This window comes from Oncorhynchus masou, chromosome 25 (assembly GCF_036934945.1).
Source record: "Oncorhynchus masou masou isolate Uvic2021 chromosome 25, UVic_Omas_1.1, whole genome shotgun sequence".
Taxonomy (NCBI): Eukaryota; Metazoa; Chordata; class Actinopteri; order Salmoniformes; family Salmonidae; genus Oncorhynchus; species Oncorhynchus masou.
In genome coordinates, this window is record NC_088236.1 from 21675695 (window position 1) to 21747783 (window position 72089).

The 72089-nt window shown below is 40.6% G+C and overlaps 1 protein-coding gene across 1 annotated transcript; it reads right to left on the minus strand.

Moving 5' to 3' along the window:
* Window positions 1-36135: 36135 nt before the first annotated feature.
* Window positions 36136-50497, minus strand: LOC135513602 (neuropeptide FF receptor 1-like). Its single transcript, XM_064936486.1, has 3 exons — window positions 50119-50497; window positions 37510-37609; window positions 36136-37156 (listed from the first exon to the last, which is right to left on the minus strand). Exons 1-3 carry the CDS (start codon window positions 50495-50497, stop codon window positions 36136-36138), a joined length of 1500 nt encoding a protein of 499 aa, XP_064792558.1.
* Between the last annotated feature and the right edge of the window lie 21592 nt (window positions 50498-72089).

Consider the following 72089-nt stretch of genomic DNA (forward strand, 5'->3'; position numbering starts at 1 on the left):
AATGACTAATGATGATAAATACAATCCACCTATGTGTAATCAAGTCTCCGTATAAATGCACCTGCACTGTGATAGTCTCAGAAGTCCGTTAAAAGCGCAGAGAACAAGGAATGAATAACAAGGAACACACCAGGCAGGTCCGAGATACTGTTGTGAAGAAGTTTAAAGCCGGATTTGGATACAAAAAGATTTCCCAATCTATAAACATCCCAAGGAGCACTGTGCAAGCGATAATATTGAAATGGAAGGAGTATCAGACCACTGCAAATCTACCAAGACCTGGCCGTCCCTCTAAACTTTCAGCTCATACAAGGAGAAGACTGATCAGAGATGCAGCCAAGAGGCCCATGATCACTCTGGATGAACTGCAGAGATCTACAGCTGAGGTGGGAGACTCTGTCCATAGGACAACAATCAGTCGTATGTTGCACAAATCTGGCCTTTATGAAAGAGTGGCAAGAAGAAAGCCATTTCTTAAAGATATCCATAAAAAGTGTCGTTTAAAGTTTGTCACAAGCCACCTGGGAGACACACCAAACATGTGGAAGAAGGTGCTCAGGTCAGATGAAACCAAAATTTAACTTTTTGGCAACAATGCAAAACGTTATGTTTGGCGTAAAAGCAACACAGCTCATCACCCTGAACACACCATCCCCACTGTCAAACATGGTGGTGGCAGCATCATGGTTTGGGCCTGCTTTTCTTCAGCAGGGACAGGGAAGATGGTTAAAATTGATGGGACGATGGATGGAGCCAAATACAGGACCATTCTGGAAGAAAACCTGATGGAGTCTGCAAAAGACCTGAAACTGGTACGGAGATTTGTCTTCCAACAAGACACTGATCCAAAACATAAAGCAAAATTTACAATGGAATGGTTCAAAAATAAACATATCCAGGTGTTAGAATGGCCAAGTCAAAGTCCAGACCTGAATCCAATCGAGAATCTGTGGAAAGAACTGAAAACTGCTGTTCACAAATGCTCTCCATCCAACCTCACTGAGCTCGAGCTGTTTTGCAAGGAGGAATGGGAAAAAATTTCAGTCTCTCGATGTGCAAAACTGATAGAGACATACCCCAAGTGACTTACAGCTGTACGCAGCAAAAGGTGGCGCTACAAAGTATTAACTTAAGGGGGCTAATAATTTTGCACGCCCAATTTTTCAGTTTTTGATTTGTTAAAAAAGTTTGAAATATCCAATAAATGTCGTTCCACTTCATGATTGTGTCCCACTTGTTGTTGATTCTTCACAAAAAAATACAGTTTTATATCTTTATGTTTGAAGCCTGAAATGTGGCAAAAGGTCGCAAAGTTCAAGGGGGCCGAATACTTTCGCAAGGCACTGTATGTAGCCTTAGCAAGAAGGTTCATGAAATCAATAACTTCAAACATCAGATAACATTCATATATTAGCCATTTCTGAGACTCACTTATATAACTCATTTGATGATACAGCAATATCAGTACAAGGATATAACATCTATAAAAGTACAGAAATTCTTATGGGGAGGTGTTGCTGTATATATTCAGAGCCGTATATCCCTGTAATGCTTAGAGAATATCTTATGTCAAGTGTTATTGAAGTGTTGTGGTTGCAGGTTCACTTCGCACATCTAAAGCCTTTTCTTCTGGGGTGTTGTTGTAGGCCACCAAGATCCTACAGTCATTATCCAAGTAATATATATGAAATGCTTGATAGTGTATGTGATGTAAACAGAGTTTACTTTCTTGGGGACCTGAATATTGACTGGTTTTCATCAAGCTGTCCACTCAAGAGGAATATGGTTCAGGTCATTCATCAACCTACCAGGGTGTTTATAAACACTACAGGAACAAGAGCATCCACATGTATCGATCACATGTTTACTAATACTGTAGAACTTTGTTCTAAAGCTGTATCCCTACCCATTGGATGCAGTGATCACAATATCGTTGCTATATCCAGTTGCCATATCCAGGAAAGCCAACGTTCCAAAAGATGGGCCTAAAATAGCGTATAAGAGATTTAGCTGTGACTCTAATGTGGATGATGACTCAACAAAAATAAAAATTAACTATATTATGAAGCCAATATCAACGATATAAACTTTGGAGCACTTTAAATAAAATTAAGCTACTGAAGATGGTAGCCACTCCTATCTATCATATCTGAGCCTAGAGGAAAGTCCTCAGGCCTGGAGGGAAGCTTGGAGGGAAGCGGCCTTTACTGGTTCTAACAGCTGACCTATAAGCTTGCTGCCAGCTCTTAGTAAACTGTTGGAAAAAATTGTGTTTGACCAAATACAATGCTATTTCTCTGTTTAAAAAAAATTACAACAGACTTTCAGCATGCTTATAGAGAAGGGCACTCAACATGTACTGCAGTTGAGTGTACTGCAGTGACACAAATGATTGATTACTGACCTCTGCCAAATCGTGGATTCAAAGCAATCTATCTAATAGAACTCAAAGGGTTCTCTTTACCGGAAGCTTCTCTAATGTCAAATATGTAAAGTGTGGTGTACCACAGGGCAGCTCTCTAGTCCCTTTTTTCTATTTTTACCAATGACTTACAACTGGCATTAAACAAAGCATGTGTGTCCGTGTATGCTGATGATTCAACCATATATGCATCAGAAACCACAGCTAATGAAGTCACTGAAACCCTTAACAAAGAGTTGCAGTCTGTTTTGAAATGGGTGGCCAGCAATAAACTGGTCCTGAACATGTCATGTCTTATTATGTCTGTTCCTGTCCTTTCTCTTCACTCTGTCTCTCTCTGCTGGTCTTATTAGGTTACCTTCTCTTTCTCTCCTTCTCCAGCTGTTCCACATCTCCCCTAACTAGCTCATTCACCCTTTCCCCACCTGTTCCCTCTTTTCCCTCTGATTAGGTCTCTATTTCTCTCTCTGTTCCTGCTACTTTCGGTGTCAGATTCTTGTTTGTGTTTTTCATGCCAGAAGCAAGCTATCGTCTCGTTTGCTTCCACCTTGTCCTATCCTGTCGGAGTCTGCCTGGCAGGTGCATCCTGCACTCTACTAACGTTCTTTTGTTCCATTGACAACGTCGGAAGAGGATCTATGCCATTCCTGTTTTTTCATTAAAAGAACTCTGTTTTCTGTTAAAACCGCTTTTGGGTCTTCACTCAAGTACATAACAGAACATCTCTAAAACTAAGAGCATTCTATTTGGCACAAATCATTCCCTAAGTTCTAGATCTCAGCGGAATCTGGTAATGAATGGTGTGGCTGTTTGAACAAGTTGAGGAGACTAAAGTACTTGGCATTTCCTTAGATTGTAAACTGTCATGGTCAAAACATATAGATTCAATTGTAAAGATGGGGAGAGGTCTGCCTGTATAAAGAGATGCTCTGCTTTTTTGACACCACACTCCAAAAAGCAATTCCTGCAGGCTCTAGTTTTGTCTTATCTTGACTATTGTCCAGTCGTGTGGTCGAATGCTGCAAAGAAAGACCTAGTTAAGCTGCAACTGGCCCAGAAAAGAGCGGCACTGCCTGCTCTTCACTGTAATCAGAGGGCTAATATAAATACTATACATGCCAGTCTCTCTTGGCTAAGAGTTGAGGAGAGACTGACTGCATCACTTCTTCTTGTTATAAGAAACATTCATTAAAATTCCAAATTGAATGGGAGAAACTCCCCAAGTACAGGTGTGCCAAGCTTGTAGCTTCATACCCAAGAAGACTTAAGGCTGTAATCACTGCCAAAGGTGCTTCAACAAAGTACTGAGTAAAGGGTCTGAATACTTATGTAAATGTGATATTTCAATTGTTTATTTTGAATAAATTTGCAAATATATAAAAAACAGTTTTAGCTTTGTTATTATGGGCTATTGTTGTAAATTGATGAAGGAAAACAAATGTCATCAATTTTAGAATAAGGCTGTAGCATAACAAAATGTGGAATGAGTCAAGGGGTCTGAGTACTTTTCACTTTATCCCTACCTATATGTACATAGCTACCTCAATTACCTCATACTCTGCACATTGACTCAGTACTGGTACTCCCTGTATATTGCCATGTTATATTATCTCATTATTGTTGTTCATTATTCTGTGTTTTTATGCCTTGTGTCACAATTTATTTTATTTTTTTCTTGTTGGAAAATGACTCGTAAGTAAGCATTTCACTGTTAGTCTACACCTGCTGTTTACCAAGCATGGGATAAATACAATTAGATTAGATTAGTATTTTATATGATCTAAAACGAGACCAAATCATGAAGTGCAGGCACCCTTTAACATGCATTTACATGTAAATGGTTTGTCAAGGGTTTCGGTTAGGACTCATCAGATCAAAGATACTGTATAGCAGGGGTCCATAATTACGTTAAACTGCGTGCTGATAATTTTTACACTGCGAATTGACCGCAAGAATACCAAACAGAATTAACAACGGAATTATTTCAAGCCTTGATTACATTGGGATATGATCACATATGCCTCTCTATTTATGCATGGGAATAATTGTGAACAGATTTCCGAAATTAAAATCACTTGCAGCTGATTTCCTGGTGATTTTACAGTGTTTTATGTCCAACACTGAAAATAAATAAAAAATAGATTCATTATTTTGCTCAGAAAATATTTGGGGCCAAATAAAATCACTTGCGGGCCAAATTTGGCCAGTGGGTCACATATTGTGGAACACTGCTGTACAGAATGTCAAGGTGGCTGGGGATTTGGACCAACACAAAGGATTGTAAACAAATACAGACTGTGGGCTTTCTGAAAAGGGAGGTGATGGGGCTGAGGACAGGCTTTGGAAGAGCTATTGAGAGGGGTGGATATCAAATTAGGCAAACAGTGCTAACTGATTTCCAGTAAGCAATTTATAATAGCATGATAAAATTATTCAATCAACAAGTAGCCTCTATGTACCCTACCAAAGTATCCGAGGATAATGTCCCTACCCGCAAAGAGGCTCTCAAAACAATAGACTGATTGGCAGAGTAGAAGCAATGCTGCCATTATACAATCAGTCTGGTTTGATTTGTGACAATCATTGTAATTCAGACATTTGTTCGTGACAGGAGACTCAATCTATCAAGTCCATTGCCTTTGCTGCTGTTGTAATCTGTCCATTGAATAGGACTGAGGGAGGGAACTGGGTTTTCATGTACTGCTATGGAGGACAAGGAATGACTCTTTCTTTCATTCTTTCTTTCTACAGTGTTATTTTAATTGTTTAGCTGTATTTGTAGGTGTTCTAGGGACGGCAGGTAGCGGTTAAGAGTGTTGGGCCAGTAACCAAACGGTCCCTGGTTCAAATCCCAAATCCCGAGTGTCTGCTAAAATGTAAATGTACAGCATATATATATATATATATATATATATATATATATATATATATATATATATATATATATATATATATATATATATATATATATATATATATATATATATATATGCTTTCCTTCACTCAAAATGTTCTGTGAAATAATCTATCCTATTTTATATTTTACAAGGTTGAAGTTATTCTGGCACCATGTTGTGATCTTAGTCAGACTGTAGCCTACTGAGCAGCAAAGCACAAGCAACTGGCTCAGATTCAAAATGTTAGTGATCAATTTAATAATACCCAAGCCCTGAAGGTACCCTACTTATTGATGAAAAAACAGGCCTTACCCGGCCCTAACCAGATATATAATGAATGTTGGGGCCTGTTGGACTCGGGCAGGTAGCAGAGATGTATTACCTAGCCAGCTAGAAGGATGAAGTAACAAGCTAACATTAAACGGAGCCTACCTCAGCTGTTCAGCAGGAGCAAAAAATAAGCTACAAAATTCTCATAATAACTTTGCTTTACAGAGAGTAGGCTACTGATACAGACAGTGATGTGTCGCACTGGCGCTCAGTGGTAAGGCTGAGGCAGGAAGAGAGGAAACAAACAGAGAGAGATTAGTACAGTGGTTCCCAAACTTGGGGTCGGGGCCCACCATGGGGTCCCCTTAGAAAATCTGTGCTAATCTTAACATCTCCATATGGCCAATCTTCCCCATAGGCCGACGTTAAAATGCAATGAAAATGCAAACGATACAGTTCTACAAATGTTATACCTTGTTGTTATATCTGTGGTTGTTCATCTTATCTCAATTGTCCACTGGAGTTTATAGTTAACCTTTTTTACCACTACATCACTGCCAGTCTGCAAGGAGCTGCCAGTCTGCAAGGAGCTGCCAGTCGGATAGGAGCTTCCAGATCTGCCAGTCAGCCAGACTCTTCCAGATCCGCCAGTCAGCCAGGCTCTTCCAGATCTGCCAGTCAGCCAGACTCTTCCAGATCTGCCAGTCAGCCAGACTCTTCCAGATCTGCCAGTCAGCCAGACTCTTCCAGATCTGCCAGTCAGCCAGACTCTTCCAGATCTGCCAGTCAACCAGACTCTTCCAGATCCGCCAGTCAGCCAGGATCTGCCAGATTCAATTGCCTGGCTGGGCTTCCTCTCAGTACTGGGCTTCCTCTCAGTACTGGGCTTCCTCTCAGTACTGGGCTTCCTCTCAGTACTGGGCTACCCCTCAGTCCCGGGCTGCCCCTCAGTCCCGAGCTGCCCCTCAGTCCCGAGCTGCCCCTCAGTCCCGAGTTTCCCCTCAGTCCCGAGCTGCCTCAGTCCCGAGCTGCCCCTCAGTCACGAGCTGCTCCTCAGTTCAGTGGGGTTCTGGGTGAGGACTATTCGGCCATGGTCGGCGGCGAGGGTGGATTATCCCAGGACGCGAAGGGGAGGAACTATGACATTTATGGAGTGGGGTCCACGTCCCGAGCCGGAACTGCCACCATGGACAGACGCCCACCCGGACCCTCCCTATGGTTTTGAGGTGCGTCCGGGAGTCCGCACCTTAGGGGGGGGGTTCTGTCACGCCTTGGTCTTAGTATTTTGTGTTTTCGTTAATTAGTTGGTCAGGCCAGGGTGTGACATGGGTTTATGTTGTTGTATTTCATAGTGGGGTTTTGTAGTATTTGGGATTGCGGCTGAGTAGGGGTGTTATATAGGCTTGGCTGCCTGAGGCGGTTCTCAATCAGAGTCAGGTGATTCTCGTTGTCTCTGATTGGGAACCGTATTTAGGTAGCCAGGGTTTCACTTTGTATTTCGTGGGTGATTGTTCCTGTCTCTGTGTTAGTGTTCACCAGACAGGCTGTATAGGTTTTTTCACGTTCCGTTTGTTGTTTTTGTTATTTCGTGTATCATCATTTGTTCCATTAAAAACATGAGTAACCAACACGCTGCATTTCGGTCCGACTTTCTTTCGACAAACGAAGAACGCCGTTACAGCGTTTCTTTTGAATACATGCTCTGTAGTTTGAACTCAAGGTAGGTAACCATTTATATTGCATACTACACCAACTGAAACAATAATCCAACATACTGTTACTTTTCAAACAAGGGATTCTCAGCAACTCTCACTGTAGCAACTCTCACTTTCACTGTAGAAATAACATCCTAACATTTCAAACAAATACAATACCAAAGCATTTCAAGTGAACTTTCAATAACAAGTTTACAGTCTGGAACTATTTTAGGGCAGCGATCCTCCTACACCCTTTGACATTTCACAGGTCTAGGACAGCTCTGGGCTTGACCTCTCTTCCTGACCTTGTGCGATATGATGCTGAGCATGCTTCTGTGTCAGTCAACAGGTCTTGTGGTGTTGCAGGTAAGTATGGTGTATGTTGTGCTGTGTGTGTGTGTTTAGTCCATCACGTTCTCTTTCAGGGGAACAAGTTCATCACATCAGTGTGTTGTTCTTTTGTGTTCAGTAGGTGACGACGATTGCGGCAGTACACCGCTCCTTCTGCGGTGCGGACGTGATATGAACGTTCAGTGTCAGCTGGTTGGATGACGACTGCTGGCTTCCAGAGGCCATGCTCCTGGATTCTAACTGACTCTCCGTCAATCAGTGATGGCAGTGGTCTAGCTGATCTGTCGTAATATTGCTTTTGTTGTTGTTGTCTCTGTGCACGTTTTCCATGCATTTCCTTGTAGCTGACGACCTCAGGTTGCAGCTGCTGGTTGGTGCTTGGAAGGATTGAGCGAAGTCTACGGCTCATCAATAGCTGGGGTGGTGATTTGAAGTTGTCAACTGGAGTGTTGCGGTATTCAAGGTGACTGAGGTAGGGGTCTCTCTTGTCTACTTTTGCTTTATCCATGAGTGATTTAGCAATCTGCACTGATTTTTCAGCAAGGCCATTACTTTGAGGGTAATGTGGGCTTGTGGTGAACTCCCATGCTTTTGTGAAGGATTCAAACTCTTTTGATTTGTAACAGGGCCCATTGTCAGATATTAAAGTCTCTACAACGCCATGCCTAGCAAAGGCCACTTTCAGCTTGTGTATCACAGCTGCAGATGTGATGCTGTGAAGCTTGTCGAGTTCAAAGTATCTGCTGTAGTAGTCCACTGTTATGATGTAGTCCTCGTTGTTCCAGGTAAACAGATTGGTTGCCACGACCTGCCAGGGTCGGTCTGGGATACAGTGAGGTACCATTGTCTCTTTGGTGTTTGAGGGGAATCGTTCAAGACATATGGCGCATTTACCAATGATGTCCTCTATTTGTTTGTACATTCCGGGCCAAAAGAAAATGTCCCGTGCTCTCTGTTTGCACTTTCCCATACCCATGTGTCCAGCATGGATCTTTGTCAAAATCTCTTCTCTGAGACTGGTAGGAATAATGATTTTCTCTCCTTTGAAAATTATTCCGTTGATTTGTGATAGTTCATCACGATGGTTCCAGAATTCTGAGACGCTGTGAGGGCATTTTCTCCTCTCCTCAGGCCATCCATCCTGTATGACTTTCCTCAGCTGTACGAGTTGTGAGTCCTGTTCTGTTTCTGCTTGGATCTCCTTTAGTTTTGTGTCACTAACTGGTAAGTTGCTGTACACAGTGTGCACTTGCATGTCCATGCCTTCACTGAGGCTTCTGTCCTTATAGGTAAGAAACGTCCTGGAGAGTGTGTCTGCGACAGGGATGTCTTTGCCTGGACGGTGAGTGATTGTGAAGTCGTATTTTTCTAGTTGAAGGATCTCTGTAGCCTTGGCGGGGCTGCGGCCAGTGGTTTCCTCATAATTGACTCAATGGGCTTGTGGTCAGATTCCACAATGACTTGTCGTCCATATCTGTACTGATGGAAACGTTTACATCCGATCAGAATGGCGTAGAGCTCCTTTCCGATTTGAGCGTAGTTGATTTCACAGTCTGTGAGAGTCTGTGGAAGCGTAGCCGATGGGCTTTTCTTCTTGCAGTAGCACTGCACCTAGTCCATACTTCGACGCGTCCACTTGGAGTCTGAGCTCTTTGTTGGGGTTGTAGTAGGCAAGGATTGGTCCTGGTTCTCTCGTGATCAAGTCTTTCACATTCTGGAAAGCAATTTCGTGTTGCTTGTCCGAGAGAAACTCACTGGACTGATTTAGCAGTTGACGCAGGGGTGCATTAGCATTGGAGATGCTGGGTGCGAACTTGGCTAAGTAGTTGACCATGCCAAGCACTGTTTCGCGCTCTGCACGGTTCTTTGGTGGCTCCATTTATTTTATTGCTGAGCTCTTCTGTGGATCTGGCTTGATTCCATTCGCTGTGAGAAGATGTCCAAAGTAGCTGACCTCTGTAGCACCGACTGTGCTCTTCTCGGGGTTGAGCCGGACTCCTCCCTCGCGGGACCTTTGCATCATCGCACGGCGCTTTTGGTCGTGCTCCTCTTTGGTTCGACCATAGACAAGGATGTCGTCCACAATTGCGTCGAGGCCTTCGTACACTTTGTTGATCTTTCGCTGAAACTCGTCTTGGGCTGAGATAATCCCAAAAGGCAGGCAACGGAACCTGTAGTGTCCAAACGGTGTGTTGAATGTTGTGAGCTTAGATGACTCTTCTGTGAGCTTGATAGCCCAGTAGCCTGATCTAGCGTCAATGACACTGAAGTAGTGTGCTCCCGCTAGCTTGTGTGTGATGCCATCTAGCGTCAGTAAAGGATAATGGGGGCATTTGATAGCCTTGTTCAAGTCTCTTGGGTCAAGACACTCGGAGCTTGCCTGTACGTGGTTTCTCCACCGCCACTAACGCGTTTACCCAGTCAGTCGGTTCTGTAACCTTGGTGACAATGTCAGATTGCTCCATGCTCTCCAACTCTTTCTTCAGACGGGCAAGGGGAATCTTTCTCGGTGGGTAGACCACAGGGGTTGCGTCTGGGTCAAGGTGACTGTTACATTCTCCTGGGAATAATCCTATTCCTGTAAAAACATCAGTAAACTCCTCCAGTACGTTGTCTGTCTCTACTGGTGCTGTCACTGATCAAACTAGCTTGATGAGGTCCATGTCTAAACATGCTTTAAGACCTAGCACTGCAGGTGCTCTAGTGTCAACAACATAAAAGGCCAACATCATGTCACTTTCCTTGTATTTGCATTTGAAAGTGCATGTGCCTTTTACTGGGAGCTGTTCACCACCATAACCAGTCAGTCTGTGCGTGGTGGGCTGTAGCTCGCACTCAGATGTCAAGCTGCGGTACTTATTCAGAGGAATAATGTTTACTTGTGCACCAGTATCTAGTTTGAACTTTAGCTCTGTGCCTTGAGTTCCTATCTCAATGTCAGCAAAGGCTTGCTCTGTCTCTGATATGTCTTTTCTGTGTCACTGAATCAATAAACAGTTCATCAGCGTTTGACTCTATGATTGACATTTCATCTTCACTCACTGTGTGTACTGTTTTTCCACGGTAAGCTCTGCACACTTTTGCAAAATGATTCCATTTTCCACATTTAGTACACTGTTTGCCTTTAGCTGGGCAATTTCCTTGTTCGCCATGCACTTTGTATCGACAATATCCACATGTTTTGGGGCGTTTTGAGTCTGTGTTGCTATTGTGAGGGATGAAAATATGCTTGGCCTATCATGAGGGTGTCTGTGTGTTAGAAGTAACATTTTGCAACATATGGTGTGACTAGCGGAAAGGCTGTGGCTTGCCTTGGGTAGGCAGTTATCATGAGTTGTTGGGGGAACATACAGAACAGTGTTGCGAGAACAAACGGTCTTTTGTTAGATGACAGGAGCCAGATGTGTGATAACTGTATCGAGAGTATGAGCGCATAGATATTCTACACAGCAACCACGCCTGACCGCTGAAGCACCCAGGGGCTGGGACCAGCTCGTGCGCCAACAATCAACGATAGGCTGAGTGAGTTTAAACCACTCCCAGTATTTTAGAAGATAATATTAGTGTGTTGGCTAGTTCTCTGTTCTACCCTGCGTGGTGTTACAGCGAACCCGTATACACGAAAATTGCATTTACCATTTATTGCTTCAGTTAATAAAAAGTACTTATAGAATAAAATCGATGTTTCTGAAATTCACTCTCTAACCTGAAACCAGATTCGAATTGACGCAACCCCTTACACTCTGTCTCTCTCGTTATAAAACGCGCTCTCTGTGCACCTGAGGTGTGCTTTGATGTCTGCCTGACTGCATGCACTGGTTGTTCACGTGATGCGCTCCTGCTGCCACGCAAAATGGTTTTCATCTGAGACTGTGCAAGCTCGTGAGATCTGGCTATGTCGATAGCTTTGTCCAGCATTACCTCAGACCCAACATTCTTTCTCACTCGCGGTGAGTGTATTCCAAATACAATACAGTCCCTGACCATCTCATCCTTGTTTGCATAATCACAGTCTTTCACAAGCAGACGCAGCTCTGTCACAAACTGTTCAAAAGACTCGCTAGCTCCCTGTACTTTCTCATGGAATTTGTACATAGCGAAAATCGTATTGGTCTTCGGTGCAACATATATTGGGGCGGCAGCGTTGGACTAGTAACCGGAAGGTTGCAAGCTCAAACCCCCAAGCTCACAAGGTACAAATCTGTCGTTCTGCCCCTGAACAGGCAGTTAACCCACTGTTCCTAGGCCGTCATTGAAAATAAGAATTTGTTCTTAACTGACTTGCCTAGTTAAATAAAGGTAAAATAAAAAATATGCTTCAAAACGATTGTAGTATATATTCAGTCTCGGTAAGTGTCCATGTGTTGTAAATATCTCTCCCTTTTTCACCGATCCAGAGGAGCAAGTAGCTGCATTTTTCCTCTTCTCCTCTGCCGTTCAGAGGACCCGTGAACATTAGCTCCACATGCTGTTTGTACGTACGCCATGCATCGGGTAAGTTTGTAGACTCTCAGTCCATTCGAGGTGAAGGAACTCCAGAAAAATACATCTTTTAAGACCTTTTACTCTGACACCATGTCTTGTTTTGCACACTTTGTACAAAATAATAAAATATTTCTTAACGTAGCTCTTTATTAGCTAGCTATAACTGGCATGTTCACGTATCGCCAACCACGCCAACCAGGATCAAACTGCCATAAACCTAACCATTTGGGTGGTCTTAACCAAAAATAGCACAGTATGATATGGCGGTAAAATGCATCCAATTACAATTCAGTATGTTTACACATGAATATTACATCCCCCTTCTTTTAAAACAAAAGAAAAATGTTTACACATGTGAATATTACACCAATTAAATCAACATTTGCAGTCCATCACATAATAATTAGAAGAATTATTATTTCAAATTATTTCATATTCTGAAAGGTTTTACTGTTAGACAGTGATGATTCTGATTATTCACATTCACAAATGAGACACAACATCAAGGTCAAGGGTTCATTTCCCCCAGGGATCAAATATCCACCTGTGGATAAAAGTGTCTGCTAAGTGGCATATTTTGGACAATATCTGGTCGTTAGGCTACAGCTCATGTGGTGTGTAGATGATTCATAGCACAACTGGTATACTCTCCAAGGTCAACTGAACCAGCTCTACATAAATCACTGCACTATAAACCCACATTGATAAGGTAAGTCAGATATAGGGCCATGCCTTTTGGTGCAGAAATGTTTGCACTGTGCTTTTACCAATATTTCCAGCATTATCCTGCTCTTGGGTTACTGCATGTAGGAAATCCTAGGAAATGGTCTGGACTTGACACAAGCTGTCTCCAATCAACAAATCAATGTCTGGTTGTGTGAACGTATGCTTGGCAGGGAGGATTGCCTGAGCCAGGCTTGCACAAAACCTGTTATTAAGTAGGAATATTATTAGTAGATAATTAATTCTACACCTCACTTTTCTGTATGGATTCAGTAGAGATCAATCAAACCCGAACAAAACAATGGAAAAATGCCATGGCAACGTCACTCACACTGGGCCCCCGTGGGGAAATATTCATAAACACCTCATTGTCCCCCATCAAAATTAGCTTACATTTCGGCTATTCACACTGTTTTGGGGTAAAAATCAAGTATAAGTTTGTTTTACTCACTGCTTTAGCACACTCTGCCAACCCTCATGTCCTTGCCGTGTCTGAATCCTGGCTTAGGAAGGCCACCGAAAATTCTGAGATTTCCATACCCAACTATAAAATTTTCTGTCAAGATAGAACTGCCAAAGGGGGAGGAGTTGCAGTCAACTGCAGAGATAGCCTGCAAAGTAATGTCATATTTCCCAGGTCCAAACCGAAACAGTTCGAACTTCTAATTTTAAAAATGAATCTCTCCCGAAATAAGTCTCTCACTGTTGCTGCCTGCTACCGACACCCCTCAGCTCCCAGGTGTGCCCTGGACACTATTTGTGTATTGATCACCCCCCATCTAGCGTCAGAGTTTGTTCTGTTAGGTGACCTAAACTGGGATATGCTTAACACCCCGGCAGTCCTACAATCTAAGCCTGATGCCCTCAATCTCACACAAATCATCAAGGAACCCACCAGGTACAACCCTAAATCTGTAAACATGGGCACCCTCATAGACATTATCCAGGTTACGGGGCTGCAAACTTCAGACGGGCTTGGACATGCGTTGGCTTGAGCAGGGGGGACCTTGCGTGCGCTGCAGGATTTTAATCCATGACGGCGTAGTGTGTTACTAATGGTTTTCTTTGAGACTGTGGTTCCAGCTCTCTTCAGGTCATTGACCAGGTCCTGCCGTGTAGGTCTGGGCTGATCCTTCACCTTCCTCATGATCATTGATGCCCCACGAGGTGAGATCTTGCATGGAGCCCCAGACCGAGGGTGATTGACCGTCATCTTGAACTTCTTCCATTTTCTAATAATTGCGCCAACAGTTGTTGCTTTCTCACCAAGCTGCTTGCCTATTGTCCTGTAGCCCATCCCAGCCTTGTGCAGGTCTACAATTGTATACCTGATGTCCTTACACAGCTATCTGGTCTTGGCCATTGTGGAGAGGTTGGAGTCTGTTTGATTGAGTGTGTGGACAGCTGTCTTTTACACAGGTAACGAGTTCAAAGAGGTGCAGTTAAGACAGGTAATGAGTGGAGAATAGGAGGGCTTCTTAATGAAAAACTAACAGGTCTGTGAGAGCCGGAATTCTTACTGGTTGGTAGGTGATCAAATACTTATGTCATGCAATAAAATGCAAATTAATTAATTAAAAATCATACAATGTGATTTTCTGGATTTTTATTTTAGATTCCGCCTCTCACAGCTAAAGTGTACCTATGATAAAATGATACAGACCTCTACATGCTTTGTAAGTAGGAAAACCTGAAAATTGGCAGTGTATCAAATACTTGTTCTCCCCTCTGTATATCCATCCTGCCCTGCCTATCTAAGGTCTTTGAAAGCCAAGTTAACAAACAGATCACTGACCATCTCGAATCCCACCGGACCTTCTCCACTGCGCACTCCGGTTTCCGAGCCGGTCACGGGTGCACCTCAGCAATGCTCAAGGTACTAAACGATTTCATTACCGCCATCGATAAAAGACAGTACTGGGCAGCCGTCTTCATCGACCTGGCCAAGGCTTTCGACTCTGTCAATCACCATATTCTTATTGGCAAACTCAGTAGCCTCGGTTTTTCTAATGACTGTTTTGCCTGGTTCACCAACTACTTTGCAGACAGAGTTCAGTGTGTCAAATCGGAGGGCATGTTGTCCGGTCCTCTGGCAGTCACTATGGGGGTACCACAGGGTTCAATTCTCGAGCTGCCTCTTTTCTCTGCAAATATCAACGATGTTGCTCTTGCTGCGGGCGATTCCCTGATCCACCTCTATGCAGACGACACCATTCTGTATACCTTTGGCCCTTCCTTAGACACTGTGCTATCTAACCTCCAAACGAGCTTCAATGCCATACAACACTCCTTCGGTGGCCTCCAACTGCTCTTAAACGCTAGTAAAACTAAATGCATGCTTTTCAACCGTTTGCTGCCTGCACCACGCACGCCCGACCTAGCATCACCACCCTGGATGGTTCCGACCTAGAATATGTGTACATCTATAAGTACCTAGGTGTCTGGCTAGACTGTAAACTCTCCTTCCAGACTCATATCAAACATCTCCAATCCAAAATCAAATCTAGAGTCGTCTTTCTATTTCGCAACAAAGCCTCCTTTACTCACGCCGCCAAACTTACCCTAGTAAAACGGACTATCCTACCGATCCTCGACTTCGGCGATGTCATCTACAAAATAGCTTCCAATACTCTACTCAGCAAACTTGATGCCGTTTATCACAGTGCCATCCGTTTTGTTACTAAAGCACCTTATACCACCCACCACTGCGACCTGTATGCTCTAGTCGGGTGGCCCTCGCTACATATTCATTGCCAGACCCACTGGCTCCAGGTCATCTACAAGTCCATGCTAGGTAAAGCTCTGCCTTATCTCAGTTCACTGGTCACAATGGCAACACCCACCCGTAGCACGCGCTCCAGCAGGTGTATCTCACTGATCATCCCTAAAGCCAACACCTCATTTGGCCGCCTTTTCTTCCAGTTCTCTGCTGCCTGTGACTGGATCAAATTGCAAAAATCGCTGAAGTTGGAGACTTTTATTTCCCTCACCAACTTTAAACATCTGCTATCTGAGCAGCTAACCGATCGCTGCAGCTGTACATAGTCCATCTGTAAATAGCCCACCCAATTTACCTACCTCATCCCCATACTGTTTTTATTTATTTACTTTTCTGCTCTTTTGCACACCAGTATCTCTACTTGCACATGATCATCTGATACAGTGCCTTGCGAAAGTATTCACCCCCCTTGAACTTTGCGACCTTTTGCCACATTTCAGGCTTCAAACATAAAGATATAAAACTGTATTTTTTTGTGAAGAATCAACAACAAGTGGGACACAATCATGAAGTGGAAAGACATTTATTGGATATTTCAAACTTTTTTAACAAATCAAAAACTGAAAAATTGGGAGTGCAAAATTATTCAGCCCCCTTAAGTTAATACTTTGTAGCGCCACCTTTTGCTGCGATTACAGCTGTAAGTCGCTTGGGGTATGTCTCTATCAGTTTTGCACATCGAGAGACTGAAATTTTTTCCCATTCCTCCTTGCAAAACAGCTCAAGCTCAGTGAGGTTGGATGGAGAGCATTTGTGAACAACAGTTTTCAGTTCTTTCAACAGATTCTTGATTGGATTCAGGTCTGGACTTTGACTTGGCCATTCTAACACCTGGATATGTTTATTTTTGAACCATTCCATTGTAGATTTTGCTTTATGTTTTGGATCATTGTCTTGTTGGAAGACAAATCTCCGTCCCAGTCTCAGGTCTTTTGCAGACTCCATCAGGTTTTCTTCCAGAATGGTCCTGTATTTGGCTCCATCCATCTTCCCATCAATTTTAACCATCTTCCCTGTCCCTGCCGAAGAAAAGGAGGCCCAAACCATGATGCTGCCACCACCATGTTTGACAGTGGGTATGGTGTGTTCAGGGTGATGAGCTGTGTTGCTTTTACGCCAAACATAACGTTTTGCATTGTTGCCAAAAAGTTAAATTTTGGTTTCATCTGACCAGAGCACCTTCTTCCACATGTTTTTTTCCTACTGTGTATTGACTTTTTTATTGTTTACTCCATGTGTAACTCTGTGTTGTTGTCAGTTCACACTGCTATGCTTTATCTTGGTCAGGTCGCAGTTGTAAATGAGAACTTGTTTTCAACTAGCCTACCTGGTTAAATAAAAGTGAAATAAAATTAATTTAAAAAAATGTCAACCCCAATACATATTTATGTTATTAAAATGGCTTAAAGTACCACCACCGATTTCTATATGGCTAGCCATGCTACCATCTTATACAGACGGGAGATAGCATATAGCAGAATTTGTTTCTAACCCCCAAAAATTACTATTTCGAAAACAACTAAATATACCCAAATTGGATTTTAGTAACCACATTGTGATTGTGGGCCTGTAAGAACATGAAACAGATGACGGATTTTACAAATATACACTTTGTCAGAACAGATTCTTTGAACATCCGCCAATGATGGTGTCCTTGTTGTTCCCCCAACTGTCTGTGTTCCATTGATCTCTACCGCATATACAGTACCAGTCAAAAGTTTGGACATACCTACTAATTTTGCTTTATTTTTACCATTTTCTACTTCGTAGAATAACAGTGAAGACATCAAAACTATGAAATAACACATATGGATTCATGTAGTAACCAAAAAAGTGTTCAATCAAAATACATATTAGATTGTAGATTATTCAAAGTAGCCACCCTTATGTTAGATAATTATGGTATAGCCTACACACATGACAGTTAATTGACACGTGGTGAGAGAAGGTGCTATATCGGCCCTATAATGGCCTTTGAGGTGGGGTGATCAACTTGCTGGGTAGAAAATAACTGGAACAAGACACGGCTCTGGGCATATGCTGTAGGTCTACCATGCTGTTCCTTCTAAAGTGTTAAAAACACAGGGTTGCAGAAATCAGCCAGCAAGCCCTCAGCAGATGGCATGTCCCCACAGAGGGCTGACAGTGTAAACCTGTGATGCATTTTAAGCCTGTGATGCATTCTGCAGCTTTTAGCACATCCTGTATATTCTTCTGCCTTCCTGGAATTGATTCAAACTGCTCTTCATCACTGTCTTCCACCTTTATCTCTCTCCCTGGCATTCACTCCTAGTCTGAGTACCATTATTTTTAGCTAACATTCCACTCCTTGGCAATTCTGTCTTTGGTAAGTGGGATTAAGATGGATTTAATTGTGATTTTTGGTTAATGATTTGCACAAAATACTGTAATGTCAAAGTGAAAGAAAAAGTAAAGCAGTAAAAAAATGTAAAACTAATATACTACAGTATATCTTGATTAGATACGTATTTAACCCGAGTCAATACATGTTATAATCACCTTTGGCAGTGATTATAGTTGTGTGTCTTTCTGGGTTGTGAGTCTCTCTTTTACAGTGTAAGCTCTGGTAAATTGATTGTTGATCATTGCTAGACAGCCATTTTCAAGTCCTACCATTTTGTAAATGACATCACCGAAGTCAAGGATCGGTAGGATAGTCAGTTTTACGAGGGTATGTTGGCAGCATGAGTGAAGGATGCTTTGTTGCAAAATAGGAAGCCAGGTGGACAGCATGGCCAGCTGTAGAAAATTGCTTATTGTCGCAGATTTATCGGTGGTGACAGTGTTTCCTAGCCTCAGTGCAGTGGGCAGCTGGGAGGAGGTGCTCTTACTTTACAGTGTACCAGAACGTTTTGAAGTTTGTGCTACAGGATGCATATTTCTGTTTGAAAAAGCTAGCCTTTGCTTTCCTAACTGCCTGTGTATATTGGTTCCTAACTTCTCTGAAAAGTTGCATATCTCGGGGGCTATTCGATGCTAATGCAGTCCGCCACAGGATGTTTTTATGCTGGGCAAGGGCAGTCAGGTCTGGAGTAAATTGAGGGTTATATCTGTTTCTGGTTCTACATTTTTTGAATGGGGCATGCTTATTTAAGATGGTGAGGAAAGGACAGGATGCCCGTAAACAGGGTGCCCGTGTTTACGGATTTGGGATTGTACCTGGTAGGTTCATTGATAATTTGTGTGAGATTGAGGGCATCAAGTGTAGATTTTAGGGGTGTTAAGTATGTCCCAGTTTAGGTCACCTAACAGCACGAGCTCTGAAGATAGATGGGGGGCAATCAATTCACATATGGTGTCCAGTAAACAGCTGGGGGCAGAAGGTGGTCTATAGTAAGCAGAAAAGGTGAGAGACTTGTTTCTGGAAAGGGGGACTTTTAAAAGTATAAGCTCAAATTGTTTGGGCACAGACCTGGTTAGTAAGACAGAACTCTGCAGGCTATCTCTTCAGTAGATTGCAACTCCGCCCCCTTTGGCAGTTCTATCTTGTCGAAAATTGTTATAGTTAGGGATGGAAATTTCAGGTTTTTGGTTTTCTACCTAAACCAGGATTCAGACACGGCTCGGACATCTGGGTTGGCAGAGTGTGCTAAAGCAGTGAATAAAACAAACTTAGGGAAGAGGCTTCTAATGTTAACATGCATGAAACAAAGTATTTTACAGTTACAGAAGTCAACAAGTGAGAACGCCTGAGGAATGGGAGTGGAGCTAGGCACTGCAGGGCCTGGATTAACCTCCACATCACCAGAGGAACAGAGGAGGAGTAGGATAAGGGTACGGTTAAAGGCTATAAGAACTGGTCGCCTAGTATGTTCAGAACAGAGAGAAAAGGAGCAGGTTTCTGGGCACAGTAGAATAGATTCAATGCATAATGTACAGACAAAGGCATGGTAAGATGTGAATACAGTGGAGGTAAACCTATGCATTGAGTGACAATGAGAGAGATATTGTCTCTAGAAACATAATTTAAACCAGATGAAGTCACCGCATGTGTGGGAGGTGGAACTGAAGGTTTAGTTAAGCGCATTGAGCAGGGTGTGAGGCCGTTGGTAGAATTGAATAAATGCAGAGTCAGGCACAGGACGCAGTTCTGAGTAATATTCCAAGATTTACTCAAAAAATGGTAAGATTCCAACAAGGAACATATACAATAAACTAAAGCATGAACAACGAGGACCCACATGACAAACAACAACGTACAAATCCGAGAAGGAAATCAGAGGGTTAAATAATGAAAGTAATTAATGGATTGGAAACCAGGTGTGTAAATAATCAAGACAGAAAGCCGGTGACATCGACCGCCGAACGCCGCCCGAAGAAGGACCAACTTCGGACGAAGTCGTGACACAGGGCTAGAGGCTCTACAGTGAAATAAGGCAATAATTACTAACCAAAATAGCAATGGACAAGGCATATTGACTTTAGGGAGATGCATACATAGCCGAGTGATCATAGGGGTCCAGTGAATCGCTCAGCGGGCAGGAGACACGGCGATTCAGACAGCTAGCAGATCGGGGCTAGCAAGCTAACAGAAGGGCCTTAGAGGGACGTCGTGACGGAAGAAGTGAATGTAGCCCCGTCGGCAGACCAGTCGTCATGGATGAGCAGGGCTCAGTGTGGTAAAAGGGTTCAGGCCAATTGGCAAAATAGGTATAGCGGCCAAGGAATTTGACCGATAGGCCTCGTCAGCTAACAGTCCAATATCCTCTAGACAGCTAGCGGGCCTTGGCTAGCAGGCTAGCAGATGGGCAATTCAGGGGACGTTGCAACGGAGGAGCCAGTTTTAAAAAACCCTCGGGCAAATTACATTGGTAGTCCAGTCGTGATGGGTCGGCGGGGCTCCGTGTCGGCAGTAAAAGGGGTCCAGGCCAATTGGCAAAATAGGTATTGGAGCCCAAGGAGAGGCTGATGGACCTCTTCGGCTAGCCGGGAGATGGGCCTAGCAAAGGCTAGCTCCAGGCTAATTGGTTCTAGCTTCGGGACAGAGACATTAGCCAGGAGTGGCCACTCGGATAGCGGCTAGCTAGCTGCGATGATCCAGGTGAAAAGGTTCAGAGCTTGCGGTAGGAACCCAGAGATATGGATACAAATAAGTCAGATTTGCTCTAGTTTGAGTCGTGTTGTGCAGACTGGTGAGAATTGTCAGGGCTAAGAGTAGCTGATGACCGCTAGCAGTGGCTAGCTGACTACTAGCTAGTAGCTAGCAAGCTGGCTAGCTTCTGTTGGGGGTTCCGGTTCAAAAGTAAATAAAATAGCAGATCCATACCACATTGAGTGAGGCGGATTGCAAGAGAGTATGTGGAAGTTGAGGTTAAAAAAATATTGAAAATATATGCGAAGAAAAAATATATAAAACACGACAAGACGAGGACTAAAGACATCAGACTGCTACGTCATCTTGGATATGACATAGAATTGTCTTGGTAAGCAACTTGTGTATATTTGGCCTTGTGTTTAGGTTATTGTCCTGCTGAAAGGTGAATTTGTTTCCTAGTGTCCTATTATAAAGCAAACAATCAGGTTTTCCGTTAGGATTTTGCCTGTGCTTAGCTCTATTCCGTTTCTTTTTATCATAAAAAAAACCTCACTAGTCCTTGCCGATGACAAGCATACACATAACATGATGCAGCCACCACCATGCTTGAAAATATGAAGAGTGGTACTCAGTGATGTGTTGGATTTGCCCAACATAAAACTTTCTATTGAGGACATGGAGATAATTTCTTTGAGGCATTTTTTAGTTTTGCTTTAGTCCCTTATTGCAAACATGATGCATGTTTGAATATTTTATTCTGTACAGACTACCTTTTCACTCCGTTATTCATGTTAGTATTATGGAGTAACTAACGGAGACGCTGGGAGTCGAGAAGCAGGTGCAGGGGGTGAAACAAGAGTAGTGTCTGGACATGAAACACCTAACCAATACTGCCTGCGGTTTGGAACTAAGGGAGTGACAGTTATAGGGGAAGTAATCAGTGAAATCAATCTTTAACCATTGGAACTTTTGATAGCTAAGGATTTCGCAATGAGGTTTGCTTTTTCGGCTGGGACTGCAAGTTTGTGTCCCGGATTCCTGCTAAAAAAACACAATCATGCTAACAGAGCAAGATAACGCTAGCATTGCTAGAGACAAAACACCAGTGTGGTATTTATGTCTACATCTGGACTCAAATGCACCAGGTATGAGATGATATCTACGCAAGATGAGTCAAATAAGATGGAACTGATGAATGAACATAAATTCTTTGTATATTCCAAATGTATCATACTCGAAGAAGCTTGGGGAAGAAATTCTGCGGCTGCTAGCTCAGCTGCGGGAAAAACAAGATGGGCTTTCCAAGTACCTCAATGCAGCCCAGACCCACAGAGTTTCAGTTCTGAAGGGCCGACCAAGGTCCACTGTCACCAAGGCTCCCATGTCCAAGACATCAACTCCCCCCTGCCTAAAGTTCTAGCCAACTGCTCTAATATTGTCACCATTGTCACTCACGTTGAATTTAACGACATTCACTTTCGGCAATATGAGGAACTGAAGAAGGACTACAACATTCTCTTGATCAGCCTTGTTTGCACAGGGAAGAGAACAGTCATCTCTGGCCCCCTGCCATGCTATAGAAGGGGTTCGGAATGAGTTTTTGAATAAACTTTGCAAAGACAGGAATGTCTCCTTTTGTGACAATTTTGACTTTCTGTGGAAGCAACCAACACTCTTTAAAATAGATGGGATTCACCCTAACCACAGTGGTTCCAGGATTATCTTAATCAACATAGCGAACTGCTTAAGAGACTAACGCTCTGGTTTTGTTAGCGCTCCAGTCCTCCCTGTCATAATAAGCAACAGAGGACATGGAAATTATATTATATCCAATAGGAATAGTAGTGCATTAAATGTAAGTAACCTAATCTATGTTCCTTTAACTGTTAGCTCCGAGGGTATTGTCTGCAATAATTATATGTACATAGAATTTAATTCCACAATTTGCAATGAAACCGTGTGCCTTAGGAAGAAGCCCACTGTGGCAGCCCACTCAGTACCATTAACTCAAATGTAAATGTCACTGACATGTCTATCCTGGATCAGCCTCACAGAATAGCACTAAAAACAAACAAGCAACCCAGAAAAGGACCCCAAAAAAATCCCATAATAACATACGTAGCCTGAGAAACAAGGTTCATGAAAATGACAACTTATTAACGTCAGAAAACATTCATATCTCTGAAACACACTTAGATCATACATTTGATGATGCATTAGTAGCTATACATGGTTATATATATTGGAAAGATAGAAATGCAAATGGAAGAGTAGTTGCCATGAAAATCCAGAGTCCTATTCCTGTTAGGCTGAGAGAGGATCTCATGTCAGGGTCATCTGCCTCACCTTAAGCCTATTCTCGTAGGATAGTTGCTCTAGACCACCAAATGCTAAAAGTCAGTATTTGGAATAAATGTGTGAAATTTTGGATAATGTTTGTGATTCTAACAGAGAGGTACACTACCGTTCAAAGGTTTGGGCCACTTAGACATTTCCTTGTTTTTGAAAGAAAAGCACATTTTTTGTCCATTAAAATAACATCAAATTGATCAGAAATACAGTATAGACATTGTTAATGTTGTAAATGATTATTGTCTATCTACATCGGCATACAGAGGCCCATTATCAGCAACCATCAATCCTGTGTTCCAATTGAACGCTGTGTTATCTAATCCAAGTTTATTATTTTAAAAAGGCTAATTGAACATTAGAAAACCTTTTTGAAATTATGTTAGCACAGCTGAAAACTGTAGTTCTGATTAAAGATGCAATAAAACTGGCCTTTTTCTAGACTAGTTGCGTATCTGGAGCATCAGTATTTCTGGGTTTGGCCAGAAACAAATAACTTTATTCTGAAATGTGTCAGTCTATTCTTGTTCTGAGAAATTATGGCTATTCCATTCGAGAAATTGCCAAGAAACTAAAGATCTCATACAACGCTGTGTACTACTCCCTTCACAGAACAGCGCAAACTGGATCTAACCAGAATAGAAAGAGGAGTGGGAGGCCCCGGTGCACAATTAAGCAAGAGGACAAGTACATTAGAGTGTCTAGTTTGAGAAACAGAGGCCTCACGAGTCCTCAACTGGCAGCTTCATTAAATAGTACCCGTAAAAAAACACCAGTCTCAACGTCAACAGTGAAGAGGCGATTCCCGGATGCTGGCCTTCTAGGCAGAGTTCCTCTGTCCAGTGTCTGTGTTCTCTTGCCCATCTTAATATTTTATATTTATTGGCCAGTCTGAGATATGGCTTTTTCTTTGTCTCTTGACCTAAGAGTTGAGGAGAGACTTACTGCATCACTTCTTAATTTTGTAAGAAATATTCATGTGTTGAAAATCCCAAATTGTTTGCATAGTCAACTTACACACAGCTCTGACACACACACTTACCCCTCCAGACATGCCACCAGAGGTATTTTCACAGTCCCCAAATCCAGAACAAATTCAAGAAAGCGTACAGTGGCCTCCCGGGTGACGCAGTGGTTAAGGGTGCTGTACTGCAGCGCCAGCTGTGCTATCAGAGACTCTGGGTTCGCGCCCCAGGCTCTGTCGTTACCGGCCGCGACCGGGAGGTCCGTGGGGCGATGCACAATTGGCCTAGCGTCGTCCGGGTTAGGGAGGGCATGGCCGGTAGGGATGTCCTTGTCTCATCATGCACCAGCGACTCCTGTGGTGGGCCGGGCGCAGTGCGCGCTAACCAAGGTTGCCAGGTGCACGGTGTTTCCTCCGACACATTGGTGCGGCTGGCTTCCGGGTTGGATGCGCGCTGTGTTAAGAAGCAGTGCGGCTTGGTTGGGTTGTGTATCGGAGGATGCATGACTTTCAACCTTCGTCTCTCCCGAGCCCGTAAGGGAGTTGTAGCGATGAGACAAGATAGTAGCTACTAAAAACAATTGGATACCACGAAATTGGGGAGAAAAAGGGCTAAAAATTTATAATAATAAAACAATTTAAAAAAGAAAGCGTACAGTATTATATAGAGCCGTTAATGCATGAAACTCCGTTCCATCTCATATTGCTCAAATTAAAGGCAAACCTGGTTTCAAAAACAGATAAAGCAACACCTCATGACACAATGCCTATTTGACCTTGATAGTTTGTGTGGATGAATTGGTATTGATATGTAGGCTACGTGTGCCTTTTGTTATTTATTTTTGAATTGATGTAGTTCAGTCCTTGAGCTGTTCTTGTCTATTAATGTCTATATCAGGTATTTCCAAACTGGGGTACGTGCAAGGAGAGACAAGCCCCATACTATTGTGGTGGACTTATTCTTCCTTCTGCCGCGGACATGGCTGGGACAATGCTGGGGAAAAAACTATCCAGACAATGCCTTCATCAAACAACACTGTTTCACGACGCATCAGTGATATGGCAGGAGATGTTTTGAAACAATTACTGCTTCGCATATAAGCCAGTGAATTATATGTTTTACAGCTGGATGAGTCAACAGAAGTGGTGGGCCTGGCACAGCTCTGGGTATCGTTATGTTTATGGGGGATAAATTAAGGAGGATCTCCTCTTATGCAAACCACTGGAAACCAGAACAAAATGAGAGGATATTTTTTAAGTACTGGACAGCTTTGTGACATCAAATGGACTTTGGTGGTCAAGATGTGTTGGTATCTGTACTGATGGTGCAAAAGCCATGACAGTGAGACATAGTGGAGTTGCTCCCGACGCCACTTGGGTACACTGCAGCATCCACCGAGAGGCTCTTGCTGCCAAGGGAATGCCTGACAGCTTGAAAGACGTTTTGGACACTACAGTCAAAATGGTTAACTTTGTTAAAGCAAGGCCCCCGAACTCTCGTGTATTTTCTGCACTATGCACTGATATGGACAGCGACCATGTAACGCTTTTACAACATACAGAAGTGCGCTAGTTATCAAGGGTCAAAGTATTGACAAGTTTTTTTTATTGTTAGAGGAGCTTAAAGTTTTCTTTACTGGCCATAATTGTCACTTGTCTGACTGCTTGCATGATGACGAGTTTCTCACACGACAGGCCTACCTGGGTGATGTTTTTTCTCATCTGAATAATCTGAATCTAGGATTACAGGGACTCTCCGCAACTATATTCAATGTGCTTGACAAAATTGAGGCTATGATTAGGAAGTTGGAGCTATTCTCTGTCTGTATTAACAAAGACGACACACAGGTCTTTCCATCATTGTATGATTTTTTTGTGTGCAAATGAACTCAAGCTTACGGACAATGTCAAATGTGATATGGTGAAGCACCTGAGTGAGTTGGGTGCGCAATTATGCAGGTACAGCTGAAGTCGGAAGTTTACATACACCTTAGCCAAATACATTTTAACTTAGCTTTTCACAATTCCTGACACTTAATTCAAGTAGGAATTCCCTGTCTTAGGTCAGTTAGGATCACCACTTTATTATAAGAATGTGAAATGTCAGAATAAGAGGAGAGTGAATTATTTATTTCAGCTTTTATTTCTTTCATCACATACCCAGTGGGGCAGAAGTTTACATACACTCAATTAGTATTTGGTAGCATTGCCTTTAAATTGTTGAACTCGGTTCAAACATTTCGGGTAGCCTTCCACAAGCTTCCCACAATAAGTTGGGTGATTTTGGCCCATTCCTCCTGGCAGAGCTGGTGTAAACGAGTTGGGTTTTTAGGACCCTCCTTGCTCGCACATGCTATTTCAGTTCTGCCCACACATTTTCTATAGGACTGAGGTCAGGGCTTTGTGATGGCCACTCCAATACCTTCACTTGTGTTCTTCGGCTTGCAAGCCTCCCCCCTTTTCCTCCAAACAAAACAATGGTCATTATGGCCACACAGTTCTATTTTTGTTTCATCAGACCAGAAGACATTTCTCCAAAAAGTACAATCTTTGTCCCCATGTGCAGTTGCAAACCGTAGTCTGTCTTTTTTAAGTATTTTTTGGAGCAGTGGCTTCTTCCTTGCCGAGCGGCCTTTCAGGTTATGTCGCTATAGGACTCGTTTAACTGTGGATATACAGTGGGGAGAACAAGTATTTGACACCCTGCCGATTTTGCAGGTTTTCCCACTTACAAAGCATGGAGAGGTCTGTAATTTTTTATCATAGGTACACTTCAACTGTGAGAGATGGAATCTAAAACAAAAATCCAGAAAAACACATTGTATGATTTTTAAGTAAATAATTTGCATTTTATTGCATGACATAAGTATTTGATCACCTACCAACCAGTAAGAATTCCGTCTCTCACAGACCTGTTAGTTTTTCTTTAAGAAGCCCGCCTGTTCTCCACTCATTACCTGTATTAACTGCACCTGTTTGAACTCGTTACCTGTATGAAAGACACCTGTCCACACACACAACAAACAGAATCCAACCTCTCCACAATGGCCAAGACCAGAGAGCTGTGTAAGGACATCTGGGATAAAATTGTAGACCAGCACAAGGCTGGGATGGGCTACAGGACAATAGGCAAGCAGCTTGGTGAGAAGGCAACAACAGTTGGCGCAATTATTAGAAAATGGAAGAAGTTCAAGATGACGGTCAATCACCCTCGGTCTGGGGCTCCATGCAAGATCTCACCTTGTGGGGCATCAAAGATCATGAGGAAGGTGAGGGAACTAGAACTACACGGCAGGACCTGGTCAATCCTGCAGCGCATGCAAGGTCCCCCTGCTCAAGCCAGCGCATGTCCAGGCCCGTCTGAAGTTTGCCAATCACCCTCTGTATGATCCAGAGGAGGAATGGGAGAAGGTTATGTGGTCTGATGAGACAAAATTAGAGCATTTTGGTCTAAACTCCACTCGCCGTGTTTGGAGGAAGAAGAAGGATGAGTACAACCCCAAGAACACCATCCCAACCGTGAAGCATGGAGGTGGAAACATAATTCTTTTTGGATGCTTTTCTGCAAAGGGGACAGGACGACTGCACCGTATTGAGGGGAGGATGGATGGGGCCATGTATCGCGAGATCTTGGCCAACAATCTCCTTCCCTCAGTAAGAGCATTGAAGATGGGTTGTGGCTGGGTCTTCCAGCATGACAACGACCCGAAACACACAGCCAGGGCAACTAAGGAGTGGCTCCGTAAGAAGCATCTCAAGGTCTCACAACTGAACCCAATAGAAAATCTTTGGAGGGAGCTGAAAGTCCTGTACTGTCCAGTGAAATCCCCGAAACCTGAAGGATCTGGAGAAGGTCCGTATGGAGGAGTGGGCCAAAATCCCTGCTGCAGTGTGTGCAAACCTGGTCAAGAACTACAGGAAACATATGATCTCTGTAATTGCAAACAAAGGTTTCTGTACCAAATATTAAGTTCTGCTTTTCTGATGTATCAAATACGTATGTCATGCAATAAAATGCAAATTAATTACTTAAAAATCATACATATGTGATTTTCTGGATTTTTGTTTTAAATTCCGTCTCTCACAGTTGAAGTGTACCTATAATAAACAATTACAGACCTCTACATGCTTTGTAAGTAGGAAAACCTGCAAAATCGGCAGTGTTTCAAATACTTGTTCTCCCCACTGTAGATACTTTTGCATTTGTTTCCTCCAGCATCTTCACAAGGTCCTTTGCTGTTGTTCTGGGATTGATTTGCACTTTTCACACCAAAGTACATTCATCTCTAGGAGACAGAATGCGTCTCCTTCCTGAGCAGTATGACGGAGGCATGGTCCCATTGTGTTTATACTTGCGTGCTATTTTTTTTGGTCAGATGAACATGGTATCTTCAGGCGTTTGGAAAGTGCTCCCAAGGATGAACCAGACTTGTAGAGGTCTACAATTTTTTTCTGAGGTCTTGGCTGATTTCTTTTGATTTTCCCATGTCAAGCAGAGGCACTGACTTTGAAGGTAGGCCTTGAAATACATCCACAGGTACACCTCCAATTGACTCAAATAATGTCAATTAGCCTAACCATAATTTTTCTGGAATTTTCCAAGCTTTTTAAAGGCACAGTCAACTTAAGTGTATGTAAACTTCAGACCCACTGGAATTGTGATACAGTGAATTATAAGTGAAATATTCTTTCTGTAAACAGTTGTTGTTGGAATTAAGTAGATGTCCTAACCGACTTGCGGAAACTATAGTTTGTTAACAAGAAATTTTTTCCAACCTAATTGTATGTAAACTTCCGACTTCAATTATACTTTCTCGAAACGGATGACACAAACAACTGGATTCGTTATACCTTTCATGCCCTGCCTCCAGTCCACTTAACCATATCTGAAGAAAAGAGCCTCATCAAAATTTCAACAAGCGGTTTTGTGAAAATAGAATTGAATCAGAATCCACTGCTAGATTGGGTTACGAGTATCCTGCCTTGGCAAATCTCGCTGTTAAGACACTGATTCCCTTTGCAACCATGTACCTTCAGTGTGTGAGAGTGGATTCTCGGCCCTCACTAGCATGAAAACTAAATACAGGCACAGACTGTGTGTGGAAAAACACTGAGACACTCTCCAATATAACGCAACATTGCAGAGATATGTGCTTCCTTTCAAGCACACTCTTCTCATTAAGCTGTGGTAAGCTATTCACAATTTTTGATGAACAAATAAGGTTTTATATGTAAGATGGCTAAATAAAGAGCAAAATTATTGATTATTAATATTATTTGTGCCCTGATCCTGTAAGAGCTCTTTGTCACTTCCCACGAGCCGGGTTGTGACAACAACTCGCAATTTGAGAGTGCGCTGACCCTGGTGCTAGAGGGGGTACGCAGCTGGAGGTTGAATGTTTGAAGGAGTTCGGGACTAGAAAAGGTTTGGGAACCACTGTTCTGTATTATGTCATGTTTCATGTTTTGTATGGACCCTAGGAAGAGTAGCTACTGCTTTTGCAACAGCTAATGGGGATCCTAATAACATACCAAAAATGCTCATGTGCCCAATCAAAAAGAAGCTCCAATCTGTAACCAAAGCACCTTCAATCTGGTTCAAGTCAGTCTACCTACCAAAGCATTTATAAACAGAACAGGAACGAAATCATTCACGTGTATTGATCACATCTTTACTAATCCTGCAGAAATATGCTCTAAAGCAGTATCCACTCCCATCAGATTTAGTGATAATAATATAATAGCCAAATCTAGAAAAAACAAAGTTCCAAAGTCTGCAATTAAAATTGTGTATAAACAATCATACAAGAGCTTTTGCAATGATTCCTTTGTCGAAGATGTGTCAAATATTTGTTGGTCTGATGTGTGTAGTGAGAAGGATCCGGACGCTGCAGTACTTATGGAGCTGCTTCTTCCGGTTACTGATAGGCATGCAGCCATCAAGAAACTGACTGTTAGAACTGCCAAATCCCCATGGATAAATTTTGAATTGAAAAACGGTATGGCTGAGACAGATGAGGCAAAGGGAATAGCAAATGAGTCTGACAACACAGCAGACTGGCAGACAAAGAGATAATTGAGAAATCCCATAACGAAACTAAACAAAAAGAAGAAACTATACTATGGAAAAAAGATACATAAATAATTATAGTAAAAAGCTCTGGAGTTTTTAAAATTAAATTCTAGGCAAGAAAGCAAACTCGGATCCATCTTTCATTGAGGCAGATGGCTTGCTCATAACAAAACCCTTTTGATATTGCCAACCACTTTAATAACTTTTTTGTTGACAAGATTAGCCAATTTTGGCATGACATGCAAACAACAAATGCTGAGCCTTCATATTCATGCATAATGGACCAAATAATGAAAGACAAGCACTGTAGATTTGAGAGGTGAAAATATTGTTGCGATCTATAAATAAGGACAAACCACCTCATACCGACAATCTAGATGGTAAATTGCTGAGGTTTGTAGCGGAATACATTTTGAATCCTGTTTGCCACATCTTAAATTTAAGCAGAAGGCGTGTGCCCTCAGACATGGGGTAGGCAAAGGTTATTCTGCTACCCAAGAATAGGCTGACCAATCAGACTTTTACAAGTGCTAAGCAAACTTAGGGAAAAATTGTGTTTGATCAAATACATAGTTATTTTACATAAAACTAAGGCTTTCAGCATGCTTATTTTTACATTTTTTATTTAACTAGAATTTTTTTTTATTTACAATGACAGCCAACCCTCAACTAACCCAGACGACGCTTGTGCTCCCCCTATGGGACTCCCGAGTTTGGCCGGTTGTGATACAGCCCGGGTCTGTAGTGACGCCTCTAGCACTGCGTTGTAGTGCTTTAGACCGCTGCGCCACTCGGGAGCTTATAGGGAAGGGCACTCAACATGCTCGCCACTGACTCAAGTGACTGATGATTGGCCGAAAGAAATTGAAAGAAAGTAGATTGTGGGAGCTGTTTCATTAGACTTCAGTGCAGCTTGTGATGTCATTAATCATAACCTATATGCCTTATTATGGATTGAGAGTTACCTATCTAAAAGAACACAGAGGGTTTTCGTTAATGGAAGACTCTCTCATGCAAATTCAGTTGGAACTCTCTGCCACCCTAGGTAAAGCAAGCTAGCAATAAAACCAAAAAGCACAGCTATTTTATACATGTTGTATTGCAATTTGCACTGTATTAGACCTAGATATTGTGTGTATGTACTGATATGTGTGATATTTCACATTGATGTATTTCAGTCCTTGACTAATAATGTTCTGTACTATGTATTATGTCATGTTTATGTGGACCCCAGGAAGAGTAGCTGATGCTTTTGCAGTGGCTAATGGGGATCCTAATAAATACCAAATACCAAATAACTTGTGTACATTCTTGAAAAATATAACTTATAAATGTCTCATGAGTGTAGTTCAACTGTCGTGCCGCATCAGAACCCAAAATATTAACTTGTTTTACTACAATGTTTGTAAACAAAGTAAATGTTAACAAACACTATATAACCTCAAAACATGGTCAAAACTATAATGTTTTACACCATGGATGGTCAGTCCTTGCATCCATAGCTCTGTCTATGAATTTGAGCGTGGTTACATTTCTCCAGCCCCATCCCTCAGATTTGTACAGAAACAGGGCGTGCAGAACTCTTATTGTTTCTACTGCTGATTGCCGCTTTAAAGCTTCGTACACCCTGGTAAAACTGCCACATCCATGTTTGGATATTACAATAACAAAGAAGTTACTGCAAACAACAAACAGTTTTCCCCCACTCTGACGTCATTGCATGCGGGATAAATAGAAGAATATGTACAGCAATTTTTTTTTGCACCATTCTGCCAGACGCTACTCTCAACCAAAACAATAACAGACGCTGTGGTGAACAGTTGCGCTGTTTACCCAAATGCGGTATGATCTTTAAGAGAAGGATGATTAGAAAACTTATATCATATTTCTTAAGTGCAGAACACCTTACACTGCATTTTCAAAATACATTTATTAAGCAATGTTCCTCCACCCACTTTATAGACTATTTTCAATGCAAGGCACCATTTAAAACACATGGTGGAGTATCAATTTACATGTAGCATAGCAACCAATTATCACAATTACCATGTTCATGTTTCAAGACAGATTCAATTAATAGCACTGATTACTTTCAATTTGATTTGATTGAAATCTGTAATATGAATAATTTGGACTAATCTGTCATTGCAACATGAACTCAGGTTAAACATGGTTTGTTATGATAAAACAATTACTCCCAGAACATCAATAATATCAGGATACATAAACATAAATGTTCAAACACCACTCCCTCTACAAATAGATAACACAAACAGTAATCTGACAATCAGAAGATGTAATGGGTTAATTACATTGATCCTGCATTAGTTTATACAAAGTGGCTCTTATCCCATCGTTAAATAAAATATACAAAATGCCATTTGGGTATTGTAAAAAACATTCTACTACAACCTGGTAGGCTTGCCTCACAGGAGAGGCTTCCAGTTGTCAGAATTATACCTGTGTCAGCAGGCAGTAAGTAGCCTTCTGTCTGTGTCAACATAGAATCATGAATACTGCATAAACACTTCTATTACAGATTGGGTCAATACAATTTCCAATTTAATTCAGGAGGTAAACTGAAAATCCAATATTCCTCAAGGTTTTCCAGTGAGATGTGATCTCCAAAGTGCAAAGGGCATGAGGACTCAAGGTTGACATTAGAATTTGGCCAGAGCTTATCTGGTGCCATGCCACTGCCTAAACAAAGCTACCCTGTCTTCTGTTTTCCTCTATTTCTTTCTCAGGAGGATCATGGTGAAGACAGGCCTGAGACCTCAGCCGTGCTACTACCTGTCTGGACAGCACCTAATCCAGTTTGGACATCCTTTGTTGTTCTGACAACAAGCTTTTTTCCGTTTTTGTCCAATATTTATTACATTTACTGAGGGTCTCAGCAGATCCTTGTTTTTATCTGTTATTTCTACTCTGGTCCTGCTGGCACTGTTTTTTTACTCCCACACATCACCACAGAGGAAATGTTATTTGACAAAACTGACACATTTGAAATAAACCCCAACCCTGCTTCCTTTAAACAAACAACAGTTGCATGCATTTCCAGTCTGTAAATGGGAGAATCTGAAAAGCCGTTGACGCCATGCTTTCTCCTTTCGCCCCATCCCCTCCTGCCCACAAAGCTCCCACCACAAAATAAACCACATAATACAATATACTGTACACAACACAAATGTGGAGGCTTGCAGTACACCAAGCAGCATAACGCCATAGCAACCATACTGTGTAAAGACTAACACAAACATTATTCAGCAGATCTTTTTGCAAGCAAGCCGCTTTGATATTTAAACAGTTGCAAATGAGGCTGTTATCTTTTTTTAGATTGTATTTGTCTTATCAGGTTACGGTTTGTTATCTTGTGTTCTATAAAATATTAGCTAGATTGAGTTTTGTAAGGACTTGCCAGATGATTACCATTAAAACTATATTAGTAGTAAATTAATTAGGTCTCTATGGGTACAGTAACCATAACGACATTGCTTAACAATGACATATGGAATAGAAAAATAGCAATTTTTTTGTGTCATACCTCTGACCTGAGCGTGCTTTGCAGTTGAATTAGTGCTCTGTCTTTTCAGCACCTGAGTAAGTCTACCCAATGATGTACGGTGGGGTTGAAATTATTGACACCCTTCAAAATAAACAATTAAAATACTAAATTATATTGTATGCTGGAAAAATTTAGGAAATTATATTATTTTATACTAATTCAGAGAAAGAGATCGTTTAATAACAAGTAATACTTTTTAATAAAAAAAAATATTGACACCCCCGTTTTCAATACCTTTCAATACCTCACCCTGCGAGGATAATGGCACTGAACCTTTTTCTACAATGTTTTATGAGTTGGAGAACACATTGGGAGGGATCTTAGACCATTCCTACATACAGAATCCTTCCAGATCATTGAAATCCTTTGTCTGCACTTATGGACTACCCTCTTCAATTCAAACCACAGGTTTTCCATGGGTTTCATGTCTGGAGACTGAGCTGGCCATTGCAAAATGTTGATTTTTGTGTCCAAATAAACATTTCTTTGTGGATTTTGATGTTTTATATTTTGTATTAAGATGTTTAAGCTCAAAGTATGCATTAAGGTGTCTGTAAAATGTTGTTTTCAAAACGAATGTACACAGGAATAAAAACAAACATTTTTACAATGGTGGAGGAATACAAAAATGTCTGCATAGTGGCTTCAAAACAGCAGCCCCTGTCAGTCCTCTAGTGTTTATACTAGGGATGTATATAAACTCTAGATTGCAGATGCTATATATTGGCCAATGAGAGGCTTTGAAGTCACTGGACGACCATATTGATTCTCCTTAGAAGAAGCAGTCCTCCAAAGGAATAAATGGAATTCTACAGTATTTCCATTAAATGTTTCAAGCACAAAATGACATGTATTTAAGTATTTTTGTCATAGTGGGGACAGTAACATTAGGTACTGTCTAGAAATTATACTTTAAGAAAAATGTTTTTACATATTTTTGTATTTGTATGTTTTGCTCACATAATATAATGTAAAGGTAGCCTCAGTGATATGATATAGATGCATAAAGTAAACATTGTAATGGGTAAAGAGCGTTGATGTGCGAGGCTCATCTTTTCCGTTTTTTTATTGCCCTGGCTACTACGCTGTGAACAGCATGAATGGCACCCCGTCAGTCATCTAGTGTATATATAAATCATTGCTTTATAGCAGGGGTTCTTAAACTTTTCAAGTTTGAAACCAAAATGAGAAGTGTAATGTCCTCCAGTGACCCAAATCGTCCTCCAATGACCCAAATGAAGAATAAATAATGTGTGATTAGAGCCGTATTCTCATAATACGTGCCCCACCTCTCACATGCCCAGGGCCCACATAGGGTCACGATCTACAGTTTAAGAAACCCTGGTTTATACACATACATTTGGTCCTACCAAACTCTGGGCAAGGCATTTTCATTTTTCCCTAGTTAGAAAAACTGTCTGACTAGCCCTTAGCAATATTTGGGAGCGTTTGTTTTGTTTGACTCAGCCCCTTTTGGCGTTTTCATCAGTCCTATAGAGTAAGGGCATTCTCAGAAAACTTTAATAAAACCTTACATAAAATACATCTTTCTCACTCCTTATTACACTGATATGCTTGTTCAGTAACATGTACAAATGTATTGATCAATAAATAGTTTGGTCCCTGTTTTCACTAGCGACAGGGACTAGATTTCAGTCCAATGCTGCTTCTCCAAAACAGTTATTTTCCACCCGTGTACTTTTTAATAGTTGTTTAAAACGTATAACTTATTGTGTTAGTCATTACTCTTATTTATACTTTAAAAAAAATGTATTTCACTGCAATGTTGAGGTGGCTCGCAAGTACATATTTAATTGCACCGCTTACCTGTGTATACGATGAATAACCATTGATTTAATTAGATATGATTTGATTTGTTGTGCTCTGTAGTATCAGATAATGCACTTCCCCTATGTGCGGAAATTTGTTTTGCTTCAAGTTTCAAGATTGAATTGAACCAAACTGCCTTTTTCTGAGGCATTATGTTCTTTGATACATTTTAAGAGACATCTATATTGTTGACAGTGTTCAGATTGAGACTACTTTAGGGCTAAAACGTTGACACTAAATAGTCTCAACTATATCCCCTCTCGTTGTTTTGCTGACAATGTTCAAAGAAATCTTTACTGAGCAAAACATAATTCATTTTCACTAATTCATATCACAAGTAAAAACAGAATAAGGGTATCACCATGATTGATGTCTTTGCTTTGCTTTGTTCTCTTTCTTTTCAAGTCTATCTTTGGTGTTTGGAGAGTACTTAGTGGCTCTTAGATTATAGTTTGTCAGTCATTTTCAAATCCCTATATGATCTAATCTAATGTTGAGATGAGTCCACTTCCTTTACAATTTGAGTCCACACATGCCATCTGAAAGAAAAGAAAATAAGATGGTGCCTATCTTTTCTATGCATTAAGTATGCGTTTAGATTGTAAATGTAATGTACATCTAAACGTAAAATATTATTCGGGATGCTGAAAGCACCTCCACGGTTTACATCCCCACTAATGATCCCAGGCCTGACAAACTCCCATTGGGCTGGTCTGCTCGTCAACCTGTAGCCCCTTTTTGTTCATCCCATTTCCATTCCCTATTCCTCTGCCTGCCCCAGTCCCCCCAACCTCAACATGGACTGTGTTGCTTCCCACCTTAGAATTTTTCTTCAACTCCAGCTCAAGATGAACCGAGTCCATCACATTACCGTCAGTATACACTTTGTTTCTAGCCCCAAATGGGAGAGGATTGGGGTTGCTTGTAGGCTCCCTCAGGCCGCCTCCACCCTCTCCACCATTACCCCCACCCCCTGCTCTGCCTTCCCGGTTTCCCCTCCCTGCTACCTCAACCCTATTTCCCGGGCGGCAGCAGGAGTTGGTCTGGTAGACTGCCTGGAAGCCCCTCTTGAAGTTCTCATTGAAGTATCCGTAGATGATGGGGTTGACAGAGGAGTTGGAGAAAGCCAGCCAGTGGGCAAAGGGGAAGATGTATCCAGTCAGGAGCTCCAGCTGCTCCTCGTCCAGCCCTGCGTAGTCTGTCAGCAGCATCAGAGTCCACAGGGGCAGCCAGGACAGCATGAACAGCAGGGCTACTACGATTAGCATCTTGATCACCTTGATCTTCTTCTGTGAGATCAGATGCCTGCCCCCCTCATGCCTGGCTCGAGGAGGAGGATGTGCTGCATCCTGAGGCTCTCTTCTTGACACCACGGAGGTGTAGAGCTTCACGCCGATGCGTCCGTACATGACAGTGATGAGAGCCAGGGGCACCAAGTAGATGTGGGCGAACAGCACTGTGGTGTAGACCTTCCGCATCTTCGGGTCGGCAAAGTTCTCGTAGCAGGAGTACAGGGGGTAAGTCTTGTTGTAGTCCTGGTTGTACACCATGTAGTGATCGGTCACTTCCACCACGGTCAGGGCAGCTGCTGAGGGGCACATGATTACCACAGCCAGGACCCAGATCATCGCTATGGTCACCTTGGCAACTATTAGGGTGAGTTTGGGTTGAAAAGGGAACACAATGCAGCGGAACCTGTGGAGAGCGGAAATAGACAGAGGAAAAGGAAGAACACTTGCTGTTTGTTTTTTTGGGGCAAGGCAAATCAATTTCAAAGCTGTGTGAACTTCCATATTTTATCAATAGCTCTGCAAACCTTTCTCTATCCTTCCTGTCTCTTCTATCTATCCATCCATCCAATCAACAAGTTTAAACAAGTTAAAATAATGAAGCAAATCAACTGTAAAAGAGGTAGAGGAAGAGGCATTGGCAAACCTAAAAAAAACAGTAGATAATTTCTGGATCAAATCTACTATTCTCCATTCACCACCACCACCTCTCCTTCACACCACACACCCCTGCCTCTCTGAGATCTCCATCATACCAACCTGTCTACTGCAATGGCCACCAGGGTGAAGACTGAGGCAGCGACAGACATCCCCTGCACCAGACCACTCATTTTACACACAGAGTTGGTAAACGGCCAGCCTGTCAACAAAATAAATGACAATTATCAACATCATCATCTCGTCAAATAATTGTAAATAAAAAATATAGACTTTCCCAGCAGCAATTTGTGTAACTTGAGTGTGTACAGTACTAGGCCATATACAGCACAGTGGTGAACACGTGTGTTGAGTGGTTAGATTCTGCACAAATGAGAGTATAGATTTGACCCTTCTTCATAGAAGATCTGTGTTCAGTGAAATTAATGACCTTAATGAATGATCTGGCCTAAACGTCAATAGAGTATAGTATTAAAATACTCCCATTTAATTTTCACCCAGTTATTTCTTTTTTTTTCTTTAAACTTTATTTAACTAGGCAAGTCAGTTAAGAACAAATTCTTATTTACGATGACGGAACCCTACCCAACCCTAACCTGGACGACTCTGGGCCAATTGTGTGCCGCCATATGGGACTCCCAATCACAGCCGGTTGTGATACAGCCTGGAATCTAACCAGGGTCTGTAGTGACACCTCTCGGACTGAGATGCAGTGCCTTAGACCGCTGTGCCACTCGGGAGCCCAAGTTAGTGTGGCTGCAGGCCAGGGAAACATTCTGTTTTTAGTGTGCTTTGTATCATATTGTACAACAGCTAATGAAACCAACACTGTAAAAATAGGATTGTTTTTTTTATCAGTGTTATTTCCTCATAGTTGATGTTTAAAAATAAAATTCACACAGGCCCTTCTAATCAGCAGGCTTTGCATGGGTGGAGCTTTGGCTTCCCTGGTGACATCACCAGGCGGTATAGTCCGGCGGCTAATCGTCAACGTTTTGGAGAATTGTGGCTTTTGTGATCAAATTTTACACAGCTAGGAGTAGTCCTTATAAGTATTTTAAGCTATACTGCCATCGTATATGTTTTCATATTACCCCAGCTCCCTGGGGCCATATTAGACAAGAGTCACATGGCTATTTCATCATAGATAATACAGTGCCTTAAGAAAGTATCAATAACACATTTTGTTGTTACAGCCTGAATTCAAAATGATTCAAAAAAATATTTCACCCATCTATACACAATACCCCATAATTACAAAGTGAAAACATGTTTTTAGACATTTTTGAAAATATATTGAAAATGAAATACCGAAATATCTAATATACATGAATATTCACACCTCTGATGCCATACATATTTGTTAAAATCACTTTTGGCAGTGATTACAGCTGTGATTCTTTCTGGGTATCTAAGAGCTTTGCCCACCTGGATTGGTTGTCCATCATTGCAAGACAACCATTTTCAAGTTTTGTCATTGATTTTCAAACTGATTTAAGTCAAAATTGTAACTCGGCCACGCAGGAACATTCACTGTCTACTTGGTAAGCAACTTCAGTGTAGATTTGGCCTTGTGTTTTAGTTTATTGTCCTGCTGAAAGATAAATTAATCTCCCAGTGTCTGGTGGAAAGCAGACTGAACCAGGTTTTCCTATAGGAATTTGCGTGAGCTTAGTGCCTTTCCGTTTCTTTTTTATAGTGAAAAACTCCCCAGTCCTGAACAATTACAAGCTTACCCATAACATGATGCAGCCACCACTATGCTTGAAAAATGGAGAGTAAAACTCAGTAATGTGGTATTGTATTTGCCCCAAAAACAACACTTTGTTTTCAGGACATAAAGTTAATTGCTTTGCCACATTTTTGGTAGTATTACTTTAGTGCTTTGTTGCAAACAGGATGCATGTTTTGGAATATATTTTTATTCTGTACAGGCTTCCTTCTTTTGACTCTGTCAATTAGGTTAGTATTGTGGGGTAACTACAATGTTGCTGATCCATCCTTAGACTGATTTCCTTCCTCTCCTGCAACTGGGTTAGGAAGGACGTCTCTATATTTGTGGTGACTGGGTGTAGTGATACACCATATAAAGTGTCATTAATAATTCACCATGCTCAAAGGGATATTCAATGTATTTTTTTTTACCCCTCGACCAATAAGTACCCTTCTTTGTGAGGCATTGGGAAACCTCTCTGTTCTTTGTGATTGAATCTGAGTTTGAAATTCACTGCACAACAAAAGGACCTTACAGATAATTAATTGTGTGTGGGGTACAGAGATGAGGTAGTCACTATTATTGCACACAGAGTGAGTCCATGCAACTTGTTAAGCAAAATGTTTAATCCTGAACTTATTTAGACTTGCCATAACAAAGGGGTTGAATACTTAATGATTTAAGTAATTTCAGCTTTTCATTTTGTATTAATTTGTAAAAATGTTTAAAAAAAACATAATTCCACCTTGACATTATGGGTTATTGTGTGTAGGCCATTGAGAGAATGTCCCAACTCATTCCATACATTGAAACTACTAAAACATTTACTCTTTCTATCGTTCTCCCTGTAGCAAGCCTCGCTCTTCTCCGCTGTGAGGAAATGGGTGTTTCAGAAATCTGTGAATCATGGAAAAATACGATGTTTTACTGAAAGCGTACCGCCAAATTGGCTATTTTTATCAAAAGTATTATCGGTTTTGTCACGCCTACTCACGCTCCCTCTCTCCAGCGCTCGATGTCGCCGGTCTACTAACCACGGGCCCTGGCAACCATTATTACGCACACCTGCTCCCCATCATTACGCACACCTGGACTTCATCATCACCTTGATTAGCTTCCCTCTATTTAGTCCTCAGTAATAAGGCAGTATTGGTGTGTTTTCATGTTCAGTACACATCCCCTGTTTTGTTCATTTGCCTTGCATCATTGTTATTAACCTCTCCTTCTGCACCTACTTCCTGAGTCTCTGCATATACGTGACAACTTGAGTCAGGAAATGTGTACTTTTCCACCTATAACATTTGAAATTATTTTATAGCATTATTTTATGTGACCATCTGACAAGAGCAGAGATGAATAACAGCTGCGCCTATGCGCTTGTTGGGGGATCCCTGCTATGTAAAAGGACACTACATCCCCTTACTTTTTGGTGGGAGAAGGAACTGGTTTATGAGAAAAGAATAACAAGCTCCCCCCTCCTTGCTAGTATCACTGCTCTTTATTAAGCTTTACATACTGGCTTCAAGGCCTTCGTCAAAGCTTAATAAAGAGCAGTGTGCGGGTTTGTTCTTTTTCTCATGTTATTCAACTGCAACCATGCACCTGCATCAAAGATAGCTCAGATGTGCGAGTGCCTTTAGAACGAACTGGTTCAAAAGTTTAGAGAGTTATCAAAGGTAAAGTTTGTTCTGAAACGTGGAAATCATAAGAGCTGGTGTTCGGTCCCTGGTTGCAATTTATATATGTAATCTAGGGAAGAAGGCACAAAATGTCACAGATGCAGAAAATTGTTCATAGCAATTAGAAACAAATACGATGTAAATATTACGTTGCTACAGTATTATGTTGCTAGGTGTCTGTAGTAAGTACTTGAACGCCGACGACTATGAAATAGATCGAAAATGATGGGGACAGATCCCCGAAGAATACTCAAAGATACAGCTGTTCCTTCTGTGTTACACCATGGACTGGATCTGGTGCAGGGCCAAAATACAGAGCCGTGTTTGAGAAGAAAAAGCAGCAAAGTGATCGTGTGGAGGTTCAGTTACGGCCAAATATATTGGCACCCTAACACTTTTCTTAAATATTTCCCTATTTATTCTCAAATAAGTTGAAATTTAAAATAAATGTTGGTCTCCACACCTTGGCATTGGATTTCCAACATGACAGAACCAATTTTATTTTTGTAAATTTAAGTTAAATAAAGACAAAGGGCATGGTCAAAATGATTGGCAACCCAGAGCTCGTACCTGGTTGCACAGCTTTTAGCCAAGATAACTACAGACAAATGCTGCTTGTAGCCATTGATGAGCTCGCTGCATATTTCTACTGGCAATTTGGCAGTAAACTGCTCTAATTCTTTCATGTTTGAGGGATGCCCTCCACGAACTACTGTTTCTAGATCTCACCATAGGTTATAGATGTGATTCAGATCTGAACTCTTTGCTGGCCACTCTCAGTCCAGCATTTCTTCTTGAACTATTCCAGGGTGCTTTTGTGTGTTTGGGGTTGTTGTCCTGCTGGAAGGTCAACAACCTTAACAGATACAGTTTTTGGACACTGGGTTGAACATTGCACTTCAAAACACCTTGATAATCTGCTGATGGATGTCATGATGTCTTCCATACTTTAAAGGCCCACAGTACCAGAGGCAGCAAAGCAACCCTACAGAATTATTATTATTTTACGGGCTCCCGAGTGGCACAGTTGTCTAAGGCACTGTATCTCAGGGCTAGCGGCGTCACTACAGAGCCTGGTTTGATTCCAGGCTGTATCACAACTGGAAGTGATTGGGAGTCCCATAGGGCGTCGCACAATTGGCCCAATTTTTTTTCCAGCTGTCTCACATCACAACAGGGAGAGGGAGAGAGCAAACTTCAACTAGTTTCAATGTATGAAATCACTTGGGACATTCTTGATTTTAGGTAAACTTCTTAAAAGGTGGTGAGGAGAACACAAGAAAATGGCTCAAATATGCCATATACAGGTAAATGCCAGAATAATGGAAACAAAAGTAAATAAGGGATACAGAGTATATTGAAAGCAAGTACTTCCACAAAGGTATGATTGAGTTAATTAAGAAATTAACATCCCATAATGCTTAGGGTCATGTATAAAAATGCCAATTTGCCCATTATTCTGTGTAACAGGCTATAAGACAAGATCTAATTGACTTTGAAAGAGGGGTCTCAAAGATAGGGGGTTTAAAGTGTCTGTGTATGTGTCTCAGTCACCAGATCTCAACCCAAATGAACACTTATGGGATATTCAGGAGTGGCACCTGAGACAGCTTTTTCTATGACCATCAACAAAACAACACATTTTTTGTGGAAGAATGGTGTCGCATCCTTCCAATAGAGTTACAGACACACGTAGAATTTATGCGAAGGCACATTGAAGCTGTTCTGGCTTATGGTGGCCCAACACCCTATTAAGACACTTTCAGTTGGAGCTTCCTTTATTTTGGCAGTTACATGTATACATTATATGTTTCCTTTTTAATAAGTGGCAAAAGAGTGCCCAGAAATCTATCCAAATTTCTGATTATCGAATATACACTGAACCAAAATATAAATGCAACATGCAATGTTTTTTATTTTACTGAGTTGCAGTTCATATAAGGAAATCAGTCAATTAAAATAAATTCATTAGTCTATGGATTTCACGTGACTGGGAATACCGATATGCATCTGTTGGTCACAGATACACTACATGGCCAAAAAGTATGTGGACACATGCTCATCAAATATCTCATTCCAAAATCAAGTGCATTAATATGGAGTTGGTCCCCCCATTGCAGCTATAACAGCCTCCACTCTTCTGGGAAGGTTTCCATAGATAATGAAAAATTGCTGCGAGGACTCCATTCAGCCACAAGAGCATTAGTGAGGTCGGGCACGGATGTTGGGTGATTAGGCCTGGCTCGCAGTAGGCATTCCAATTCATCCCAAAGGTGTTATATGGGGTTGAGGTCAGGGCTCTGCCCATGCTAGTCAAGTTCTTCCACACCGATCTCGACAAACCATTTCTATATGGACCTCACTTTGTGCACGGGGGCATTGTCATGCTGAAACAGGAAAGGGTCTTCCCCAAACTGTTGCCACAAAGTTGGAAGCGCAGAATCGTAGACTGTCATTGTATGCTGTATGAACCATGAAAAACAGCCCCAGACCATTATTCCTCCTCAACAAAACTTTAAAGTTGACAATATGAATTAGGGCAGGTAGCTTTCTCCTGGCATCCGCCAAACAAAGATTTGTCTGTCGGACTGCCAGATGGTGAAGCATGATTCATCACTACAGAAAATGTGTTTCCACTGCTCCAGAGTCCAATAGCAGTGAGCTTTACACCACTCCAGCCGACGCTTGGCATTGTGCAGGGTGATCTTAGGATTGGTTGCAGCTGATTGGCCATGGAAACCCATTTCAGGAAGCTCCCGACGAACAGTCCTGTGCTGACGTTGCTTCTAGAGGCAGTTTGGAACTCGGTAGGGAGTGTTGCAACCAAGGACAGACAAGTTTTACGCACTACACACTTCAGCACTCGTCGGTCTCGTTCTGTGAGTTTGTGAGGCCTACCACTTTGCGGCTGAACCGTTGTTGCTCATAGACGTTTACACTTCACAATAACAGCACTTACAGTTGACTGGGGCAGCTCTAGCAGGGCAGAAATTTGATGAACTGACTTGTTGAAAAGGTGGCATCCTATGACAGTGCCACATTGAAAGTCACTGAGCTCTTCAGTACAGGCCATTCTACTGCCAGTGTTGGTCTACAGAGATTTGCATGGTTGTGTACAAAATATTATACACCTGTCAGCAACGAACATGGCTGAAATAGCCAAATCCACTAATTTAAAGTGGTATCCACATACTTTTGGCCATTAAAAGTAGTTGTCAGGTGTGTTTCCTAATCGATGCCACGATTGATTAATGATGTTTATCCCCCATGAGACACTGTAGATGCAGAAGCATATTTCACTTTCTCAAAATACCAGAATTAATCTAAGACAACACAAGAAACCTGTAATACATTTTTGCATAGGATGTTTTAGTTGCGCAATTTTATATCTAACAATGCTGTTTGGTGCAGTATTTCTGAAGTTCAAAAATGCGCAAAATGTTGTCTTATGTAAACAAAGTCAGAGCTGATGGGAAGGTCTGTCTCACTGTCTATGTTATTGGATAGAGAGCCATCACTGCAGTTTTTCACCCCATGTTAGTGGGCAAATGGACATTTTCAAATCAAAACCCAACCTTAATTTGCCCGTTGTGACACATGGACGTTGCAAACTCTGTTTTAGACAAGACTGACTTCATGACCAATATTATCTTATTATACTTTGTACACAATTTTGAAACTAGAATAGGGATTTGTTTCAAAGGGGTTGTTGCTTTTTAACGGCAGTCACTCTTTAAAGTAGACCAATATACAGCATATGTGTGTTCTCCACATCACCCCACACATTTTAAGCTATCATTGGGCTTTATTTACCTTTTATTTATGGAGATATGGACATGTGCCTACTGTCCAATATGGCCCCATGGAGCTGGTTGGTGGCCATATTGGAAATGGTTGCCAGGGGGGGGTAATGGACAAAATCTGTGATGGCGCTATAGCCCAACATAATTATTTAGACATGCCCTAGCGGTGTGTAAAATGTCGTGCCTCTTATTACAAACTTGTCCCCTACAATCAGACCACTCCCGGACAGTCCAAGCAAAATTCTTGAGTGGCCTAGTTACAGTTTTCATTTAAATCGTCTTGAAAATCTATGGCAATACTTGAAAATGTCTGTCGAGCAATGATCAACAACCAAACAGACAGAGTTTGCAGACTTTTAAATAGAATAATGTGCAAAAAATTGTCAAAGTCATAGACTGTTAGGGTATAGACTGTTAGGGTCACTTGAAGTCACAATGAATATAGGAATACACACACTCCGTCTCTGAAGCGTAGTAGATGAGTGTGTGGTGACGGCAGTGGGGATAAGTGACAGGGCTTAAGACACCCATTAGCTAATGGATCTCTGAGAGAAGAGAAACTTCCTCTCTCTCTCTCTCCTCCCTGCCACACATCACACCCCCCACTGCACTTAACCCCACCGGTCTCATCCCGTCCCTCCCCTCCTCCCTCCCGTCCCCCCCTCCGTCTATCAGGCTGTCAGGGGTTGGAATGGGTGGGGGTGGGATCCTGCCCTCCTCCTAATGCAGGCATGTGATTGATAGATGACTAAGTGAAGATATAATTTAGCAATAAGGGCTGCTGGGCTATTTATCCTGGCTGACAAGGGGGCCGTTAAGCATAGAGCATGCTTGACCTGTGCCTATGAGGAGGCTGTCGCAGGGTATTGAGAGGGAGGAGGTCTAAATATAATACACTTATAGCTGCCATTTAAACAATACACACTCCGCACCAGACAAGGTGCACTGATGGGCCTAGGATCACTAGTCTAACCATGCTTTCAGTGTGTACGACATTTGTCTCAATTCTTCTCTCGTCCCCTCTTTTGTTTCTATTCCTCCTCTTTCTCAATAGTGTGGGACTATGGTTACGCGCAATGCTGTCGGGGGTACGCCAAATAAAAATGTGATTCACATTTTCAAAACTGGAAAATATAAATGTACCGTTTTGAAAATGTGATTCGCATTTTCAAAAAAGTAAATTTATATTTTCCAACAGGGCTATACATTTGGGTGACAGTTTTTTCTCGCCTGAGTAGCCTTCTTTCCCTGCCAAAAATAAAATTAAACCATCTAGTGTTCAGCGAAATAACACCACAATGACAAATACAGGAAGCTTAGTCAAATAATTAACATCCAATCACATTAACTGTTACTCTCTCGCGGGAAACGTTCACTCTTGCGCAGACATTTAGAAATGAAACATAACAATTTGAAAAATAAGCCACAAGAGTTTTTTGAGCGAGAATTAAGACGACTTTCGAGTACTAAGACGTGTATAAAAGCACAGGATACCATTAATAAGAAGGGGCTAGAAGCATCTTCTATGGTGAAATACCGAGTGGCTAGGACAGGCAAGTCCCATACTATTGTGGAGGACTTCATTCTTCCTGCTACCGTGGATATGACTGGGACAATACTGGGGGAAAAGGGCCAGAAAACTATACAGACAATATCTTCATCAAACAACACTGTTTCACGACGCATCTGTGACATGGGCAGGAGATGTTTTGAAACAATTACTGCTTCGCATACAAGCCAGTGAATTGTATGCGTTACAGCTGGATGAGTCAACAGATGTGGCCACCTGGTACAGCTCCTGGTATATGTCCATTAAGTTTTTGGGGGATCAATTAAGGAAGACATCTTCTTCTGCAAACCATTGCAAACCAGAACAACATGAGAAGATATTTAGTACTGGACAGCTTTGTGACATCAAATGGAATTTGGTGGTCAAGATGTGTTGGTATCTGTACAGATGGCGCAAAAGCCATGACAGGGAGACAGAGTAGAGTGGTAACGAGCGTGCAAGCAGTTGCTCCCAACACCACTTGGATACACTGCAGCATCCGCCGAGAGGCTCTTGCTGCCAAGGGAATGCCCGACAGCTTAAAAGACATTTGGACACTACAGTGAAAATGGTTAACTCTGTTAAAGCAAGGCCCCTGAACTCTCGTGTATTTTCTGCATTATGCAACGATGTGGGCAGTGACCATGTAACGCTTTTACAACATACAGAGGTGCACTGGTTAACAATCAGCATAGTACTGACAAGTTTTTTTTAAATTGAGAGACGAGCTTAAAGTTTTCTTTTACACAACTGTCCTATCTCGTGATGTTTTTCTCTCGCCTGAATGATCTGAATCTAGGAATACAGGGACACTCCGCAACTATATTCAATGTGCGAGACAAAATTGAGGCTATGATTAAGAAGTTGGAGCTCTTTTCTGTCTGCATTAACAAGGACAACACACATGTCTTTCCATCATTGTGTAATTTTTTGTGGGCAAATTAATTCTAGTTTACGGACAATGTCAAATGTTAGATAGCGAAGCACCTGAATGAGCTGGGTGTGCAAATATGCAGGTACTTTCCCGAAACGGACGACACAAGAGGGCCTCATCGAAATTGCAACAATCGATTCTGTGAAAATATACAGTGCCTTGCGAAAATATTCGGCCCCCTTGAACTTTGCGACCTTTTGCCACATTTCAGGCTTCAAACATAAAGATATAAAACTGTATTTTTTTGTGAAGAATCAACAACAAGTGGGACACAATCATGAAGTGAAACGACATTTATTGGATATTTCAAACTTTTTTAACAAATCAAAAACTGAAAAATTGGGCGTGCAAAATTATTCAGCCCCTTTACTTTCAGTGCAGCAAACTCTCTCCAGAAGTTCAGTGAGGATCTCTGAATGATCCAATGTTGACTTAAATGACTAATGATGATAAATACAATCCACCTATGTGTAATCAAGTCTCCGTATAAATGCACCTGCACTGTGATAGTCTCAGAGGTCCGTTAAAAGCGCAGAGAGCATCATGAAGAACAAGGAGCACACCATGCAGGTCCGAGATACTGTTGTGAAGAAGTTTAAAGCCGGATTTGGATACAAAAAGATTTCCCAAGCTTTAAACATCCCAAGGAGCACTGTACAAGCGATTAATATTGAAATGGAAGGAGTATCAGACCACTGCAAATCTACCAAGACCTGGCCGTCCCTCTAAACGTTCAGCTCATACAAGGAGAAGACTGATCAGAGATGCAGCCAAGAGGCCCATGATCACTCTGGATGAACTGCAGAGATCTACAGCTGAGGTGGGAGACTCTGTCCATAACAGTCATCAGATTAATGAAAGTAAATTCATGACAAACATGTCAAAATACTGCACCAGTTTTTAAAGGCACCAACTTCGTGGAACGACCCTGGTACATCCATTTTTGGACTTATAAATGAATGATGTATGCATTGATTCTTGAAGAATATAACTTATAAATGTCTCATGAGTTTAGTTCAACTGCAGTACCACATCAGAAACCAAAATAAAAGCTTGTTTTCATTCAAAGTACATGTTCACACACACTAACCTCAAAACATGGTCACACCTGAAATTCTGATGAATCTCTGTTGCCTCTACACTAAATGTCTAAATTGATAATTGTACATTGGCCTATGTCTAATATGATCAGTGTACAGTAGGGTAACGTGGGGTAAACTCCCCCCCCCCATTTTCCAACACTTTCCCTGGCTGATTCATAATGGTGTGGCATCAACTATGCATGGACATTTTAATATGAGTATTAATTAATTAATCATATTATCTAATTCACTTTCTAGCAATGTCATGTTAATTATATGCACAGGCAGGATTTGAATTGGCATTCACATTGGTCTTGGGTTGACAAAAAGATAGTGGACAAGTATAACATTTTTAATGCTTATGGGCATCCATTGGTCCCTCCAAAATCTAAACCCAGTCTATGAACAATAACATATTAATAGTCGCCTGATATACTTTGTTCATTTTAATTGTTTGTTTATGTGCTTTCTTTTTGATGAGTCATTCAATTCACAAATTACTTTAATATCTACATACCAGACCTGAGTGGAAATGGATCTGACTCAATCTTTAGGTCTTATATTGATGTGTCACGGATATTACACTATTCATGGATTGTTTCTAGAGTGGGATTAAGTTTGTAGTTAAATTCACATTGATCAACACATTCACCTTGATATGGAGTTCAATGAATGGGATGTAATCAGTGGTGTGAAGTAAAAAATACAACTTAAGTCGTTTTCGGGGTATCAGTACTTTTCTTTACAATTTATATGTTTGACCACTTTAACTTTTACTTCACTACATTCCTAAAGAAAATAATGTACTTTTTACTCCATACATTTTCCCTGACACCCAAAAGGACTTGTTAAATTTTGAATGCTGAACAGGACAGGAAAATTGTCAAATTCACACATTTATCAAGAGAACATCCCTGGTCATCCTACTGCCTCCGATCTGGCGGACTCACTAAACACACATGCTTTGTTTGTAAAGGATGTCTGAGTGTTGGAGAGTACCTCTGGCTATCTGTAAATGATGTCTGAGTGTTGGAGTGTACCTCTGGCTATCTGTAAATGATGTCTGAGTGTTGGAGTGTACCTCTGGCTATCTGTAAATGATGTCTGAGTGTTGGAGTGTACCTCTGGCTATCTGTAAATGATGTCTGAGTGTTGGAGTGTACCTCTGGCTATCTGTAAATGATGTCTGAGTGTTGGAGTGTACCTCTGGCTATCTGTAAATGATGTCTGAGTGTTGGAGTGTGCCTCTGGCTATCTGTAAATGATGTCTGAGTGTTGGAGTGTGCCTCTGGCTATCTGTAAAGGATGTCTGAGTGTTGGAGTGTACCTATGGCTATCTGTAAATGATGTCTGAGTGTTGGAGTGTGCCTCTGGCTATCTTTAAAGGATGTCTGAGTGTTGGAGTGTGCCTCTGGCTATCTGTAAAGGATGTCTGAGTGTTGGAGTGTGCCTATGGCTATCTGTAAATGATGTCTGAGTGTTGGAGTGTACCTATGGCTATCTGTAAATGATGTCTGAGTGTTGGAGTGTGCCTCTGGCTATCTGTAAATGATGTCTTGAGTGTTGGAGTGTGCCTCTGGCTATCCATTAAAATATCAAGAACATGGTGCCGTCTGCTTTGCTTAATATAAGGAATTTGAAATGATTTATACATTTACTTTTGATACTTAAGTATATTTTAACAATTACATTTACTTTTGATACTTAAGTATATTTAAACAAAATACTTTTATACAAGTAGTATTTTACTGGGTGACTTTCACTTTTACTTGAGTCATTTTCGATTCAGGTAGCTTTACTTTTACTCAAGTATGACAATTGGGTACTTTTTCCACCACTGGATGTAATAGAGTTGATGATGCTGAGTTGCATTATCCTGCTCAGTTGCATTCGCCAAACTCAGACAGAGTTGAGTTCACCAGCTTAGTTCAACCAAGATGCTTTACCTACCTGTGATGAGGTTGTCCACAAGAGTAGTGGGGATGCAGAAGATGCCCACCAGCAGATCGCTGACTGCCAGGTTGAGGATGAAGAGGTTGGTGACGGTTCTCATGCGACGGTTCCCCAGCACGATCAGACACACCAGTACATTACCCACCATGCACAGCAGGAAGATGAACAGGTAGGCCAGGATGAAGCTAGCAGCCACAGGGAGGGAGTGCTGGTAGTAAGGGAAGTAGGTGATGTTGTTGGTGGTGGTGTAGTTGGAGTCGTTAATAGCTCTGTGATGGAGGAGGAGGTGATTGGAGGTTGTCAGGGCTGTCATGGTGTCTGAGGATCCCTCCAGTTCAGTCAGTCCCTCCTCTTCACCACTGTTCCACACCTCCATCACTTCTTCCTTCTTCAGGATGGATTGGTCTGATAACACACCACACCTTGTGACACAAACAAAAACATACAATCAGGAACTATTGTGAAATTATAATGTATTCATTCACTGTGTATCCATACAGTGTGTGACAGTGCTGGCCATACCCTGTGCACCTCAACAAGATGAAATAACTGGACTGATAAAAATGGTCAAAATCAAATAAATATTTATTAGGCTATAAAACAGATGGTTTTAAGGAAGTTAAAACACACCATGCTAAAAGCTTACTAAACACAACAAAAACTGTTGCTGCAGAGCATATATCATGTCTACATCTCCCTCCCACTGTTCAAATAGACAACCTTTCAAGACACAGACCAATTAACACGCTCAAAGGTCAACACACCTGAACACACTTAAATTGACAACAAACGACTGACTGTTGAAGATGAAGTTGATGGTAAATGTTTAAATATATGGAATGGTTTGAACAATGAAACCGTTTTGGGCCCAATTAACACGCAAGTAACAGAATCACACATTTAAAAGGTATAAATGAAGATGCATTGAATGCAATAAAATTCATCTTCACACAGTGTATCTCCAGTGCTTTGAATCTTTCTGTAATTTGTGTAAGAATTTTTCATAGCCTACTTATACTAAACAAAAATATAAATGCAACATGTAAAGTGTTGGTCCCATGTTTCATGAGCTGAAATAAAATATCCCAGAAATGTTCCATACTGTATGCACAAAAAGTTGTGTTCACAAATTTGTTAGTAAGCATATCTTCTTTGCCAAGATAATTAATCCACCTGACAGGTGTGGCATTTCAAGAAACTGATTAAACAGCATGATCATTACACAGGTGCACTTTGTGCTGGGGACAATAAAAGTCCACTCTAAAATGGAGACTTAAATACTCTGACCAAGTGAGATATACATGGCGGAGGCTTAATCAAGCTAGTCGTCTCGACTACTTTCTTATGCCATTCTCTCAGGCACTAAAAGTTAGAAAAGTGTTGATAGGGGACAGAATGCGGTCGGATCATCACATAATTGGCATATGTATTACCCGTACAATATTTCCACGTGGGCGAGGATATTGGAAATTTAATCAAAGCCTACTAAATGATAAATTGTTTAGAACTAGGACAGAAGAATTTATAACTGCCTTTTTCCAGACATAACATAGGTACAGCAGATCCCCTTATTGTACGGGACACTTTTAAGTGTGCCATTAGAGGCCATGCAATTCAGTACTCATCTATAAAACAAAAGCAATTTATATCAAAAGAGTCCATATTATCAAAGGAAATTGAAGGATTAACAGTACAGTTAGATAACAATAAAAACTGTACCATAGAGGCACAGAATAAGTCAGAGGAAAAACAAAAATAAATGGAGGAACTTATTCAAGAAAGATCCAGTGTAATATATTGTAATGGTTTTCTTGTGGGGAAAGAGAGGCGGACCAAAATGCAGCGTGGTTAGTTTTGTGCATCTTTAATAAAGATGAAAGTACGACAATCTACAAAACAAGAAACGTGCAAAAACCAAAACAATCCTATCTGATGCAACAAACACAAAGACAGGAACAATCACCCACAAACACACAGTGAAACCCAGGCTACCTAAATATGGTTCCCAATCAGAGACAATGATTAACACATGCCTCTGATTGAGAACCATATCAGGCCAGACATAGAAATAGACAAACAAGACATCCAACATAGAATGCCCACTCAGATCACACCCTGACCAACCAAAACATAGAAACATACAAATAAACTATGGTCAGGGTGTGACATATATTCTAAAAATAAAGCGAACTGTATGGAATATGGGGAAAAATGCACCAAATTATTTTTCAATCTTCAACATAAGAAATGCTACCAAAAAATGTATTAAAACTTGTTACAAATGATGGAGTCATGCATGGTTCAACAAATTATATTTTGAAAGAGGAAGTAAAGTACTTTAAGAATATGTTTTCATTTCAGTCTCCTCCATCTCCACTAACAAACTAATTGTATGGATTTTTTCCCTAATAATAATGTAAAATTAACATCTGTACAAGGCCAAACATCATGAGTAGGAACTTCTTGATGCAATTGGGGCCTTTAAGGGCTGTATTGCATACCAGCAGAAGTATACCAATTTTTTTGATATACACAGAGGACCATTATTAGCATGTTTTAATCACTCCGATATAAATGGTAGATTATCAGACACGCAACAAGAAGGTCTGATTTCATTATTACTGAAACAGGACCCAAATGGTATATATAAAGATCCAGTCCATTAGAAAAATTGGAGACCTCTTACACTTCAGTGTTTCGATGCAAAAATCCAAGCAAAATGCTTGCCGCATAGGATTTAAGTAGTATTGTCAGATATTATTCATCCTAATCAGACATTATTTTTACATGGACAATACATTGTAGATAATATAAGACAAGTACTGGAAACAATAGAATACTATGACATTTCGGGGACACCAGGCCTGGTTTTCATAGCTGATTTTGAAAAGGCTTTTGATAAAGTACGACTGGAGTTTATATTTACATGTCTAGAGTATTTCAAATTTGGGGAATCTCTTATAAAATGGGTTAAAATTATGTATAGTAACCCTAGGTGTAAAATAGTAAATAACGGCTACATCTCAGAAAGTTTTAAACTACCTAGAGGAGTAAAACAAGGTTGTCCACTATCGGCATATCTATTTATTATTGCCATCGAAATGTTAGCAGTTTAAATTAGATCAAACAATAATATTAAGGGATTAGAAATCCATGGCTTAAAAACTAAGGTGTCATTGTACACTGATGATTTGTTTTCTTTTAAAACCATAATGATAATCTCTCCACGGCCTCAAAGAGGATCTAGATACTTTTGCTATCCTCTGTACTGTATTGCGTATTGGATCACAAAAAAATGCTAATTCTACATTACCATGTAGTTTACCAATTAAATGGTCTGAAGGAGATGTGGACATACTCGGTATACAAATCCCAAAAGAAAGAAATGATCTCACTCCAATAACTTTTTATAGAAAGTTAGCAAAAATAGATAAGATCTTGCTACCATGGAAAGGAAAATACCTGTCTATTTGTGGAAAGATCACCCTGACTAACTCTTTAGTCATATCACAGTTTACCTATTTGCTTATGGTTTTGCCTACACCTGGTGACCTGCTTTTTAAATTATATAAACAACCAATATTAAATTATTATTTGGAACGGCAAGCCAGACAAAATTAAAAGGGCCTATTTGTATAATGAATATGAATTCGGAGGGCAGAAATTATTAAATATTAAAGCATTAGATCTCTCACTAAAGGCATCATTCATACAAACGTTATACTTAAATCCAAACTGGTTCTCTAGTAAATTGGTAAGAATGTCTCATCCTGTGTTCAAGAAGGGCCTTTTCCCTTTATTCAGATTACACCTGCTCACTTTCAGTTGTTTTTTAAACAAAAAGTTGGTTGCAATTTCACTTTAATCCACCTGAAAAGACAGAACAAATAATATAACAAATAGTGGTTCAACTTAAATATACTAATTGATCAATTGCCACAAAAATGGAAGAGGCAAGTAGAAGGGGAAAAGGGAAGGAACTTGTATGTCAGCCCTGTACTAAAGAACATAAATGGTTAAAGAAAAGTGTGATAAATAAAAACATTTACCAATTTCATTTAACTTCTTCGGGGTAGGGGGCAGTATTCAGAAGTTTGGATGACTGAGGTGCCCAAAGTAAACTGCCTGCTACTCATGCCTAGAATCTACGATATGCATATAATTGGTAGTATTTGATGAAAAACACTCTGAAGTTTCTAAAACTGTTTGAATGATGTCTGTGAGTATAACAGAACTTATTTGGCAGGCAAAACCCCGAGCACAATCCATCCAGGGGGAAAAATGGAGGTCAATCTGTTCTCCATTAGTTTTCTATGGCAAGCCCGTTTTAATAGAAATATGATTGCAGTTCCTATTGCTTCCACTGGATGTCAACAGTCTTTAGAAATTAGAAAGAAGTCACAATAATTATTTTAGCAAAAAAAACAATCTGTAGAAGCTATGAGAATAGAAAGTTTCAATACTTTTGTGAAGCATCACTGCACAGTTGAAAAATATATGGCAAATAGAAATCCAAAATGGATGATGTTCAGAGATAGATGGGAGGGGTTGAATGGAGCTGAAGGGTGGGACTAATAACAAGATAACCAATGTAAAACATAGAGGGACTGTAAAATGTAAATAGGTTCAGAACTTTTGTGAAATAGCACAGTTACAAATAGATATCAAACTGGATGGACATCAGAAAGAGAGGAAGGACTAAAAACAAATAAAATATAACTATTATAAAATAAAATGTGTATAAGATATAAAATGAAGGTATAAGCCTAAGTGTTTATTGGTTTACTCCAATTGGGGGAAGGGTGGTAGGGTTTGCGGGGAACAATAAAGTTATATTCTATTCTTTAAAAAAGTATGTATGTCTAGATAGGTATGTATATATGTTTGCATGCGTGCATATATATTTACCCAAAAAATATATGGGGGATTGGAAATGATGCAGACAATTACACTGATGGAATCAACATTCTTTCCGCAATATTAATGATCCACAAAAAAAAAATCAGAAAAAAAGTGCAGTTTTGTCACACAACCCAAAGTCACAGATTAATCATGTTGAGGGACTGTGCAATTGGCATGCTTACTGCAGGAATGTCCACCAGAGCTGTTGCAAGGGAATTTGTTAATTTCTCTACCATAAGCCACCTCCAACGTCACAGGGGCCCACCCAGAAATGCGTCCCTGACCAGTCATGTGAAATCCATAAATTAGGCCTTTAAATTGAATCATTTCCTTCTATGAACTGTAATTCAGTACAATGTTTGAAATTGTTGCATGTTGTGTTTATATTTCCGTTCAGTATACTTTGGCCAATACATCACTTCATACTTGGTAGTGCACAAGTTTGGCAATTGGGACAAAGACAATGTAATCTACCTTTGATCTGGGCTTGAGGACATTGCTTTCAGAATGAATAACAATGATCTCATATCACAACTGTTTCATTGTAGTAATGTACGCTTACCTCAGACGCACTGAGATAAAGCACAAGGATGCAATTATGTGCACATAAAACTCAAGTCCACATCTACAAACTAGAGTGATGACTATTTTTACAGTATATTCAGAAAATAATATAAAAAAGTACTATAATTTAGAACAAATCCATATTGAAAATTGGTAGTAATTGGCTCAGCTGGACACCTCAACCACTCAACCTGTCCTTGCAGGAATGAAGTATTGGTAATGATTCATATTTGTTTCATGACTTATCTTGAGGCTGGTGAAATGATGAAGCAGCCATTGAAATGGAAGCTCTTCAAAATATGAGGCAGAACAATACATTGTGTTACCTTTTTGATAATGTAAAAATTACTGCAAACATCGCTGAAGCCCTTTTGACCAATAAGCAAGCAGGTCTAAATGACGCTTCGAAATGTACTGTAAATATACTTTTTTAAGTAACAAAATGCCCACACCCTCCCCCTCATAGAACTCACTCAAAATTATGTTTATGACCACGAATAACAATTACTCTAGCGACTATAATGGAGAGGCGTGACACTCCACATTATAGTGTTTATAAGCATAGATAATGACTTTATCACTTCTTTATCACAGAATGTTTAGGGTTGCTGACCACCACAGATGAGCTCACTCTCCCTGCCTATAGGCGTACCATACTATCAGAGCTGGCTGCAGACAATCAGCAAGGGGGAAATCAGATTTAACATTTTGATGACATATTTATAGTTCTAGAAAATATATGCAACACATTTTGTGTGTGCCAATGTACCACACAACCAATAGACAAAGCATACCGACTTTGGGTGTTTCGATATCATGGTTTGCATTTTCAACACCTAAATAAATGTACTATGACTATGTCAATCTGGACAAACAGACAATACATCCATCCCTACCTTATAGGCCTAACCAGTATTGAAGGCTTGGCTTGACATGAAACCTTTTGGTGTTTTATAACGATTTCTCTTTCCATTCATCAAATGGCCGCTGCACAGTTTGGATTTTGTCAGTTAAAAAGAATGACTTTCAGAAAGTATTCATACACCTGGACTTATTACACATTTTGTTGTGTTACAGCCTGAATAAAAAAATGGATTAAATAAACATTCTCTCACCCCTCTACACACAATGAATACCCCATAATGACTAAGTGAAAACATGTTTTTATTAAATGTTGCTAATTTATTGAAAGTTATATACAGAAATATCTCACTTAAATAAGTATTCACACCCCTGAGTCAACACGTTGTAAAAGCATCTTGGGCAGCAATTACAGCTGTGAGTCTTTTTGGGTACGTCTCTAAGAGCTTTCCACACCTGGATTGTGAAAAATGTGTCAATTAGTCTTCCAAACATTCCTCAAGCTCTGTCAAATAGGTTGTTGATCATTGCAATCAACTCAGCCACTCAGGAACATTCACTGTATTCTTGGAAAGTAACTCCAGTGTATATTTCACCTTGGGTTGTTGGTTACTGCCCTGCTGAAAGGTAAATTAATCTCCCAGGGTTTGCCTGAAAGCAGACTGAACCAGGTTTTCCCTTTAGGTTTTGCCTGTGATTAGCTCCATTCCATTTATTTTTATCCTGAAAAACTTCTCAGTCCTGAACAATTACAACCATACACATAACGATGCAGTCACAACTATTCTTGAAAATATGGAGAATGGTACAAAGTAATGTTTTGTATTGGATTTGCCCAAAACATACACTTTGTATTCAGGACAAAAAGTGAATTTCTTTTCCACATTATGTTAGTGCAAACAGGTTGAATGTTTTGGAATATTTTTTATTCTGTACAGGCTTCCTTCTTTTCACTGAATTAGGTTAGTATTGTGAAGTAATTATAATGTTGTTGATCACAGCCATGAATTAAACTGGTTTTAGAGAGAGGTTTCCTTCCTCTCAGGCAACTGAATTAGGAAGGACGCTTGTATCTTTGTAGTGACAGGGTGTTTTAATTCACCATCCAATGTGTAATTAATAACTTCCCCGTGATCAAAATGATTTTTTTTTACCCATCTACCAATAGGTGATCTTCTTTGTGAGGCATTGGAAAACCTCCCTGGTCTAAGTCGTTGAATCTGTGTTTGAAATGCTCTGCTCAATTGAGGGACCTTACAGATAATAATTGTACAGTGGGGCAAAAAAGTATTTAGTCAGCCCCCAATTGTGCAAGTTCTCCCACTTAAAAAGATGAGAGGCCTGTAATTTTCATCATAGGTACACTTCAACTATGAGAGACAAAATCAGAAAAAAATCCAGAATATCACATTGTAAGATTTTTAATGAATTTATTTGCAAATTATGGTGGAAAATAAGTACTTGGTCAATAACAAAAGTTTATCTCAATACTTTGTTATATACCCTTTGTTGGCAATGACAGAGGTCAAACGTTTTCTGTAAGTCTTCACAAGGTTTTCACACACTGTTGCTGGTATTTTGGCCCATTCCTCCATGCAGATCTCCTCTAGAGCAGTGATGTTTTGGGGCTGTTGCTGGGCAACACGGACTTTCAACTCCCTCCAAAGATTTTCTATGGGTTGAGATCTGGAGACTGGCTAGGCCACTCCAGGACCTTGAAATGCTTCTTACGAAGCCACTCCTTCGTTGCCCGGGCGGTGTGTTTGGGATCATTGTCATGCTGAAAGACCCAGCCACATTTCATCTTCAATGCCCTTGCTGATGGAATGAGGTTTTCACTCAAAATCTCACGACACATGGCCCCATTCATTCTTTCCTTTACACGGATCAGTCGTCCTGGTCCCTTTGCAGAAAAACAGCCCCAAAGCATGATGTTTCCACCCCATGCTTTACGGTAGGTATGGTGTTCTTTGGATGCAACTCAGCATTCTTTGTCCTCCAAACACGACGAGTTGAGTTTTTACCAAAAAGTTATATTTTGGTTTCATCTGACCATATGACAATCTCCCAATCTTCTTCTGGATCATCCAAACGCTCCCTAGCAAACTTCAGACGGGCCTGGACATGTACTGGCTTAAGCAGGGGGACACGTCTGACACTGCAGGATTTGAGTCCCTGGCGACGTAGTGTGTTACTGATGGTAGGCTTTGTTACTTTGGTCCCAGCTCTCTGCAGGTCATTCACTAGGTCCCCCTGTGTGGTTCTGGGATTTTTGCTCACCATTCTTGTGATCATTTTGACCCCATGGGGTGAGATCTTGCATGGAGCCCCAGATCGAGGGAGATTATCAGTGGTCTTGTATGTCTTCCATTTCCTAATAATTGCTCCCACAGTTGATTTCTTCAAACCAAGCTGCTTACCTATTGCAGATTCAGTCTTCCACAGACTGGTGCAGTCTACAATTTTGTTTCTGGTGTCCTTTGACAGCTCTTTGGTCTTGGCCATAGTGGAGTTTGGAGTGTGACTGTTTGAGGTTGTGGACAGGTGTCTTTTACACTGATAACAAGGTCAAACAGGTGCCATTAATACAGGTAACGAGTGGAGGACAGAGGAGCCTCTTAAAGAAGAAGTTACTCTCTGTGAGAGCCAGAAATCTTGCTTGTTTGTAGGTGACCAAATACTTATTTTCCACCATAATTTGCAAATAAATTCATTAAAAATCCTACAATGTGATTTTCTGGATTTTTTTCTGATTTTGTCTCTCATAGTTGAAGTGTACCTATGATGAAAATGACAGGCCTCTCTCATCTTTCTAAGTGGGAGAACTTGTACAATTTGTGGCTGACTAAATACTTTTTTGCCCCACTGTATGTGATTTTTAAAAGTGATTGCACAATAAAGTCGGGGACTTATTTCCATTGTTGTCCCTATTCTTTTACATAAATACATATGCAATTACATAGATAACCACTTTATTTCTGTAATGTGTCTATGGTTGGTATGGCTTTGAGTTGCTATGGTAGTTTTGTTCCACTCAACAGCGCCTGTAGATAAAAACAATTTCTTACCAGATAAAGTCTTATATTTAAAAAAGTGAATATTAGAGTCTCTGGCTCTGGTATTATGCTGGTGGACATCTCTAACAAATGTAAAATAGTTAGATAGGTACCTGGGGGCTGAGTCCATAAAAATTCTGTGGACCAGACCATGTTAATTAATGTTACTTTTTTGCCCCACAGATAGCCAGTTTCGCTGCCTAAAATGCTCAATCTCCAGATGTGTATGAGGGGGTGGGGGCATAATCAAAGTGACACTGGACTAGTGCACAGTCTTTAGGGTGTCTATAGCTAGGTTTTCATCCAATTGGTGACATATTTCATACGAATGTCTAAAATCAGCATAAAAACAATATGCACATTTTTGTTTCCACCAAATTGACTTGTTGTAGATAAAAAGTCTGTGCCTAAATACATAGTGCATTTAAAAATAACTTTGTGTTTAAAAATAATAAAATATAAGTTAAATGGGTTTGTGATGTAACATTTTATGTTTGTGCTTTTATAATAACCAATGTCTTTGTACTGTTTGTGCTTTTCTAATAACACATTTCTGTGTTCATGCGAGTGACTGACTAGTGGGGATTCGTTCAGTGTTTTCAATTTGGCAGTAAGCCCAGAACCTTTTTTTGAGAACGAAATTCTCTCAGTTTCAAGGTCTCAGCTTGGAGAGAAGAGGCCTCGTGAGGTATTGGTCAGTCACATGCATGAACCAAGCATTAATGATTAATTAATTATGAATGATGAATAAGCTAAATCACGCCTGTTATCAGTATAAGAGATCTTAACGGGACTGCCCCGAGAGAGCTCCTAACAGATATGTGCTATGGTGCCTCTACAGTTAACTGTTAATAAACAATGATTAATTGAAGATTGATTTCGCGTGTCCCTGTGGAATTTCCATATAACAGGTTTCCATCGCATTTTGAGCTCTAGGCCTACTGGTGGTTTTGTCACAAAAAAATGTTGCGTAGTTATAGCAAATGTGCCCACTAGTGTTGGCACGTGCGCTCTAGTCAATAGCTCGCAGATACAGTGCGGTATAGCCTAAATTATTTTTTTATTCTATTTTACCTTTATTTTACTAGGCAAGTCAGTTAAGAACAAATTCTTATTTTCAATGACAGCCTAGGAACAGTGGGTTAACTGCCTGTTCAGGGCAGAACGACAGATTTGTACCTTGTCAGCTCGGGGGTTTGAACTTGCAACCTTTGCAACGCTTTAACCACTAGGCTACCCTGCCGCCTCGTTATGTGATAACTATGGGTAAGAACAATAATATTTGCATTTGTCAAATGGCAGCCAAGCATCGATCATCATGTCACCAAAGTCAGACACTCGATATTTATTGGAAAGGTGCATCAAGATCACTGTGCAATTTCACCACCCTGTGAAGTTCATAAGTTATTTCATCTGTAGCCTAATAAACTACATGGTTTCCCAAGTCGTAGTGGGAGGACCACACACCATACTGTATCATCACATGTACTTCAATACGATGGTTATTATATCAATATTTGCGCATAAAGGCATTTACACCTCCATTTCTCTCCAAAAATATTTTACAGACAGAAAAAGATCTGACCATGTCAAACAAACAAAGTATCTGTTGGCATTTATAAATTGTACTGAAAATTCCTGTTTCCATCACAGGTGTCGTGATTTTTATTTTATACATAATGAGTTTACCCACATAACTATAGATGGAAACGTGGTCATTAGCTAGGTTTCCATCCAATTGGCAACAGATTTTTATAGGAATATTCATCAAAACAAGGCGCACATTTTCCCACCAGAGGTGTGTTTCCATCAAATTGACCTGTAGTGGATAAAAGGCTGTGGTTGATGACATAGTGATATAATATACAGTGAGGAGAAAAAGTATTTGATAACCTGCCAAATTGGCAGTGTTTCCTACTTACAAAGCATGTAGAGGTCTGTCATTTTTATCATAGGTACACTTCAACTGTGAGAGACGGAATCTAAAACAAATATCCAGAAAATCACATTGTATGATTTTTAAGTAATTAATTTGCATTTTATTGCATGACATAAGAATTTGATACATCAGAAAAGCAGAACGTTTTGCAATTACAGAGACCATAAGTTTCCTGTAGTTCCTGACCAGGTTTGCACACACTGCAGCAGGGATTTTGGCCCACTCCTCCATACAGACCTTCTCCAGATCCTTCAGGTTTCGGGGCTGTCGCTGGGCAATACAGATTTTCAGCTCCCTCCAAAGATTTTCTATTGGTTCAGGTCTGGAGACTGGCTAGGCCACTCCAGGACCTTGAGATGCTTCTTACGGAGCCACTCCTTAGTTGCCCTGGCTGTGTGTTTCGGGTCGTTGTCATGCTGGAAGACCCAGCCACGACCCATCTTCAATGCTCTTACTGAGGGAACGAGGTTGTTGGCACCATCCATCCTCCCCTCAATACTGGTCCTGTCCCCTTTGCAGAAAAGCATCCCCAAAGAATGATGTTTCCACCTCGATGCTTCACGGTTGGGATGAAGTTCTTGGGGTTGTACTCATCCTTCTTCCTCCAAACACAGTGAGCGGAGTTTAGACCAAAAAGCTCTATTATTGTCTCATCAGACCACATGACCTTCTTCCATTCCTCCTCTGGATCATCCAGATAGTCATTGGCAAACTTCAGATGGGCCTGGACATGCGCAGCTTGTGCAGGGGGACCTCACGTGCGCTGCAGGATTTTAATCCATGACGGCATAGTGTGTTACTAATGGTTTTCTTTGAGACTGTGGTCCCAGCTCTCTTCAGGTCATTGACCATGTCCTGCCGTGTAGTTCTGGGCTGATCCCTCACCTTCCTCATGATCATTGATGCCCCACAAGGTGAGATCTTGCATGGAGCACCAGCCCGAGGGTGATTGACCGTCATCTTGAACTTCTTCCATTCTCTAATAATTGCGCCAACAGTTGTTGCCTTCACACCAAGCTGCTTTCCTATTGTCCTGTCCTTACACAGTTCTCTGATCTTGGCCATTGTGGAGAGGTTGGAGTCTTTTATTGAGTGTGTGGACAGGTGTCTTTTATACAGGTATTGAGTGGAGAAGAGGAGGGCTTCTTAAAGAAAAACTAACAGGTCTGTGAGAGCCAGAATTCTTATTGGTTGGTAGGTGATCAAATACTTATGTCATGCAATTAAATGCTAATGAATTACTTAAAAATTATACAGGATTTTCTGGATTTTTGTTTTAGATTCCGTCTCTCACAGTTGAAGTGTACTTATGATAAAAAGTACAGACCTCTACATGTTTTGTAAGTAGGAAAACCTGCAAAATCGGCAGTGTATCAAATACTTGTTCTCCCCACTGTACGTACGCGTATGTATGTATGTATGTGACTAAATACTTTTTTGCCCCACTGTATGTATGTATGTATGTATGTATGTATGTATGTATGTATGTATGTATGTATGTATGTATGTATGTATGTTCAATGCAAATTTAGTTAGGACGCCCATGGGTTTAAATCACATTTTCAACTCAACTGATGGTTTGAAATACGTGTTTTATTGCGAATGTGTCCACTCTGGTCTTTCTAGCCAACAGCTTGCAGATACAGTGTGGGTAAATCAGCCTAAATGATGAGCGAGATTATTTTTATTTGTCAAAAGTCATCAAAGCATCGATCGTCATGTCTCCAGAATAAGACTCTTGATATTTTTTGGAAAGGAGCTTCCATCACCGTGTGCATTTTCACCGCCTTCATAATTAATTTTATCTCTAGCCTAATAGTGCCTTCTTTCCCAAGTCGCAGTGGGAGAACAACACATCACAACTCCATGTTTACTCCAATAAGATGGTTATTATATCTATATGAAGCTAAAGGCATTTCTAATCACCATTTCTCGCATACTTAATTGTACAGACAAAAAGATCCCACCTTGTCTTAGCGGATTTTATTTTGTCGGCATTTGGAAAATATACCAACACATTTGCTGTTTCGATCAGGCCTGTCGTGACATTGTTCAGCCAACATACTTTACTCGCATAAAAGGTTGGATGGAAACCTGGTTACTGTCTATGTTGAACATGGTATACAATCCATGGTTTAAAGGCTTTCCTATTGTTGAATGTGAGGTTATTCTAAGACAGCAGGACAGCAGCCAAGTCAATAACCACCATCATGGGACCAGCCTTAACACAGTTAAGTTAGTCCAGGGTCTAAAAGTGGCCGATCTTGAGTTCAGTTGTAACCTACGTTTCTTTAATCAATTTAGAGTTATCCAAAATGCATCTCTTCTAGTTCCGCGTCAGTTTAACATCTTGATTGTTATGTTCATTGGCTTTCTGAATTACCGTCTGTCTCTCAGTTGACAAATACTCAGTTCATTTCTGTAATATCTCTTGGGAAATGTGAAGATAGTGATTCAGTCATAGCAAATTGTGTGCTAAGTGGTAAATGTGTACTGTACAGTAGACACGTCAATCTATCTCCAATTAAATGAGACATTCAGTTGGAATCATTCTTATTGTCACCATGACTATTTCTTCCCACAATATCGGGACATTTAAATGTTTTCATACCATCAATTGAAAACTTTTTTATTTTACTTGGTACTTATTTTAGACATGATGCTGTAGAATTGAGTTCACTCAGAAAAATATAATCCAAGCTAGTGGGCACTAATAGGAAAGGACATGGTGGGTATAATGGAGCAGTAACGCCATGCCCATTTTCAATAAAACATTAGATAAGGCAAGAAAAATGTCACAGTAAAGTTTTAAACTTTTTAAACCCATTTACTGAGGCAGCTTTATGGTTTCATTTTACATCTGGGAAAGTGTACTTTTCAAAATGATTTCCAAGACCACAACCACTTCCCCTTAGACGCATCGATCCTTCATTTCACATTGCATCCTTGACGGAGTCATGTACAATGATCATTACATGCTCTCTATGGCTGCGTTTACACAGGCAGCCCAATTATGCAATTTTTCCCCCCGCTAATTGCTATTTTGACAATAATTGGGCAAAATCTCAGAATTTGTCTGTCTTTGTTAACATAGCCATTCTATGCTCTCAAAGAATTGTACAATGAGAGACATTTACAACAAGTGACCTTAACCTGACATTTTTTCTGTCATTGCACAGATACATACTGTACCTTCCTGAAACAGCATACTAGAAGGCCACAGAAAACAGTGAGCATATTGTTTGTGTTCCCCTGCTCTGACGTTGATGCCGCATGCCAGATCTTACAACACCTGGATCGGTGTTTTACCAACCCGCTAACCACATATGCTGTTGCAATCTGGTGCCCGACTGCACAGTATGCTCACTACAAAGGGCCCTTCCTTGCCCTCATGTCAAAGCGCGTATCAATGAGAGGATGCAGCGGAACCATCCTTCTGGCCACGAAAAGAGAGAAAAAAAACACCATGAAAGTGAATTGCGGGAACAGCAATCAGGTAAACTTCTGTTCTCTCCAAGTTTGATGTCAGCAAATAACAGTAAAGTTGATGTGCTAGCTTGCAGTGCATCTCTCTCTAGTCTGTCTGTCTTGGTAACCTAGCTGGGCAGTGCATCTCTTGGTCTGTCTGTGTCTTGCTTGTTTACCAGCCACTTCCAGGGGTGTGTTCAGTGACTTGTTGCCTGACAAAATAGAGGGAAACACATATGTATTACATTTGATAAAATGGCAATAGTGTTTATAAACTGCAGCTCTGAAAAGAACCGCATTGCGCGTTCATATGCGTGTGCACAAAATTAAACTCGCGCTTTCCAATAGCAACCTCTGTGGGGACCAGTCCAGACAATATACAGGCGTGATGACACTCCTCATAGGCGTAAATTTCAAAACAAGACAATGATTATCTAGTCTCTCAGTCAAGGTTTAGTTACAACTCTGGACTAATGCAAAGATGGAAAGCAATGGATTGACATTGACTATTGATTTATATATTGAATTTGAAATGTTGATTAGCTGGGCATATGGATGCAGATCACTCAGTAAATAATAACCATCAAGTATTTAGCCAAGCCATAGTATAAATACTGTAGTATTTTATATTTGAAAATGTATAAAAGGAAATCTGGGGGTGACCGTTTGAATGGCCTAATGCAGCTGATAAATTAATAATAGTATTGTTATCTATAATATACAGGTGCTATGCTTAAGTTTGTCAGCAGAGGAGATGCTGGATCATCAGCCAGTACAAGCACAGACTCAGTTGATCCACATCCAGCCAGTACTAACACAGACCCAGTACAAAATGGCTTGACATTAACCAGGTTTCCATCTAACCTTTTTATGCGAGTAAAGTAGCATACATGTCTGATAATATGTCAACACATCAAAGAATGCAGTTTATTAGTCTATAGATGAAATAAGTTATGATGAACTTCACATGATGGTGAAAGTGCACAGTGATGAGGTTGATGCTCCTGTCGATAAATATTGAGGGTATTATTCTGGTGATATGATGATCGATGCTTGGCTGCCGTTTGACAAATAAAAATAATCTTGTGACAAAACCATCAGTATGCCTAGAGTTGAAAATGCAATGGAAACCCATTTAAGTTGTATTTGTTATTGGGTACATGGGAATTTAACCGCAAACTGTATTTTTATGTGCACTACATATTTACACACAGTCAATTTGATGGAAAGATAACTGATTGGAAAATGCTCCAGGGTTTCCCTTAGCTGGTAATTGTCGGCATTTGGCCAATATTTTTTGTTTTAAGCCCATAATTCAAATTGTATCAGGTCAACTTGTCCAAGAGAGACTGTCTATCATAGCCTACACCCCAAATTCTCACTTCAGCAGAATTTTCTCACACCTTGTTTGTACTTGATGCTGAGGAGAGAGCAAAAGAGGAGCCTTGACCTAAGCTACTTTTGATTGCGACGATGGAGGCTTTTTTCATTGAAGTAAAACAAAAAGTTAGAGCCTACAAGGGGAATTTAATGTAAGTTTTAATGGATGTAGTGGAATAACCTGAGAATGCAGGCTACTATGCAACTCCCTATTATTATTGTATACCATTGTTATTATTGTAGGCCTATTTGTTAATCTAAACCAGTTCTTTCAATATGCAAAACCTGTTTTGCTAAATTCTGTTGAGACATATTCATTGGCTAAATTAAATTAGATCTGTCTTTTTAATTGTGTGCTCCATATTTAGTTTGAGGTCTGTTGTAAAATAAATAACAGCCTATTTCTGTCAAACGTTTTGTGAAGGTTTAAACCAGTTTGCAAGTGTTTGGTTTCATTCTGTTGAGCCATGTTCTTTGGCCAAATTAAGTTCCAACTGTAATGGTGTGTTTGCCACAATATTGCTTGTATTTTCTCTATAAACAATGGCTTGACTTACTTTCGATATTACCCTAATAAAGTTGAAAAATGTTTGTGAAGGTTTGGTGTGGCTATTATTCATCTTTAGCTACTGCAAGCCTATGATATTAAGGCGGTGTGGCCGCCGCTCAAACTAACTCTTGAACTTGAAGTGAGGGAGAATGTTTCAGGCCTACCAGAGTTAGTCCTATAATCTAACAATTTAATGCTTATCCCTATCCACAATACTCTGATTGAAAATGTATGAATTAGCCTCCTTCTGTACATCTGTATAGCAGACGCAGTAGCCATCTGACTTGTAAAAATGCATATTGGTGTCATGGCATGGCACAGTCCATCTCTCTCTGGGGCTAAGCTTAAGCTTCTCTTCCTTTTATATAGGCAATAACTTTTTTATTTATTAATATCATAGTGGACACCTAAGCCTATAGGCCAATGCATGCAATGCCTTGATACAATTAGTACTCAAATCTCCAACACCATACGATATGTGGATGTTTTAGGAAGATTAAGCTCAACATTTCTCCAAGTTTTCACCATCATTGTAAAACCCTGGTTAATATTTTTGATTTGACAGTCATTTCTGAATATTAGTATGTATTTAATGTGATTAGTGATTCATTTGAAGGTAATAAGAAAACATTATATTTGTCCCTCATTTTAAGGTTTGAGATAGCTAGGTGGGAAAGACTGTTCCTCAATAAGTAGCTATCAGAAATGTCAGTGCTAGTAAGAAAAGACAAATGAGAGTGTTCGTTCAAGAAGACAATGGATTTAAGGTAGGGAGGGGCATCACTTAGTCATACACACTGTCAATCTGTACCTACACAGTATGCTTGTTACATCCCTTTTACCTGAATCACACTAAGAGTGTGCAGTATAATGCCTATCTGAAGGAAGCAGCTGGTATTCTGAATGAAACACAAATTGTATTGTTGCTGGGATGGGGACTGATAAATTGCCTACAGGTGGAGAGGTTGACTTTCACAGCAGTTTGCATCAGAGGGATGTCTACAACAGAGGGAAGCAATGTTTTCTTATCAACTTCTTATCAGACCCTACTGGGCATTTCCATGTAAAAGGATCCATGAGCACCAACTTGTGATAGGAGCATAACAAATTGGATGTCAAATGAAAGCTAAGAATCTATATTTTGGGGGAAATGAAGGCATAGATACATTATTCAACCATTTTCCATCTTTGAAATTAGGCATAAGTAAAGGCTTTGTTTTCTGGTCAAACAGATGGAAAAGATGTCTTAGGAAAAAAATTCTTAAAAGCTACCAGAAATACATCAGAACACAATGTTGACGTAAAGACTCCTGCCAACTAACATCAATACTTTTTTTTTTTTTTTGGGGGGGGGGGCAGAAATTATTTCCCTTCTGTAAGTATAAGAAATATTGCCTTCTGTGAAATATTGCCTTCTGTGAAATATTGCCTGGTAGACATTTCCTAAGACCCCTTGTGTAATTCCATTACCAAAAACCCACATATCTAAGATATTTTCACATTTGTCTCCCTAATGTGGAGGGAAGATAATGAAAGTTCACAGAAGTAACAAGTAATGGAAAACTTACCAATTAGTTAGTGATTTTACTGATAGATTTTTACTAAATAATTCATTCAAAAAAATGTATAAGGGATTTACTGCAGCTGAATTAGCAAAAATGGGAAATCATAAGTTAGACGCCACAGTTGTCACCTGTTGTCACCTGCTAAAATCCTCCCTTCCACCGGCATACTGTTATGTTCAGCGGAAAGCTGTTCTTTCTTTCTGTTGTCTGGTGGTCAAACCAAGAATGTAACAAATCTGGACAATCACACCCTCCCAGTCTCTCTCTCTCTTCCTTTATCTCCCTCTACTTACTGTCCCCTCTCCCAGCTCTTACTGACACCTACCCATGTGTCCCCTCACTTTACATTTACTTTAACCAGCATCCTCAGTAACTGAACACCAACCGACACCAGACTTCCATGGGTGTTGAAAAGTGGTTGAAATTTGGTCAGTCCACCTAGGCCTTGATGTTAATGTCCACAGATGGACCAGACTGGACCAAATCTGAACCTATCACAGATGTATGTTTCATAAGTTTGGATAGCACAGTACAGTGAGCAGAGCACAGTAGAGTACAGTCCAGTACAATGGTAAAGTCCAATACAATACAGTAAAAGAGTATAGCAAATAAATGTAGAGTATAGTACAGTAGAGTATATTGTACTGTACTCTAGTGTACCGCTATGCTCTACTTTACTGTACTCTGCTGCACTGTCCAAACTTGTGAGACATCGGGAGAATGACATTCATATCCATAATTATGCATTTCTGTATAGTACAGATCAGGCATCCATTGATTTAATTCCATTACCGGGTGTAAATCCACTTCACTTACTGTAACCAAAATAGATTTGTTCAAACTTAAGGTGTCATGTCATAGCTGACACCCCAGTCTTTCTGCAGACATCTTTGAATTGTAATTCGGGACAGATATTTAACAGAGTTTCTGAAAAACGTGGTCGCATTAAAACCTGAGAGAATATCGTAATTCCTTTAACAAAGTTTGTGTCTGCACAGTTCTTCCACTAAATAAGTTTTTGTACATTTTTTAGTGGACACAAGTAGTTCTTGTGCAAAGAATATGGTTTGTTCAATACTGAAATCATTGGATTTTGTTAGGCATACAGTACATTTTTAAGTGAAAGCGTAATTCCATAGCCCTACTGGCTATGGAAGATCCCTACTGCAATATACTGTACATCTCATACAAAATACAGTGGTTGACTTGTTGCTGCCCTCTGGAACGTAGTGTACTGTACTCCTGGAGAACATGGCGTCCACTCTAAAGACCCTGGGTCTCATAAAGTAGGCCTATACAGTGGGTATCATTGGAACGTTCGTCGTCCTCGTCTGAGGAGGAGTAGGAGAGATCGGACCAATATGCAGCGTCAAAGGGATTGAAAGTAGTGATGCATCGATATGACATTTTTGGTCGATGCCGATATCCAATATTTTCCTTGCCCCCCAAAAAACGATACCAATATTTAACATTTTAGCAACCTTTCATGCATTCTTGTTCAATTAAATAGTTAACACACACACACACAGATGCATAACAGTCCTTGGTTCGAATCCAGGCTGTAACACATTCGGCCGTGATTGGGACTCCCATAGGGTGGCGCACAATTGGCCCAGCATCGTCTGCATCACCGTCATTGTAAATAACAATTGGTTCTTAACTGACTTGTCTCATTAAATAAAAGGTCTCACACACACACTGACCAAAAAGTTATTTTGTTGGCATTTATGTATGTCCCCATTACCAGTAAAACATAATCAAAACCCATTTCTTTCACTTACTTGCTCTGCTGTTTTGTTGTTCATTTGATCAGTCATTTCATTATCAAATAGGATTTCTATGGAACGCCATTTGGGTCTTTGCATGTCAAAAAATATACACTATTTGACATGTCATGACCTATCAGGACCTGAATATGACTGCAAGTCACGTAATTTAACGCATTCATACATTTCTTACGTAGTTATTAAACATTGATTACACTAGCACTCATATTTCATATGTCAAAACGATTCATTGATACGTATGCAATGATGCTGGTAAAGTTGTTTCACGCACCTACAGAGCTGGTCATAAAAAAAGCTAGCTAGCTCATGGATGCAAACAGTGGCGGCAGGTAGCCTAGTGGTTAGAGCATTGTGCCAGTAACTGAAAGGTTGCTAGATCGAATCCCCGAGCTGACAAGGTAAAAATCTGTCCTTCTGCCCCTGAACAAGGCAGTTAACTCACTGCTCCTAAGCCGTCATTGTAAATAAGAATTTTTTCTTAACTGACTTGCCTAGTTAAATACATTTAAAAAAACAATGTTCTTCCCCACAAACATAGCAAAATGTCAATCTGTTTCAGTAGCTATATAGTTAGCTAGCAAACTATATGGCTTGGTGTCACCATTTAAAATAAACCTAATTTATAAGACAGTTCTTATTTGATTAATGGTGGTCGGACCCATCTATGTGAAGCTAGCCACAATAAGGATTAGCCACAATAGTGGACATTGCAGTTAGCCTTCAAAATAAGAGTATGGCATAATTCATCTATTTCTATTAATTTGCATCACTGGCAATGACAATTTTATTTTGAAGGCAAACCGCAAATTCCGCTATTGTGCCTAATCCTTATTGTGGCTAGCTTCACAACACATAACCCAGTCCGGTCGAGCCTCACCAGCCAGATGAAGCTAGCTGGCTGCTTATAACGTTAGCTTTGGGCAACAGGGTTAAGTAGCTGGCTAGATATTTATTTTCATGAACTGAACTTCAATTTCAATAGGCGAACAACAAGTGGCAACCTAGCTAATACTTACTCACAAGGACTACTAAATCATTGCTAAGAATAATGAAAATGACTGCAGTTTCTACTGGTCAATGTTTTCAGACTGGTTGTATTGGTGCTAGCTAGGTACCAAGCTAAAGCTAGCTACCCCAGGAAGTTGCGGTCGAACAAATTATGCTTTACTACCAATGCGGTATTGTAAACACAAACGGCGTTCCATAGTATGCAAACACCCAAACGGCGTTCCATAGTATGCATGTCATGTAGCTCCAGTAGGGCAACATCAGAAAAATAGCGCACTTGGTAGTGTGCACCAGTGCTCGACCAGTCGGCGAAAGCCAACATCACCCACGACGAAGAACAGTTGATTGTCAAGGGCAATGCATTCCATTATCTTGGCTTTCACCTTTGAGTTGTCTCACTGAAATGTTCTTACTCTTTCAAATGACTGCTCGACTTGTTGACTGCTTGATCCACACAGCAGGCATTGTGTGGGCTAGGTTAAGAATGCTGTGTTGCACTTGTAGCGCAAAATTTTACGTTATATAGGTATTCCCGGTAGCTTTGACATTCGTTTTTGGCATCTGCGTTAAACTAGACAACAAGACTTCAACTGTACACTGTCAATCTGTACCTCCACAGTATGCTTATTACAGCCCTTTAATCTGAATCACACTAAGAGTGTGCAGTATAATGCCCAACTGAAGGAAGCAGCTGGTATTCAGAATGAAATACAAATTGTATTATTGCCGAGATAGGGACTGATAAATAGCTGACAGGTAGAGAGGCTGGGTTTCACAACAGTTTGCATCAGAGGGCTGTCTACAACAGAGAGAAGCAATGTTTTCTTATCAACTTCAAGACCCTACTGTAATATACCTCTCATACAGTTGTTGATTTGCTGCTGACCT

Coding starts and splice junctions, on each gene's coding strand:
- LOC135513602 (XM_064936486.1), bottom strand. CDS start 50,497: ATGGAGGTGTGGAACAGTGGTGAAGAGGAGGGACTGACTGAACTGGAG. Junction 37,610..50,118: donor TGTGGACAACCTCATCACAG/GTAGGTAAAGCA, acceptor TTTTGTTGACAG/GCTGGCCGTTTACCAACTCT. Junction 37,157..37,509: donor GTGGCCATTGCAGTAGACAG/GTTGGTATGATG, acceptor CGCTCTCCACAG/GTTCCGCTGCATTGTGTTCC.